Raw genomic sequence first — 72,089 nt, 5'->3', positions numbered from 1 at the left:
TGCGGCGGGGAAAAGGGAGAGAGGCATTTTGTACTATCGCAGTGAGGCCTGGTCACCAAGATGGAGTCGAAAAGGGGGTACAAAAAATGGATGCCCTGTGTCCTGCTCAGTGGTCCCATCTACCCGAATGTAACCCAAAGCTACCATCGCGTAAGGGAGAGGGGCGTACCCACCACTAGAGCCACTTGGTCCGAGTTTTGTACTGAGAAGTGATGGCAGAGAGGGGCCCATTGCCCCCTCGCTCCCAAACACTCGAGGCTAGCAAAAGACTCGGAACTGGCAGAAGGGAGTAAAAGGGCTGGGAGCAGCACCCCTCGTCAACAATTGATGTATCCCAAATGCTGTACAGCAACTTGCTTCGACGTCAGTGAGCGCAGTAACAAAAGGTACATGGTGGTCTCCACTCCCCAGAGTCTCTCTAATAATGTCATCTCTACATTCCAACCCCCTTACAATCATTTACAGTCATTACATGGACCACAGTTAGTTTCTAGTCTTGTAGTTCGACTCTTGGAAGTTGACATTTTATTTATTTTGTGTGTGTGTTTTGGGGTAGTATAGAGGTGAGTGAGGAGTAGGCACATCGGTAGGGCAGTAGGACGAGGATCCTCCAAAAACTAAACTAAAAAGAAGTTGACATACAACAGTCTAACTGCAAGACCACAACTATGACCAACGTGATCACACAGAACCCCTTACAATGGCCACTAACTCATTGACGTCATTATCATATAAGATGAACAGGTGTAGAGTGCAGACAATAGGAGATAACATATTAGCTTTAATGTTTTAGACACAAATATTCTAATAATGTCCCACCATGAGTGTTATATTGATAGCTATCATAGTCATCACACATTCAAATTCCAGAAGGGCCACCTCAGCTCTCCACCCCTATTGTGCCTATAGACTGAGCACCATTAGCTTGGATAGTAATAACCTCCCTTTTTACAGCACTCTCCGGCTAGCGAAATCCGCTGCTGTGTGCTGTGTAAGAAAGCGCTATATTGTAGCATTCATAAATATAAGTACTAGGACACGTCCTAAACTTCAGATCTTGTGCAGTATAGTGAACATGCTTTCAACATTTTCCTACTTAATACCCTGCATTTTTGCAGCACTCACCGGCTAGCGGAATCTGCTGCTGTGTGCTGTGTAAGAAAGTGCTATATTGAAGCATTCATAAATATAATTTAATTTATTGTTAATGTGTGTGTTTTAGTTTATCAAAAAACCTTTCACATATTATACACAAACTCATCATACTAAAATATATTAATAATCTATACATATCAATACATACTAATGTGAGTAAAACATTTGCATACAATACCCAATACTTAAGATCTTAATTCATCAATCCTATTATTATCAAAAATATCAAAATCTAGTCCTTAAAAAAAAACATGAATTAAAAAATATACAGCCTAATCAAATATTAAAAACAATTGAATTCCAACCAGATTAATTCTACTAATTCATGGAGTACCCGTCATTACCACTTAGATCGCTATCTTAAGTAGATTCTCCAGCTTGAGCCATACATTGTACATTGCAATACATTTCTGTATATTACGAGTGTTGATAATTTGCCACCATAAGCTATCTTCACCAATGTATTCAAGGTCATGTACATACTTATCATAATGTTCTATATATACATTCCACATCTTAGGGCATTTAGTCAATAAATGTTTCCCGGTCTCAACCTTTTTATTGTCCTTGCACAGACGACAACAGCGGGCGTCCCTGGGTATCTTATCAATTGCGTCTGTGTTGGCCAATACTGGAAGTTGATTGATCCGGACTAATAATATAAATAGTCTTAATCTTGGTGAAGGGCATACATTCAGATATGGTTGAGGTTTTTTGAAAGTATACAACACAAACTTTATAAATTTATATTTTCTCAGATCTTCAAGGTGGTCAACATGTTCTATGCAGTCCCCTAGATCCACTTTCTTAGCTAAGGCAGATTTAACTGCCGGACTGTATTCCCCTACTCGCAGAGTCCAATTGATTTGCTCTAAGTACTTCTTGATATTTGTCTAAAAAAGGGACTTCTTGGACTCCTTACTGAGTTCTTTTCTCATGGATAGTAACAATTGATTACCAGTATTAGATCTTATTTTTAAGTATAATTCTGCCTTTTTTTTTAATACCATCGATTTCAAAGATAGAAGCCCTAATTCAATTCTAAGAATTGCCATAGGTATGCAGGTAGGAAGGCACATGATCTTTCTCCAATACTTGCCCTCCATTACCTGCAACCATTTAAAATTGATGTTCTGGAGGGTCTCAAGGCCATAGACCATCATAGGCACCAATACTTGTATAGTAGTCTGGTCACCCAGATTGTAAATCCTCCATGTGTCTTGGTGAATTGATATGCAAGGGCAGTAATTTGAGCAGCTCTGGTCTTTCTGGACTGTATACATAACTGGTATCCATTACTCTTTTCAAAGTCGATACTAAGGTACTTGTAACGGTGGTCAGTCATAATTTTGAAAAAAAAATGTCGAATGACAAAAATGTCGAAAAAAAATGTTGAAAAAAAAATGTTGAATTACGTTTTTTTAAATTATATATTTATTTTGGGGTCCGGGGGTAAAAAAAAGGGGGTAAAAAAAAAAGGGGGGGTTGGCGGGGGAACCCCCCCATTTCGAAAAAAAAAACTTATTGAAAAGAAAATTCGACATTTTTTTTTCGACATTATTGTTTTCAGAATTATCACTATAAACCACTTGTAACTAGGTGTATATGAGATCTCCAGTTCTTGTATCTTTACCTCAGTCCGAGGAATTTTTTTTGGAAGTAAATAGCATTATTTGTGTCTCATCCAGGTTAATGGTAAGATCATTAATTTTTGCATATTGCCACAGCGCCTCTGCCGATCTTCTCAATCCGCTGATGGGGTGGTCAAGAATGACCAAATCATCAGCGTAGGCAAGTACTGGGCATTTCTCTTGGCCTATAAGAGGGGGACAATTTTGGACTATGCATATTGCATCAGGGAGATCATATACAAACATATTAAAAAATGTGGGTGCTGTAACGCACCCTTGTTTAACTCCTCTGTTCTGTTCCAGTTCTGCGGTTATATTGCCCTGAAAGTCTAATTTTAACAGTGTTGTGGTGTTCATATGTAGTAACTTTAAATAAAATAATAAACCATACGGACATCCCAGACGTTCTAATTTCGACCAGAGCAGCTCTCTGCGTACTCTATCAAAGGCTGCCTTGAAGTCTTTAAAAGGGCATACAGGGGAGGATTACCCTTCTTCCCCAAAATCAGTAAATTATAGGAGGTCGAGTAACCCTTTCTAAATCCGCTCTGGAAGCGGTTGAAAACCCCCATTTTATCTGCCCAAGTCTGCAGTTCTTTTAGCAATAGGCCTGCAAATATTTTGCCTGAACAGTCCAACATAGATAACAATCTATAGTTACCTGGGTCTCGTTTATTGCCCTTTTTATGAATAGGTATAAGGATTGACTTCTGCCAAGAACTCGTGATCATCCCTACCGCCAAAACCCTATCAAATAAAATCTTCATAACCTCAGCCCAAAATATAGGATTGGTTTTCATAACTATATTTGCTAGCCGATTAGGGCCCGGGGCACGAGATTGTTTTAATTTTTTTATTTCAGATAGAAGTTGGTTTACTGTTGTTTTGAATGGGGGGCTCAGCGGACAAACAAACACTCTGCTCCTTTCAAGTTCATCTACAGAAATATTTCGCTCCAACAGAAAACTCTCCCATTTAAGTGCTCCGATAGGGTTGATCATAGAGGTTTGCCCCTTGCCTCTGGCTTCGCTCAATAAGGTCCATATATTGCAAGTATTTTTGGTGCAGATTATTCGCACTGTATCCTGCCATTGACCTAGGGTCTTCAAGTATCTTCTTTGCTTTGTCCATGCTCTATATTTATTCTTAAGTGTCTTAGCAATAGAGCAGTACAAAGCGTATGTATGACTTGTCTTTTTTTCACTACGAAGTGCTACTCTCAAAGTTCTTTTGGCATCTCTAACTTCTCGGTCATAACTGTTAACCTTAAAAGCTCTGCCTATATTCATCCCAGTTCCCGCTGTGGCGTATGCCCGAGAGAAATGGGAGATCCATTTTTCTATTTCATCTGTCGACATATCTTGACACAGGGATAAATCAGGATGTTGCACAGCTGCTATTGCATTGGCCGCCTTTATGATGTTTTCCTCGGACCATCTAATACGCGTAGCTGCCTGGTTAATCCTCAGGTTTCCCATCTGTATCTGATTGGCTTTTAGTTCTTTTATCTTAAGTGATAGTGTGAGTGTCGCATGGTCACTTCAGCTGTTACTCTTAATCTCAAGATCCCTGACAAATGTCGCAATATCATAAGTAAGAAAAATATAGTCTAAAGTGCTTAGGGCTTTTCCACTTTCCCATGTTGATTTACCTGGGTGATCGCTTAATGTCCGCCCGTTAATCATTTCCATGCCCCACTGCTTAAAGAAACTCATCCATTGGAGGCCCACATAATCATGTTTAGCATGTGACATTTTACATATTGGTCTTAAATTAGGGTTGGTCGTGGGCCAATAGCCTCCTGTCATATGACAATTAAAGTCCCCTAGGGTAATGATGCATTTGTTTTCCTTCATTAATGACCAATTAATCATAACCCCATGCAATGTTTCCTGCATAGCTTCAATTTGGGCAGCCCCAGGTGTACAGTACACATTCAGTAATAAAACTTTCTCGATTAAACCTTCAATTAACATTTCTAATTCAACCGCTATAATCAATTCATTTAAATTGGTAAGTATACGCCGAGAGATAACCCAGTGAGGTATTCCAACAATTAGACCTCCATATGGTATGCCTCGGAGTCCCTTCTTAGTACAGGACTGATATAAGGTGTAACCATTCAAAACAATTTGTGAGGTTAGCCATGTCTCTTGTAGGCAAATCAGTGTGGACTTGGTGATGTGGGAGAGAGAACCATCCGGCCTAAATAAATGGCTAAACCCTCTACAGTTCAAATATAGTATTGAATAATCTCATTCCTTATTCAGCACCATGGGTAGAGATTCGGCTAGCCATTTAAAGACAGATTGAATGTCTTCTACTTGTACTGATTTCCCCTTGTTAATCATGGGCACAATAAGCTTGTTTTCAGTTAGAGTCTTTATTTCCCTAAGGCAGGTCAAATCCTCTTTATCAGGATCAGCGTCCACTTCCACATCCGCATCCAGCAGATTGTCTTTATGTGACCGGATCAGTTGTGCCGTTGACTGAAATTTATAGTGAATAGCTGATACGTTAGTGTTCTTACTGTTAAGAGGTTCAACAAATTCAAAATCCGCTGATTGCAATACTCTCAGTTGTGGAATTGAGTGCAATCTAGTCATAAAGATGGTTTGAGTCAGCCAATCATGGTCATTATTTTGGTACAGATTCTTAACCAGTATAATGTTCTTCTTGTGGCCTCCTACCCCTGACCCTATTTCCACTCCTGGTGGGGTTATATTATCTCCAGTTGTTACCACTTGCCGTGTGCTAAGTGGTGTTGAAGATATCTTATCAAACTACTCTTCCAGTGATAAATGAGATGTTTCCTCAGTATCTTCAAGTATCACTGGTACCTTTTCCCTTTCAGGTAAGAGCCAACTCGTAAGACAACCTTCTCCCTGCTGGTTACGTTGTTTCGCCCTTGCCACTCTTTTCCTCTTTTTCTTCGTCTGCTTTTCCATCGGCACTGTGGGCGGCAGAGGCGAGGCGATAGTGCAGGGTCTTTTTTTCATTGAGGCTCTTTTGGCTAGTCTTCGTTGTTTGCGAGAGAAGTATATTACTGAATTGCTATCTTCGTTGCAATCAGGCTGCTGATTAGTCTCAGATTCCACAGGTTCCTCTGCCAGCCTTATTGCCTCTGATAAGTTACTCTCTGCCTCATCAGCCGAATTTTGATTGTTATTATTAGTAAGGGAGGGTTTAATTGTGTTCTCCAGTATATGGCCACACATCTTTAATAACATTTTTAAAGCAAATTGAAGCGAGGCCACCGGTGATTGTATTTCCATCAATGCATTAGGGCACAAGCAGGACTCACTGATAACCTCTGATTTCGTATGATCAACCGGAGCCGCCAAGTTTGGTGATACAGATAGCCGCTCGAACTGGGCTATTGTGTCTCGCTTATCAGTGGCCGGTAAGTCAATGGAAACCCCTTCAGTAATTAGACGGGGGGGCCATTATTCTTGGCATAGATAAACATAATTCCAGCGGTGAGTTATTATCGATGGCTTCTTCGTTCGTTATTTCAGGTAACTCATCTGTGCTGTTACTAATTACTTGTCCCCCCTCTAAGTGGGAGGGATTTTTTTCCTTGCCCGGAGTTCCCATATTTGGGTGAAAGAAGGAAGTTATAGAGCCTGCAGTTACCGGAATGGGTAACTGCATTCTTTCCTATTCTTTCTCCGTAAATTATAATTTGATGCTGCACCCTTCTTACTGGCAGGCATCTTTCCGACCTCAGTCTTCCTCTTATCAATTTGTGATTAGGGGTAGTTGTAGTATATAGTCAAGTGCCACGTACTTAGTAAGCCGCTGCCATGCTGTAGAATAATTTAGCACAAGTAATTTAACACCTGCAAATCCAAGGGCTAATGTCCCGTAGTCTCTGCAGTAGGGAGTGTCTGTTAGTGGTACAGCCCCCACTTTAAAGGATTTTTAGGGGTAGTAAAAAAATCTGGGATTACCCAACATAGGTAAATCCTGCTGGAGAATCCACATTTTTAGACAGTATAACAAGTGGTGAAAGCACTATTACTAAGGAATTAGTGTGCATAACGCATAACGTGAGGCGTTAGTACAGGTGTCCAGACAATTGGTCGAAAAAAATTGGTTGACCAGACAAATGGTTATGCTTAGCAGTAGATCGTTAAAAGACCCACCGCCCTTTCTTCCGGCTTCCCGTACTTACAATAGGGTGAGGGGGTGATAAGATGAAAGACAGGGGCGTGAATGCCTCGCCTACGCCCCTATGCGCCAAAATAAGCCACAAATGGCAAGCCGAATCAGATGCAATTCACAGATCAGCTCAGCCCCGCGTCTGCTGCCTCCGTACTCGGAGCTTCACCGCCGATCCCAGGCTCCACTCCACGGTACGGCTGCTCAGCCCCTCACACTCAGTTGCGCTCCTCTGGCGATTCGAGGAAGGGACTATTCGACGTCGCGGACGTCTCAGCGACTCGCAGCCCAGGCACACCCTGCGTTGAAGCTGTAGGCAGGAAACTAGGAGTCGTCAAGCCGCACTGAATCTCATGGATCAGAGATCAGCCACTTCCGACAACTCTCCTAAATATAGGTACTGAAACAAGTACAGATCTTGTGCAGTATAGTGAACATGCTTTCAACATTTTCCTACAAAGACACCTTGTCAGACAATGTTATCCTTTGGGCCTAGTGCATTCAGAGCCTTGAGATAGGGGGTAATTAAGAGATTAGTAAGTATTAACTTCTTGACCTTCAGACCAAACCCTAATGATATGAAGTATGCTCACTTCGCTTGAGGCTTCAAGTTTATTTCGTTAGAGCAAATGTTGCCGCCCACAAGCCACAAGACAACCATGAGACAGAGAGTAAATACAATAAATGTGCATAAAAAAGAACTGTGTCAAACAAGAGTCTTGCAATTTCAAAGTGCAGTTTGTAAAATGTAATACATGCACATGGAAAACAAGCCAAGTTTCTCCTCATTATAAAGGGCCTGTCTCACTTTTATGGGCTTGAAAACCGATACACGCTTGGCCAGTGACTTATTCATGCTTTCTGCTTCCCTAGGCCCAAATAAGTGCATGCCCCCCGATCCCCCCGAACTTTACGCCATCTCTGCCAGACTCTGCACCTTCACCAGACACCGCCCCTTGAACAAACTCTGTCCGCATTGTCCAAACTACGCACCTTCATCCCCATTTATCATAAGGATGTTTTTATGGTTGCAGGGATTAGAAAGGTATTGCTTCATCTCTATTAATTCAAGCCTGTCATCTTCTAGGTTATGTTAGTTGAAAGCATGTTTTTAGATCTCTGCTGCCCAAGATTTGGAGAAGGCACTGTGTTCTACAGTTGAGTGCACTAGAGGTAATTGTTACGGCAAATTGGCTACTTTCGGTTAGGTCTGAAAATAATCTTTTAGAGGACGTTATAAGAGCATAAACTGTCTGCCAACTGGACACAAGTGACAGACGGTTGGAATGAGGAATTTTCATTTTAATGCGAATATCTGGTTTCTCTCACAAATTGCCTGCTGTCACTCTATGAGAAGCACCTAGACTGGACTGTAATATTGATACAATATAACTACATTTCTACATCCGGTCTTGTCAAATGGTAAAGTTTACATATGAAATAGATGCAAGTGGTACAGGGACATCTTATTAAAATGTTAAATAAAAATAACTCAACTCTCTTCTCATGGTTACAGCTCTGGTGTTAGCAGGGAGCAAAATGGAAATAAGGCAAGTTTCCTGCTGCAGCCGATATAGCTCCATTCCCTTGGGCTGGAACAGCATCAATATTTGGCAAAATCGCAAGTGAAATTTCTAAACTCTGCCTGCACATAAACACCTCAGCAGAGTAAAGACAGTTGGAGAAGTTTCTTCGAATCTTTGGCTGTGCTTTCCCATGGTAGAGTAATGGATAAGGGAGACCCTGAACATTCATGTATGGGAAGCAACAACATTCAGCATTCCTCATAGCTGCGCAACGCAGGCACCTTTTATAGCAAATTAAATGTACATACCGTTTACATCATTGCTGTTTGTGCAATTGTTCAAAATACCCAACACTCCAAGAGTGAAATTGGGCAATGGATCGAGCGTTCCAGCACAATTTTACCTTTGCAGGTGTGGCTTAGGATATAGGTCTTGCCAGCTTGCGTTTAAGGTCATTTCTACATAGGAACATTGTGAGATGTTGAAGTGGGAGAATGGAACAACAGGCTCCCGCCAATCCCCTCTCGCGCTTGGCCTAGAGGATCACGGCCTAGGCACCCGCCACGAGATGAGTTTGCCCATCTACCAAACGACCAAATACCCTGGTACAGGAACCTACGGATGTGCCCACCTACCTGCCCAGTAGCTCGCCCTACCCATGCCGATACCTGCGACATGGATCAACTCGACTAAACCAACACATCGTTAGAGATGCCATGACGACCTAGCCAACGGTCACACCTGTACGACCATGCACACTGGACACTCCTACACCAACCTACACGAAGAATATACTCAGCGCTATGACGTAGGTGACGAACACATCCACGGACGTGCATCTTTATTATTTTTCACATAGGCTTTTAAGATGCAGAAACGCAAGACGCACGATGAACTTATCTAAATGGCTTGCTTACGCTTCACCTAAACCCTATAACCTAAAGCGCCTGTGCACTCAACGGCTCCATCTATGCACCTGATTCAAGTAGGCCGCAAGCAAGAGCTTCCATGAACATTAAAATGAACAAGAGTCCGGTTGCTGACCCTGCAGAATGAGCCCGGCGAAAGCAGACAGCCAAGCCACAATGTTGCAATCTCGCACGCCGCACACCAACGTCAAGGTCGCACCTGCAAATTAAACAAGGCACACAGTGGGAAAAACAATATTAATTGTGCAGAATTCGGCCTCAAACTCGGTCCCACCTCACGTGACCAAGCCAAACCTGAAAGGATGCCAAGGCTAGGATAACGGAGGCGCCTGGATCCCTCGTTACAAGACACAGGCAGATACAATTAAAAGACTCAATGGACATCTGCGACAGTGGGAGTAGTCGGCCTTCCAGCTTATGAATAAATCCTCACATTGTCTGCACGTACCCATAGTGAAACATTGTTGCAAATGACAGGTACACCGCGAGCTGGGAACGGCGATGGTCCCAGGCTGGGAGTCTCGCGAGCGCACCAATCAGAACATGGGGCTCTTATCACTGACGCCATTAACATTGACCAATCCTCAGGGGTCTTCATGTAACAATTCTCATGTATCTAATTGTAGGGACAACCCAGGTATACCACCTGACTGACCCTCAGCCACTAATACCGTTCTCTATACGTATGCTATACTAACCCTACCACTCGAGTAACCAATCCAGAGTGGAGATAGGTTTTTTGCTAACTTTTCGAGGTGACGCAAGTAGCGCGTCATACTAAGGTAAAAAGGGCCTGCGAGCCCCACGATTGTGTGTGTGTCAGGACGGACGCGTACGATCCTTGACCCATCCCTGCCGTTTGTATAATAAACAGCAGAACCACCTTGCTTCTTGCGTGTGCCTCATACTCATTTTTGTGATACGCGGGAGGAGTTGGGGCCTCCCTGCCCGGAGGTCCGCGGAAGGCCCAGCCGACCCCGGCAGAATTTCCCCCCGACAAGTTGGAGGCACTGCTGAGATCTGTTTAAGGTCTGCTTTTATTTTTATTTTTCCGAGTACTCCCGCTGCGAGGAGGCCCGGCGGCGCGGCCCCCTCTGCCGCTGCCCCCTTCTGAGGACTACAGGACCATCGCGGAACTGCGAGAAGACCGGACAGCGCAATCCAGATATTGGCCTTCGGGAGCCGGTTGAGAAGTATCCCGCCCGCGGTTGGCGAGTGTCCAGACGTTGTCCAGACGAGGGGAGGTGGCTAGCCGCTTGGAGGGGTGCACGCAGTCGAGTGGCCCCGCATCAGGAGAATTTGGTGAGTATGCCACACCCAACAAGCAATGTGAAATTGTGAGGGAGGGGGGAGGAACTAAATACGGGAGGTGGGAGGTGTTGCACAGGTGCGCGGCGAAGGTTTGACAATTTAGTGTTGGCTATGAAATGAATGGTAGCCGAACGAGTGCGAGAGCAGTCGGCTACGCTACGCGAAAGAGGGGGGCGGAGCACGAAAACATCACGTGCGGCCGCTCGTAGACACTGATTGGCCTAGGTCGCGACTACGTGTACGGGTGTGTGTGCGCGGTTTCCTACGATTTGGTAATTATTGATCAATGAGTAGATGAGGATCCCTATTGATCGAGCAAGAAACTCGATAGGTAGATGACGTTTCCCTGTAGGCGGTAGCTAGTTGGTTGCCCAATACGGAAGATAATTGGCTGGTTAAGCCCTCCTGTCGAGGGGCGTATCACACGCGAGGCGACGCAGCGTGCGCAGTCCGATTATATATTGTTGATTACCTTGTTCAAGGCGTGACAGGAAGACAGCTGTGGGGTTAACGGGGGTAGAGTGCAAGTGTATTAAGAACTTACTAGTAATTTGAAGAGATCGGTGACGTCACCAGTAGGGCTTTCATAGGATATCCCGAGCACAAGGCATCTCTCTTTCGGAGGGTGGTGGGGAAGAGAGTTGTGGTAAGGGAGTGTAAACGGAGATAAATGGTAACGAGTTGATCGGGGAAAAGGCGAAACGGGGGACGTGGCTGCGCACGGAGAACGCCGGCCACGGCAAGTGTAGAAGAGGGAGGAGGAGCAAATGAAAATAGGACGACTGTATAAGAACGTCACAAGGGGTACGCAGCCGTAGGGGGCTACGTGTGCCTCGGCCGCAGGGGGCCGTAAGGGTGTTCTGTAAAGGAAGACAAGAAAGAAAAGAATATACAAATGTAAATACTATATTTTAATAATTTTCCTTAGCGGACTATCGCAAGTCCCCAAACTCACGGGGCCAGGTAAAGGCATAAGGCTGTGTATTGTAGGTGTTAGTAAAATAACAGCTACCAAATAGGGGAAGGATAGCAAGTGGAGCGCTACTATGTCACACGGAGCAGGATCGGGAGGGTGGGGGAACACCCTCACTACCCCACTACAACACATATGCAAAACACTGTCACCCCATAGGGAGAAACTGATCAAGTATAGCATAGAAAGACACAGGGGACGGACAACAAAATGATAACACCATGGCCGCCTAATGGTAGCTTCGATCCATATACCCAACATTCACTATTAAACCATCTGCATAATACATACAAGGGGAAGAAGTTGACACACCACGTGGAGGTGTTTAACTTATGGCGGAAGTTCCAAAGGTCCCGACCAGGACCAAATGGAATGTTCACTGTAGGGGAAACACCGGAAGAAAAAGAGATTAAGGAGGAAGGAGAGAGTGGGGAGAAGGAGAGTGAAGGCCCAAAGAACACGGGGAACGGACAAGAGGGAGGAGAAAAGAATAACAACCCAAAAGAAAATGAAATAAAAAAGGAACAGAGCGACGATATAACCCTAGCAAAGGTAGTGAAAACAGAGGGAGGGGGGTTGTACCCTTTAAGAGAACTAGGAGAAATAGGAAGAGAACAACTAAGGGCGGCTGAGGGGTACTCGAACCCGACATACAGCCCGCCACCATATGCAGTGACAGGTGTCCACAAGGGAGGGGAGAGGACTAGTACGATGGGATCAGCCTATAGGAAGATGCCAGAGGGGGAGGGGAGGACTGGAGAAGAACAAACTGAGGAAATAGGACATGATGAGTGGGTAGCTGCGCAGATACTATTAAAATTACGAGGTACATTAACAGGAGAAGAGAGGGAGGTAGTGAGGAAAATGGACGAGGATAATACCAGGGAGAGTGAAATGAGGGGGGAAGAGCTGATACGACAAAAGGAAGAGATTTTGGAGGAACGACTAGCAGAGCTAAGGGATGAGCAGAATGAACTAATCAAACAGCTCGAGAGGGAGGAAAGAGAGAGAGCAAGGGAAGGAAAGAAGGAAAGAAGGTAAGAACGAGTTGGAAAGAATAAGGGAACGAACTGAGGAGCAAAGGAGAGAAGCCGAAAGGGTAAAAGCAGCAGCAGAAAGGGTATCAAGAGCAGTACTACGAGAGACGAAAAAGGAAGAAGAACAGAAAGAAAAGGAAATGGCAATGTGGAAGAAGAGATTACTATCAGAAACGACCAGGAAATACGAAGAAGGGAGGGTGATAGAGAGCATATTAGAACGGGAGGGGGTGAGATGGGAAAGGAAGAAAGAGGATGAAAGGGTATTGGGAAAGATGAGTAGTGAAGTAATGGAGGAATTAAAAAGGAAAAGGGAGGAAATTGGTAGAGAGATGGAGGAGAGAAATGAAGGGGAAAGAGAAGATAGGAGAGGGGAGAGTGAAGAAAGGAGGTATGTATATAGAGATACAGAAGTAGCCACAACATCAGCACAAAGGGGAGCGGTTGGTAAAGGAGAAAAGGGAGACACTGACCTAATAGACTTAAAAACAGTAACGATCAAGGGGAGAAAGACAGAGTGGGGGCCGCCACATACAGATGACTTCTGTAGTGAGGAAGAAGAAGGAATGGAGAAGGAAGGAAGAAATAGTGACAGGGAAAGCCTAGATAAACTATACACCACTCGGACCAATACAGACTCACCATGGATCTGTATGAGAAAGGATGAACTGGAGAGAAGTGAGGAGGAAGAGCGAGGAATAGCGAAAAGACAGATACATGAAGCCACACCGTCACCATCCTACCCTACAGGGTCAACCACCTCACGCTCACTACGTACAACCAAACTCGCGCCCTTCACAAACGAAATGACACCCTATGTAGGTAGGCTTAGAGACCTCCCTAGACGTAGGCAGGAAGGACGAATACACACGCCCACATTAAATACAGGAAATGATGAAAGAAGGGGAAAAGATGGAGAAGAAAGAGTTACGAGCAGGTGAACTACGGACGACATTGACGATGTAAGAGGGACGGAAGAAGAGGAGGGGTGTGGGGACTCAATTTTATGGAGCCCAAGGGATATAACGAGACACAACTTAATGCCACTTCTGGAGAGGGGAGGGGTCAGACCACAATACGTCCCTTGGAAGCATGTAGACAAAGAAAATATGAAGTGCAGGCTCCCATCATTAAGTGGAGGTGCAGGTAAATGGATATATGAAATGGAAAAACACACCACAGGACAGAAACTGGCAGTGGGGGATGTAAAGGGCCTTCTAATATCTATATTAGGGGATGCATCGGATGACATTTGGAAGAGAGCAGGATTCACTGGGGTAACAATAACCAACACATCGCACGATGGGGCACCATTCGCAAACTGCAGACATGCATTATGGCAGGCACTAAGGGTACAGTACCCAGACACATCAGACATAGGAGTAATTACCTCACGCAAGATGCGTGAGAACGAAGATCCTGTTGATTATATCCAGGAAATTCAAGAGAAGTGGCGCATGGAAACTAGAGAACAATGGGACAAAACACCAGCAATATTCTATCATATACTGGTACAAGGGCTCCCAGAAGGAGTTCAGAAACAACTGAAGAAAGTGGTGGGAATGGCAGCAAAAGCATGGCCAAAAATACAACTGACAATAGTACATCATTGTAGGACATGGCAAGGTAAAATGAAACAAAAGGAAGAGGACAGGAAAATGGAAGAGGCTAAACTAGTACAGAAAAAACGTACTAAATACACATTGCTCGCCGATAGTCCTTCCATTTGTTGGCTGTAGTCAAGCTGATGGCCAGTGCAGTTGTGGGGTCCGCCGCGGATGCCGTCGCAACTGCCTCCAGGGATACGGCTGGTGGGAGCGAGTTGGTTGCAATGTAGTCAATGTAGGTGACATCCCCCTCCCGGATGATCGGTGGACCTGCCGGATGGCGAGACAGGTAGTCCGCCGGGTTTAAGTCGGCCCCAGGGTGGTGTAGGATGTAGTAATCATACTCCTGCAGACGTATACCCCAGCGTTCGATTCTTGGGGGCATCTTCGTGAGAGGGTTGCCGAACAACGACAGGAGGGCTTGGTGACTGGTTATCAGGGTGAACTTCTTTCCGATTATGAAATGGTGAAAAGTAGGTGGTTTCTGGGGTGGACAGGGCACACTGCTTGCATACGCCACAACATGACTGGGGTTAACGTCAGCGCTGCTTGTCTGTGCCGGGATGGCTCCTAGGCCCACCGGACTGGCATCCACCACTAACTCTGTGTGCCATGAGGGGTTAAAGTAGGCCAGTTGATGGGCTTCACTTAAGGCTCTTTTGATCGCATCAAACGCCTGCTGGCAGGCCGGGGTCCATGCGAAACTGGTCTCTTTCTGTAGAAGTTTTCTGAGTGGCTCAGTGATCGAGGCATAATGGGTAATATACCTGGCGCAATATCCCCCCATGCCAAGGAACGAACGGACATCAGCTACTTGGCGTGGTTCGCTGAGCTTTGTGATGGTGTGCACCTTCTCGGGGTCAGGCTCCGTCCCTTCACTTGAAAAGACATGGCCAAATAATTTAAGCTTAGATTTGCTGAATCTGCATTTGTCAATGTTCAGGGTGAGGCCAGCAGCTTGGACAGCTTCCCACATGGCAAAAAGGGCCATGTCATGGGCCTCTTTGGATGATCCGAAGACAAGGATGTTGTCGCTGTAGTTTAGAGCGCCTGTTATTGGTCTGATGATTTGCCTCACCGTGTCCTGAAAGATCTCAGCTGCGGAAGATAGGCCAAAATTCAGTCTCCGTTATCGAAATAATCCTTCATGTGTGTCAAATGTTGTTATTACCCTGGAGTCAGGGTGCATTTCCATTTGGTGATCTCCCTGTATCAGATCCAGTTTGGAGAACATGCAAGCGTTGTTCAGCTGCACAATCATGTCCTCCATGGATGGACCCGGGTGTCTCTTCCTCTGAATGGCGGTGTTGGCCACCCTCATGTCAACACATAGGGCCTCATTACGAGTTTGGCGGTAGACCGGGCTCCTTTACTGGGTTCCCTGAATGGGGAATTACCATGCCATTCCGAGTTCAGAGGGCCCGGTAATTCCTCCCTCAGGGAACCCGGGCCCGGACCTACCCCATTCCCATTTGAGCCCCCATAGGGCTCAATGGGAATGGGAGAGGGAGCTAACAATGGGCCAATTACGACCGGCCCGTTGTTAGCTCCCTCTTCCCCTCGCGGGACCCGGTAACGACGCCTGGTTTTACCAGGTGTCCTTACCGGGTCCCGCGAGGGGACCTCGTAATCGTGCGGAAAGGTGTTAACGGGTCCCCATCCATTACCGGAACCCGTTAACCCATTCCGCACGAGTCGTAATGAGGCCCATAGTCTTAGTCTTCCCCCTTCCTTCGCCACAATGACTAAGGGGGACACCCATGGGATGGGCCCCGCTGCGGGCTCAATAATACCCTCAGCAAGAAGTTGGTCAAGTTCCCTGGATACAGCTTCCTGGAGGTGGAACCCAACTCTCCTCGGGTGCTGCTGTACCGGGCATACCAAGTGGTCTATTTGCAGCTTGATTGGAGGCCCTATTAACTTTCCCAAACCCCTGCACAAGTGGGGAAATTTCTGTTTTATGTCGAGTACGGAGATGAGTCTTTGAGTGTTGGTAAGAGCCATGGCCCATATGGATTCTTCACAGCTTTGGTGTATTGCGGTTGACATTATTACATCATCAGTTCCTACATGGATTTCAATGAGGCATAGGCAGGAGGCTGTATAGTAGCTGAGGAGACACCGACCTTTGGTGTGGCATCTGATGACGTGTATGGTAATGTCAGTGTGTTTATTTCAGAGAAAAAGGCAGCGTTTGAAGTGTCGAATGGTCTGTAGTGGAGTGGCTGCTCCCCATTGAAAAATCCTGGATTGTGTCATCTCCAGCACTGGCAGAGAGGGGATTTTCAGGTATTCTTGCTCACCCATAATATTTACGCTGGTGTCTGAGTCCACCAGGAAGTTAAACAGGCAGTTGTCCATTTTGATCGGGATTTTCGAGGCTTCCTTGTCTTCTTCGCTACCTAATATGAGATTAACATACTCATCTCGCATCATTGGGTCGTAGTATGAGTTGTCTGATGGGGTCGTGGATTCGTAGCAGTGTTTGTCCTCTGTATACCCTTCTGGGGGCCCATCATACTCGTCAGTCAGAAAAGGTGGTTGTTCCTGGTAATTGTAGCTTTGTGGATAATCCTGAAGCTGGTATTCATCAACTGCGTGGACATAACAGCGTTGGTTCAGCTGGGGAGGCCTCTGTTGACCATACTGCTGTGGACGGTATGCTGTGGACGGTATGGGGTCCTGTTGGGTGCCTGGGGTCTCAAGGTGGGACACGGTCTTCCTTCCCTGCAGACGGACTGAAAGTGCCCCTCTCTCCCGCAGTTTGCGCATCTTTGCGACAGTGCCGGGCAGGCCCCGGAGTGTGGGAATGCCATGCTGCAGTGGTAGGAGTGGCGCTGTTGCCTCGGTACCTGTAGGTTGGGTTGTCTGTATGGGTACATGCCTCTTTCCCCCGGTCTCGGGAAGGGTGGCTGGATTGCTGCTATGAGTTCTGTGGCATCAGGCTTCGGCGTTGTGGTGCCTGCCATGGATGCATCCTGTGTGTCCACCCTTTTGAAAATCCGGGCAAGTTCACTGACTTCAGGAATCGTTGGGGGCTTCTTCAGGAGCTGTTTTTTCAGTGCCTGTGACAAGCACCCTTCTATAACGCGCAGACATATAGCTTTGTCTAACGAGAAGGCGCCAAACTGGCAGTGGGCTCCCTTGACCCTCAGGCGTGTTATGTACACGTCTACCGTTTCTTGTGGTTTCTGGGTACATTGATTGAAAAGGTACCGCTCGTAGTCTCTATTGGGTTCGATTATGAGTAGTTTCTCTACGGCTATAATGAGGGCAGCAAAGTTGTTCTGTTCGGTTGTCGGGATGGTTTTGACGATCGTTTTCACCTCATGCCCCACCAAATTAAGGAAGATGTTACGCAGGTGAGGCGTGTCTCCGTCGCCAGAGCCTCTGATGACGTGATAGAAATCCTCCATCCATTCTGTCCATCTAGGACCCTTGTTGGCCTGGGATGTCGTGGAAAATGGCAGGGGCATGCGCAGTTGGATAAATGTAGTACTGTGGGTAGGTTGGGGTGAGGCTGGGTTGCTCATGGTAGCAGACACAGGGTATCCTGGAGGACCTCAGGGCACGAAATAGGGTGTCTGCCGCTGGTTGTGGGTTGCTGGACAGGGGGGGACTCTTAAAAGTTCTCTGTCGTGGTAGGAGGCATGCTCTTAACAAGAAGCAGATGTGCCCCGTGCTCTGGGACCCCACTGTAGGCTGGTGGAAGTCGCTTTGTGTAGAGCCAATGTGCGTCCTTGACGGGTGCAGCTATGGGCTTTTGGTCGAGTGGATAAATGTCCTGGAAGTCTCTCAATGATAGACCAGCTGCCTCTGACTGAGATGGGGAGGAGTGGCAAGTCAATTCTTGGGTGGGCGACCCGCCACACATGCCTCGTGGTGGAAGTGATTAGGCCCGGCAGGCACTGCTGGACACTGTGAGGTCGGGGAGGGTCGGGCAGCCCCCCCTGTGATGGTGCAAATCACTGTCTGGATGCACGTTGTTGCTGCGTGGCTCCGGTAGCTCTGCTGTGGGCTTCTCGGGCCGCTGCGGGTGTGCGGTGGGCAGGGTGCAGCCCAGACGGACTGACGGCTCCTTTCTTGTCACTGCTTGCGTGCAGGGGCCTGCAGGTGTACTCTTCATGGCGGTGGACTGCCGCGTTGTGCGTGGATGTTGTCTGTGGGCCGCGGGCATCGGGCTGGATGGTCTTAAGGAGGCAGGGCTCAGTGGGATCACCAGCCAGGAAGGGCACTGCGTGCGGCCGCATCGTGCAGGAGGAGGACGCATACAGCGGGATCGCTTTGAACAAGGAAGGTGGACGCGTAAAGCAGGATCGCCTGTGACGCGGGTGGATGGACGCTCGGTGGGGCCCACTGGCAAGGAGGACTCCAGCGGGCGGGAAAATACCTTGTTGCCAGTTGTTACCCCGGCTGGGCTTGGGTAAGCATCAAAATATATGGACGCTCAGCCGGAGGGAATGCAATCAACTTTCTTTATTGACTTAATATTAACAACTGGCTCAACAGGTGCCGGAACACCTCCCTCAACCCCCAACGTCATTTGTCACCACCCAGTGGGTGTCAACGCCTCCCTTAAGGAGACAGTGGGGGCTAACACCATCTGTTACAATGCACCCCGATTTACGGCCTCATTCATGGAACATTTAGCGCAGTGCAAAGTGACTTTGCACTGGTGCGAAGTCACTTTGCACTGCCAACAAACACCCTGATTCACAGAGTGGTGTCACTTTGCACTGCAAAAATACTCTTTGCAACGCTCTGTGAATCAGGTGTTTGTTGGCAGTACAAAGTCACTTTGCACTGCAAATGTTCAATGAAACAGGTCCTTAATGCGAAAGGGACCATTTACTGTCTCTCCCTTGTGGCCGCACGTGCAGCCACTTAGAATTGCCTTACTGGGCCTCATAACGAGTTGGGTGGTGCAGTAAAAATCAGCAGTAATGCAGTGGTAATACTGTTACTACCACATTGTCGCACCACCCAACTCTGAGTTAGGTAGCAAGGTGGAGGATAAACCTCCAGCAAGAAGCAGGCTGTAATTTATGTGCCTTACTGCCCCAAAACAGCCAAATTGACGGTATCACTGCCAACGGAATTACAGCAGGTGGTATTACTGCCAAAATCCCTGTGTAGTACTATGGGATCCAATTAATGGGGATTAACACTGCCTACCACCACTTGTAATCCAGCTGTAATTCCGCTGGACCAAGTGGTGGTAACGGTAATACCGTTTGGTGGTATCTTGGCAGATTTACTGCTGAAATACTACCAAACTTGTATCTGGCCTTATTCTGTTGGGATTCGTTAAGCCGGAGGTCGGGGGGGGCAGAGTGATTGCACATCCTCTTTGCCCCAGATTATGATCCGTCTCTGCACATGGCGGTGGTGAACGGGACAGTCACCCCATATCCAGCACACCTTTCACCACTGGTCTGCATGGCTGATCGCTGTGGCAGCATGATGGCTATCATTGCTCTTTAGATTTCAATGGAGTGCAACTACTTTTTCTCTGCAGAGGTAAAGTGGGCATGCTATAAGGAGCCTGGCCCAGAGATCATTTCTCATGCATTACAGCAAATATGTTTGTAACATTTTCCTAAGACAAACCTTCTAAGAAAAAGTTTATCCTTTGGCATAGTGCAATTATTTCTCTGACATATGAATTATAGTGATTAGTAAATTAGTATTACCTTCGTGACACCATGCCACAAAAATGCTCCAGCGCATAGTTTAGTTTAGTTTATTATTTGTAGAACGCCCCTAACCCTGGGGTATCTGGGAGCTTGAGTTTAGGAAATAGTTCCAAGTACATACATAAAGAGACAGTTTAGCCCAGGTTTGTAGACAAGGGTTACACACAAGCCAGCAAACCAGTATCAAAAATAACAGGTTTGTTGACATAGGTTACAAGTTAGTCAACGTACCAATCAACAAGGAAATACCTTAACATTCTTAAATCACAGAACCACATCATTGAACGCAGATGGCGTGAAGACCCTTTGCAGTCGAACAGATTAGCCCACTCCTCCTAACTCAAGGTCTACTTGCCAAAATACGCAAGGCCAAAAAATGTATTACTGAAACAGAATCACCAACGTACCTACCAATCACCAGTATGCAATCCTCCACTCGCATCCGCACCCAAACCCTCTCTGATGCCCTCTCAGACGCCGTCCGCAGCATAGCCCTAGAAAGAAACAACACCACTGTCTCTAAAATAGCATCGCTCACCCCTCCATCCCCACGGCCTCAATTGGAACATCAGTACTGCCTTCAACACTCCTGTTCTTCTCATTCTTCTCCCCACTCTCCCAACATGAATTTCTTAAGCTTCTAACAAACAGCTGCAACTCAGGATCCCCTAGTGACCCCTGCTCCCCCACTTTCCTAAAATAAATCCTGATTTTCACCGGTGCCGGCAAACTCGCAAGATCACAATCACCACATCCCTCGTTTCCGACACTTTCCCTGCAGAATTCAAAACCTCCTACATCAAGCAACTGCTCAAAAAGCCCACCCTCAACCCCCATGTCCTGTGTAATTACAGACTCATCTCAAACAACAGATCACTAGCTAAACTAACCAACCAAGTGGTATATTCACAATTTTGCCAGTTCACATAATTCAACCAGATGCTCAACACCATAATCTCAAAGGACACTCAGACTCAGAAGGCAGCGGTGGCCGAATTCTACTCAAACTTTCGGCAGGCTACGACACTACTGACCATCCCACCTTCACGAAAAGACTTCACTCTCTCGGCATCAGGGACTAGGCTTTGAAGTGGATATACTCCTCTGCAACATATCCCAAACCTGCCTCCTTTCTCCCCCCCCCCGTTCAGTCGCCCACAGAGTGCTGCAGGGTGCCTGTCTCTCCCCACTGCTCGTTAACCTCTAACAGAGCCCCCACGACCCCTAGGCCACCTCCCCTGATCCTGCAACATGCCTCTCAGAAATCCACCACTGGAAGTCTCTCAACCACCTCGTACTCAAAGCAGGCAAAACTGAAAACATGCTCTGTGGCAAGACCTCCCTCTTTCACCCCCCCCCCCGTGGCAACACTCTCTAGGCCCACCGGCAACCATCTCCAACACAGTAAAAAACCTTGGATGCATCATGGACAAGGACCTGACCCTATGTCATCACATCAACTCTGTGACAAAAAGCTGATACCTACACAGTCACATCCTCCACTGCCTTTTTCCCTACCTGACCTTCACTCACAGATTCTCTGCAATCGTTGTTATCATCCTCTCACGTTTAGATTATGCTAACACCCTGTACCTGAGAGCCACTCCATCACAGCTAAGAAAACAGCAACAGATGCAAAACACTTCAGCAAGGCTCCCCCTATCCCTAGGCCCTAGAGAATACATCACACTCGGCCACTGTGTCCTTCACTGGCTTCCGATCGGGCAGCGATCAACATTCAAAGCAATCTGCTTTACCCACCTTACTCTACACAATACAAAACCAGAATATCTGCAGCATAAACCTGCATGATACAGTCCTAACAGAGACCTCATATCAGGCACAGCACTTCTCCTAGTCTTTCCAGTGACAAAATCAACCAGAATAGGGGGCTCCTCTTTCTCTGTCCAAGTCCCGACTATCGGAACGGAATTCCTTTAACCATCCATTACATAGAAGATCACCTCACCTTCGGGAAGGCTCTGGCTCTTCTCTTCCGGCAGCCTGACAATCTCAGCTCATCTCCTGGATGAATAACCACCCTTACGGGAAGGCTGGGGCCACTGGGGAATGAACAAGGAGGGACACATCACCACTCCCTTTGAATGCATCAATGTCATGCCTTTATGATTTACTTTACAAGATCTTCTCCAACCAGGTGTCAGTCTCTCCTCAATGAAAAATCTAAAATGCCACCACAACGAAACATAACGTATCCCGGATGGGAAAGGCCCCCTCACCTGCAAACCTCTCAATAAACACTTCTCGATTATACGCACCCAAAACACACATCACCTCTTCCAATAGAATACAGCGGAGATGCATGCAAAATTAGGACCAACCGTTCACATTATCCCTTCTGACTCTCCCATTCCCCTGACAATTTTTCACGGCAACCATTCTTTCACTTGATAACTATGAGCTGCTGTGAGGGACCTTTCCACACCATACTCACCTTTGTGCTGGCTAAAAATGCATACACACATTTTAGAACATCTTTCTTTATTTCTTACATCTCTGACTACAATCTTCTGAAGGGCATTCAACCCTACAGCACTTCAAGGCCATACCAATGGCAGTAGGTGCTATAAAAGTGCCATATAACATAATTTAGCCCCTGTGATAACCCAAGTAATAGAAGACAGGAATATCCCAGACAACGCATTCCAGGAACAGCCCAGGCACTGTGACTATATGTCCTTGAAGGAGAAAGACCCTGCTCCCCAGGTACTCATATGCCGGATGTGGCCTCAGTGGTTAAGTGAGGGAGCAAAAGCAGGCATGAGGCAGAGCCAAAGAAGACTGGCAGGAAGCCCAGGCCTCTGCAGTGAAGGTTCAGTGCTCCTGCTGTCACAGTGAGCACTGCAAGAGACAAATCCCCAGGTATGTGAGATCCACACTTTTGGAGGCACATAGATTGGAGTGTCAGAGCAAGCAGATCCACCAGGCAGGATGATCAGGCATCAACTGTCTCAATGGCAAAAAAGGAAAATTGTGTTTCAACATCCTTAAATATCCTAATGATAAAAACTAATGTGCATGGCTGTAGGCCCTTATGACTGTGGAGGGATTACAGCTTGTTCCTAAAGGATGCTGCCACAGACTTTCCTTTATCTCTTTGTCTTCATTCTGAGATTTTCCTGCCTCACCTGGTTTCCTCGTGAGAAAGCTGTTCCGCCATACCTCCAGGGCGTATCCCTCGGTGTGCTATGGTCTGCTACCTTCTTCCACTCACTACTGTTCTTCCACCTCTCTGATAATATAGATTCTCCCGCCTCCGTAGCGATACGCCACTCTGCAACACTTCCCTCTATCCTTCACTTCCGTATTGTTCCTCCACTCCACCTCTTCATTTCTCTTTATCACCTCCACCTTCTCCTTCCAGTAGTCCTGCCACTCCTATTCCAGCAACTCCTTATCTCTATCCTTTATCTCCTTCTCTTTTTTTATCCCCCCATCCCAGTCTGATAACTCTTCCCAGCTCTCCGGGATGCTCACTTTGTGGTTTCTGGATATTTTGCCTCCATCCCTCCATGTCTTTCTCCTACAATCCTTCTGGATCTGTCTGCTCCCCGCCGCCTGGATCCCTCTTCCACCAACCTTCTAAGGCTTTCTCTCCCAGTCACCTTGTTCATCGTTTTGAAAGCATTTCAAGTCTATTCCTTCCTCGCCTTCACAGCCTCCTGGCTCTGGCTCACCTAACAGTAAGGGATCTCATTATAGTCACATATCTCTTCCTGTTGCATCTGCTCTAGCTCTGACACCTTATCCAGCTCCTTCTGACCACCTCTTCAGCCGACTCAGGACAACCTATGAATCAGACCCCGGCACAGCCGTCTGGCACAGACTCTGCTGTTTAGAGGCCCTTCATCAGCCTTCTAGCCTCTCTCTTTGGTAAAGGAACTCAGGTGTGTCTCTTTAATCAGCTGGGGTAGCCATAGTCTGATGGACCCTGTCTTTGCAGCTGGCTTCAAGTCCTGATATGGGACTTGCGGTTGATTTGTCCCTCCCCTCGAGTGGTCTTCTCTTTGCCAGCTACTGCCGGTCCCTGCCCTTGGGGTGAACTCCCTTAGCCTAACCAGTCTTATCCTTATGAACGTGGAGTCCTTTTGTGGGGACTGATGGATTACTCCTGCTCTAGCTCCTTTACCAGGCCCCGCTTTATACCTCAGCGGGTCTATATCGGATTCCTGTACCTGCACGAGGGGAGATGAGCTTGAAGGTTTGGCCAGCTCCACGGGATCGCCTCACCTCGATTCCCTTAAAAGGGCAGGAACGTATACAGTGGCACGGTGATGAGTCCCCGCCCCTCAGCTTCTCATGGTGTGGGTAGCCAGAAGACCCTCTCCATATTGCCCTGCGATCTTCAACCTGTGGCTTGTTGTAGTGGTCCCTGGTCTCTTTGATGACTCCACTATCCGCCACCAAGGTCAGTCAGGGCACTTAGTCAAAGAGTACATGTGAAGATGAACTAATAATTTTAATAAATGTTGGTGTATGTTTTGAGTTAATTTAATGTAAGACATGATTGTATGTGGTAAGGCCATTTATTATAAAGTGTATAGTATGCCTATTGAATTAAAGGGTTCATTTTGTGTTTTTAAAATGTGCCAGTGTTTTTCATTTTGTAGTCTCCCTTAACGCTAATGTGCAATTATGATGGCCCTAAAGCATGTCACATAATATTCTTTTTCATGGAATGCTTTTTTTCATGTTGCTCTCTTGTCTGTGTGTATCGGGACCTGTGGATGTTTGTGCAATAGTTTTCCTTATGTGGGATGTTTTTAATTTCATGTTACCCCTCCTACGCCGTGCACATAACCGAGTTGGAGTGTGTGTATGTGGGTCTATACTCCCAAGGGGCTGCAGATGTGTTTGTGTGTTTTGGAGAATATTTTGTCTTTTACTGTCTTTAATTTTTTTCCTCTCTGACCCAAGCACGCATGACTGAAGAGGGGTCAGTATGTAATTTTGTAATTGTAATTGGTTATTTATAACACGCTTAATACCCAGAGGTTTCTAAGCACAGACCCTGGGATCTGTGTTGCTCCGTGTCGTCTTGCTTCGAAGGGAGCGCGTTGCCACTGAGCTATCCTCCCGAGCCTGTAAGTGTGCATATTTTGGGATGCAGATGTTTTTGAGCATTTTACAGAACATTTTACATTTCGCTGTATGTTTTTCGTTTCTTTTTGTCACACCTACCATACTATGTACACCTACCATACTATGTATACATGAATAAGGGTGTGTGTGTGTGTCGGAGAATGGGTGTGTGTGCGTTTGCGTATGTGCATATGGGTCTGAAACTGTTTTGTATGTTTTGTAGAACGTTTTTCATTTTATTGTGTCCCTCTGACACTACGCACATGACTGAATATAGTTCTTTGTGTGTGTGTCTGCCTGTATCTGTGTGTGTTGTGGGCTGAAGATGTTTTTGTGTATTTAGTGTTTTTGTGGTATATTTTTTTATTTTGTTTGTCCCTTTGCAAGAACAGTTCATGTACTGAAATATGGGTACTTATGTGGCCTTAAAAGTGAAACAATTTAATACCGGCTCCATATTTTTAAATTCATACAGCAGTTTTCAGCTTCCGGCCTAGGTGTGTGCCAGAAATCACAAAAATCCTTTAAATCAACTCTTTCAGTTTTGAGATATTTTGTTCCAAGGAGTGTAATTTTCACCCTTCATGGAAATATACTTGCAAAATACATAGTTTTTACACAGTAATCAATTTCGGCATTAAACATTACAGAGACCTTGCCAAATATGACCTGAGTGTTTGGATTTGGCCAGATCAGTTGCATTCCAATCTGGTGAACCTTCCCAAAGGAAGATCATTTGAAAGCAGAACAAGTGGATTTACCTGGGAAAACATGCAGCACAAAAATGTCACCTGAAACCCTTGACCCTGGACATCTGTCCCCTATGGGGGATGGGAAGGTGTTGGGTAGGAGAAGATTTCCCTTGAACCATGGGTACCAAAGACCCCAAAGCTCTAGGAAATGAAGGGTCAGCCAACCCTGGGAGAATCGCTAGGTGATAAGAAGTTTTGAAGCGAAACCAGTGCTTTTTTATACAGATGTGAAAGTGGATACATGCATCAAAATCTCTCTAACCCTCTCATCTCCAAACAATAGTTGCCACAGAGGCAGATTTAACACTCGCCAGGCAGACAAAGGGCGAGTGGGCCCCTGTGCCGGAATGCAGGCACATCACAGTTGATGTTTGACGGTCAGACGTGTTGCCAAAACAGCTGCTGCATTGTCCTGCAATCGCAGCGGTTCCCCCAGGAGGATTTTTTCTGGGAGGTTTTTTGAGCACACACAGAGGGAACGTGCCCTGGATCTGACGACACTCAGTGGCACTGAAATACATTCGTAAGAAGCAGAAGCATGAAACGAGGGGGTGTTGCCATTGTTTGAAAAACGAATTAAATGTGTGAAGCCATGTAGCCGTGTAGGGGGGGCACCTGCAAAACAGATAGCAAGCCTCTGGGTGAACACCCAACGCAGATCAATAACACGCATTAGCTCTGTGGACACAACCAACTCCGCTCTTCATCTCTACATGTTCCTTAAATTTGCACCATCGAGTTTAGTTATAGAAACAAACATCTTTTGTAGTACTGCTTAGCCTCTAGATTTTGGACTACAGCTATTTAGATGAAAATGAAGTTGCCGGCATGTCAGGAACTGGACACCACAGTTCAAAATCAAGGGAGCTGGGCACGAAACCAAAGCTTTAGCTTTTTTGCTGCTTTCAATTACACATGTGTGTTGTTGAAGTTTACAATGCAACTTGGATATTCATGCAAAGACCCCACATAACAGGTTTGTGGGAGGACCTGTGCGTTATGCACCCCCACAACCATTCTACTCTATCCTATAAGGGGGTGTTACTTGGACCATGCAAGTAGCAGCCTGGGTACTATAAGCCCATCCTGGAAGGCGTTCTGTGTGCCCAGTCTTGCTTGGACTTCCTGGGCCCAACCTCAACCGCACTCTGTATTCCCAGCCTTGTGTGGGCTCAACCTGCAGTGCCTTCTACCTGGGCTCTGTATGCCCACTCTGGCTCTTGTTCTTTATGCCCAACCTGGCCAGTGCTATGTAGGTCCTGTCTGACCTGGGTTATGTGTGTATGCCCAGCCTGGACTGGGATCAGCCTAGTTTAGCTTCTGGGGTATGCCCACTCCGGACTCGTTTGTGTATGGCAAAGCCTGGTTTGGGTTCTCTATGCCCTCCCTGGCTCGGGTTCGGTATGGTTCTGCATGGCCACTCATGCCCACTGTGGCCCAGTGTCTGTATGCCAAGTCTGGACTGGTTTCTGTGTGTATGCCAGCCTGGACTTGGTTCTATATTGCCCAGTTTAGGACCTGTGTGCCCAGCCTGCACTGTATTGTGTATGACCAGCGCATACTGTTTGTTTTTGGTATTTACGCTTTGGCTGGATTTCTGTATGCCCACCCAAAAAGCAGGGCTTTTCCTGGAAGCACACGAAATGTATCCACGCGCCCATGTCCAACATGCACTGTACAGATGTGTATACGAGGAGGTGCAGGTCTGCTGTACTTCATGTGAGAAAGTGTTGTCACTTTCCCCGGCAGCTTTCTCTTATACTGCCAGTCTGTGCGACCGACTGCGCATTGGTCATGGTGAAGGATGGTGAACCACCCTTGTCTACCCTGGGGGTGATGTGAGACTAGCTGTGGCCTCAAGCTTGGTTGTATGTTCTATGTTATAGTGGTTTGGAGAAAGCACTATTTAAATAACCAATAATTATCATTAACTAGAGATTAGTGATTCTTGAGAGTAGATTTTATTTCATAACAAAAGTTGCAAACTGAATTGCTTTTATCGGCTCCCAATGTTGGTATGGTATGATATGATATGGCATTTATAACGCGCCTATACACAAGTGTTTCAAGGCATGACGAGGCAAGGGAGGGGAAACAGAGGGTAGACAGAGACAGCGATCCTACTAGGCCAGGTGGCATTGAGATTATGCAGGTGCGGTGGAGTGGGGAAGGGGAATAGTGCAAGGGAAGGGCAATGCAGTACATGAGATGACAGTGAATTAAATAAAGATAATATATAGAATAATAGGATAAGAAGTGCAGCCAGCTGGTGGCAAGTGCAAGGGTAAGTGCAGAGATCAGGTGTCAAGTGCTAGTAGGGGCTGTAGGGATACAAAAAACGTCCCTCAGTGCAAGAGTTGCCGGGGGGGCAGTGCAGGTGTGCAACTGGCGGCGGGACCTGGGCCCTAGATCAGAGGGCAGCCAGGTAAACCAGTGCAGTATCAGATTCCGCCAGGAGATCAGCAAGGGAGAGTGGGAGAGAAAGCAGAAGCAAAGAGGAAGGTCTTGAGGTGCTTCCGGAACCGAGATGGTTCTCCTCAAGTTTCAAAGAGGCAGGGAGGCTGTTCTACCACCAACACACTGCTTGGAGAAGCGACTAACCCTGAGGGAGTTGGAGGCGGATGAGCAAAGTGCTCGAGAAGGAAGACATTTAGGGAGAGACAGTTGAAGGTATTGCTGCCTCAGGCCCCAGAAGGCCTGGTGGACAATGCAGAGGGTTTGAACTTAATCCTTGTCGCCACTGGGAGCCAATGCAGAGATTTTAGTCCTGGAGAGATGCGATTCCTGGGCTTGAGGCCAAGGACAAGTATCGCAGTCCTGTTTTGGATGATTTGCAGAGGTCGGAGAGTAGAGGCAGGCAGATTTAGAAAGAGGCTGTTGCAGTAGTCCAGCCTAAAGAGAACCAGAGCTCTGGAGACAGTGAGCTTCTGTGGGAAGGAGACGAAAGGAAAGATACCTCTGAGGAGGTGCATCTGGTAGTGTGATGTCTCAAAGACATCAGAGATGTGAGGAGCGAAGGAAAGTGTGGAGTCGAAGATGATCCCGAGGTGTTTGGCCTCACAGGTGGAAGCAGGAGGAGGGCCAAGAGTGGTCGGCCAGAGAGAGACAGGGAAGGAGGGAGCAGGTGTGCCAATGAGGAGAATCTCGGTCTTACTGGCATTAGGGCAGAGATCATTGGTGGCACACCACTCCTGGATGGCGGACAGAAAGTCATAGATGAGCGAAGGAGAAGAGGTGGCTGAAGGGAGCCTGAAAATGAGCTGAGTGTCATCAGAATAGCAGTGAGATGGAGGAGAGGAAGGACACAAGTTGGGCCTGGGAGGGTCTAGACTTGCCCTGCAACCTACCCATGTGCGTCAGTCATCAAACATTGAATCCTACTAGCCTTCTTAGAGCAATTTTTCTAGGAAATTGTGTGGTCTTGATAAGTAATTCTCTTTTTGATTCAGACTTGATCATCTAATATTATCATTGATAGCAAAGCCTGCTGAGAAGGCTCATCTTTTTCCAGTTAGACCCCTAAAAACAGGTAACTGTAATAAAGACAGCTTTAAATAAAAAAGCTTTTGTCTCGAAAGTTTGCCATTGTGCACTTGTGAGTGTAATTAACTCTGTCCACCCTAAGCTCCACCCCCAGGATCCGCCCACCTAGGGCCCTCTGTCAGGTGCTGCCCACTGGGCCCTTTGCCTTAAATCTGTCACTGAGTTGCCCTGAATTATTTCCACTTTGGAGTCATCAAACAAGCCCAATGATGGGCTAATCTTCAGGAAGAACACTTTCCTCCTCCAAAAGGATCATCCCATTTGCATCTCCCCAGAAAAACAGGGCACGTTGTGTTGCCCGCTTTTACAATGCCTCTTCCCTAGTCTTGGATGAGTCTGGCAGGTCGAACCTTTCTATTAGAGGGTCAACGACGTGTAATAATGTATCCTGGCAATTGACCCAGGCACTCTCAATCTCTTGGTTAATATCACAACCACATCTTGGAAAGAATATCACCTTTTAAGGGCCAATCAGCACTGTCTGCTGGTATGTTCATTCCAGACCTCTGGGAGACTTTGCCTTCACACGTTTTCTGAAAGAAATATCCAATTTGTTTCTTAGGAAAGACTGGGCAGAGTAGCCCATCTGTTCAACAGTGAATAGTTCACTATAATTGGGGTCTGATAGGGTTTAGGGATTAAACATTGCATTGTCCATCTTATCCAGGGGTGGACTGGCCCATAGGAATCTCTGGAGATTTCCCGGTGGGCCTCTGCACCCTGGGCCTCTTTTGTGTGGTATTTTCAAATGTTCCCATAGGAAAAGGGTTGTATTCGCTGGAAAACTGTAACATGGGGCCACTTTTAAAAATATTTCCAGGGCCTCTTTTGCTTCCCAGTCCACCCATGATCTTATCCACCATTCCAGAGGGGCCACGACTGGAATCATTTAGGATTCTTTGTGGAGACATTATCAAGGGATCAATAAGGATGTATATATCCAGTCATCGCTGGACAAGGAGCTCAGAGCCACAGAGAAGTTTATTTGCAGAATTCTGGCCCTCCTTATAGTCTCATGGTCTGTTGGGTGCCTGGAAGCCACCGACCAATAACAGAGCGAGCTCAGTTGCAGCCCTGGAGGGATTGGGCTGCAAGAGAACATCGCCTGACTCTTAATTGGTGCTCTCCACGTATACCCTCTTCTGCGTAGGTTTAAGATATCGAGTGAAACAGCCAACATTGCCCTTATCTGTAGCCATTAGTCTCGACATTATATCACTGACTACATCATTTTGGAGAAGAAACCTTAAATTGAAGCTTTCACGACTGATTTCACAAATCCTTTTAGTAGTATGGTACTAAATGGTGTTATAACGGTGTTATAGCATCCCTGCACTTGAGTGATCTGAATGACACCTGGCCTAGTAAGATCGTTGTCTCTTGTCTTCCCTCTGTTCCCCATCACTTGCCTCGTCACACCTTGAAACACTTGTGTATAGGCGTGTTATAAATGCCATAACATATCATATAATATCATATCATATTGGCCAGTTGCCTTATTGAGCAATCAAACATGACCTCAAAGTTTCGCCTCCATGTCACTTTCCCATTTTTAGAAAGTCGGGCATAGATTTCTGCCCCGTAGCATCGCTCAGATACTAAGCAAGTATGCCAGGAAGAACAATATTCCAAGGCAGCAGCCTTGTGAAGCAAGTTGGAAGAAAGAGACCAAGTAAGGGCGGGGGAGGGTGTAGTCTCAGAGGAATCAGGCTACTCCAAGGTTTACTAAACCTTAATCTGCGGATTCAAATGAGCAGGGAGAACGTTTCTGAGGACAAGGACAGTAGGTCCAAGTGAGACAAACACAAAGGAGGTGTAAAGAGGGGAACTGGATGTTTTGCGATGGCTCTGGTGCACGCAGATCCATCTACCATAGTCCATCATTCAAGATTGCAGAAAATTAGACATTATATTGTAACTGTATGTAGGCAAACACCCTGTTGAAGTGGGAAAATGGAAAAACAGACTCCCCTCTTTCCCCTCTCGCGCCTGGCCTAAAGGTTCACGGCCCAAGCACCCGCCACGAGAAGAGTTTGCCCATCTACCAGACGACCAGATACCCTGGTACAGGAACATACGGATGTGTCCATCTGCTTGCCCAGCAGCCCGCCCTGCCCATGCCGATGCCTGCGGCATGGATAAACTGGACTAAAACTATACGTCGTTAGAGATGCCATGACGACCTAGCCAACGAATATACTCAGTGCTATAACGTAGGCGACAGACATACTCACGGACGTGCATCTTTATTATTTTCCATATAGGCTTTCAGAAATGCAGAAACGCAAGACGCATCATGAACTCGCCTAAAGAGCTTGCTTACGCTTCTCCTACACTTGGGTGCCATAATGAGAATTATAACAAAGACACGATACTGGTCCTAAGACAATATGAGACTATAACCTAAAGCGCCTGTGCACCAGACGGTTCCACCTATATACTAGGCCTGAGTAGGCTGCAAGCAAGAGCTCCCGTGGACGTTAACAGAACAAGAGTCAGGTTGCTGATCCTGCAGAATGAGCCTGGGGAAAGCAGACAGCCAAGGTCGTAGTGTTGCAAACCCACATTCCACAAGCAGACCATCAAGGGCACGATGTTGCAACCTCGCACGCCGCGCACTAACATCAAAGTCGCACCTGCAATTAAACCAGGCACACTGTGGAAAAACAATATTAATTGTGCAGAATTCTGCCTCAAACACGGTCCCATCCCACATGACCAAGCCGAACCTGACGAGATGCCAAGCCCAGGAGGAAGGAGGCGTCTGGATCCCTCATTACAAGACACAGGCAGATACACTTGAAAGGATCAATGGACATCTGCAACGATGGGAGTAGTCGGCCGTCTAGCTCACGAATAAGTCTTCACATTGTCTGCATGTACCAATAGTGAAACATTGTTGCAAATTGCAGGTACACCGAGAGCTGGGAACAGCGATGGTCCCAGGCTGGGAAGCTCACGGGCGCACCAATCAGAACATGGGGCTCTTATCACTGACGCCATTAACATTAACCAACCACTAGGAGTCCTCATGTAACAATTCTCATGTATCTAATTGTAGGGACAACCCAGATATATCACCTGACTAGCCCTCAGCCACTCATATTATTCTCTATACGTATGCTATACTAACCCTACCACTCAAGCAACCAATTAAGAGTGGCGATAGGTTTTTTTGTTAATTTTCTAAAGTGACGCAGGTAGCGCGTCATACTACAGTAAAAAGGGCCTGAGAGCCCCACGATTGTGTGTGTGTCAGGTCAGACGCGTATGATCCTTGACCCATCCCTGCCGTTTGTGTTTAATAAACAGCAGAGTCACATTGCTTCTTGTGTGTGTCTCATACTCTATCTCTTTTGGGATATACGGGAGGAGTTGGGGCCTCCCTGCCCGGAGGTCTGCGGACGGCCCGGCCGACCCCGGCAGAATTTCCCCCCGACAAGTTGGAGGCACTGCTGAGATCTGTTTAAGATCGGCATTTTTTTTTTTTTTACTTTTACTTTTTCCAGGCACTCCAGTTGCGAGAAGGCCCGGCGGCGCGGCCCCCTCTGCTGTTGCCCCCTTCTGAGGACTACAGGACCATCGCGGAACTGCGAGAAGACCGGACAGCGCAATCCGAATATTGGCCCACGGGAGCCAGTTGAGAAGTATCCCGCCCGCGGTTGGCGAGTGTCCAGACGTGGTCCAGACGAGGGGAGGTGGCGAGCCGCTTGGAGGGGTGCACGCAGTCGAGCGGCCCCGCATCAGGAGAACTTGGTGAGCATGCCACGCACAACAAACAATGTGAAGTTGTGAGGGAGGGGGGAAGAATTAAATACGGGAGGCGGGAGGTGTTGCACAGGTGAACGGCGAAGGTTTGATAGTTTAGTGTTAGAAATAGAATGAATGATAGTTGAACAAGCGCGAGAGCAGTTGGCAACGTAACGCGAGAGAAGGGGGCGGAGCACGAAAACATCACGTGCGGCCGCTCGTAGAAACTGATTGGCCTAGGCCGCGACTACGTGTAAGGGTGTGTGTGTGTGTGGTTTCCTACGATTTGGCATTTATTGATCAAAGAGTAGATGAGGATCCCTATTGTTCGAGCAAGACACTCGATAGGTAGATGACGTTTCCCTGTAGGCGGTAGCTAGTTAAGTTGCCTAAATACGGAAGATAATTGGCTGGTTAAGCCCTCCTGTCGAGGGGCGTATCACACGCGAGGCGACGCAGCGTGCGCAGTCGGATTATAGTGTTGATTTGGTTACCTTGTTCCAGGAGTGACAGGAAGACAGCTGTGGGGTTAACGGGGGTAGATTGCAGGTGTATTTTGGATTTAAAGAGTATATGAAGAACTTACCAGTAGCTCTACGTGATCGGTGACGTCACCAATAGGGTTTTCATAGGATATCGCAAACACGAGGCATCCTCGTTGTGAGAGTGTTGAGGAAGAGAACGGTGGTAAGGGAGTAGAAACGGAGATAAACGGTAAAACGAGTTGATCGAGAAAAGGCGAAACGGGGAACGTGGCTGCGCACGGAGAACACCGGCCACGGCAAGTGTAGAAGGGGGAGGAGCACGTAAAAACAGGACGACTGTATAAGCACGTAATAAGGGGTACGCAGCCGCAGGGGGCTACGTGCGCCTCGGCCGCAGGGGGCCGTAAGGGTGTTGTATAAAGGAAGAAGGGCAGAGGAAAATGTACAAATGTGACATACTATATTTTTATAAGTTCCCTTAAGCAGACTATCGTAAGTCCCCAAACTTACGGGGCCAGGTAACGATATAAGGTTGTATATTGTAAACTACTAGTGGGATAAACTGACACCAGATTAAGGGAGGGTAGCGAGTGGAGCGCTACTATGTCATACGGAACAGGATCAGGAGGGTGGGGAAACACCCTCACTACGCCACTACAATACATATGCACAATACTGCCACCCCATAGGGAGAAACTGATTAAGTATAGCATAAAATGGACCCAGGGGACGGATAACAAAATGCTAACACCGTGGCCGCCTAACGGTAGCTTCGATCCATATGCCCAACATTCACTATTAAATCATCTGCACAATACATATAAAGGGAAGAAGTTGGCAAACCACATGGAGGTGTTTAACTTATGGAGGATGTTCCAGGGGTTCCGACCAGGACCAAATGGAATATTCACTATGGGGGAAATACCAAAAGAAACAGAGATTAAGGAGGAAGACGAGAATGGGAAACAGGGGTATGAGGACCCAAAGAACACGGGGAACAGAGGTGAGGCAGGAGAAAAGAATAATAAAGCAGATGAAATAAAAAAGGAACCGAGCAATGATATACCCATAGTAGCGGGAGTAAAAACAGAGGAAGTGGGGTTGTACCCTTTAAGAGAATTGGGAGAAATAGAAAGAGGACAGTTAAGGGCGGCTGAGGGATACTCGAACCCGCCATACAGCCCTCCACCATATGTGGCTCAGAGGAAAATGCCAGCAGGGGAAGGGAGGACTGGAGAAGACCAGTCTGTGGAGATAGGAAATGATGAATGGGTAGCTGCAAAGATATTATTAAAATTACGAGGTTCATTAACGGGAGAAGAGAGGGAGGTAGTGAAGAAAACAGACGAGGATAATACCAGGGAGAGTGAATTGAGGGGGGAAGAGCTGTTAAGACAAACGGAAGAGATTTTGGAGGAACGATTAGCAAAACTAAGGGATGAACAGAATGAATTGACCAAGCAGCTTGAGAGGGAAGAGAGAGAGAGAGCGAGGAAAAGGAAAGAAGGTAAGAACGAAGTGGAAAAAATAAGGGAACGAACTGAGGAGAAAAGGAGAGAAGCTGACAGGGTAAAAGCAGCAGCAGAAAGGGTATCAAGAGTAATACTGCGGGAAAAGAAAAGGGAAGAAGAAGAAAAAGAAAAAGAAATGGCAATATGGAGGAGGAGGTTACTATCAGAATCAACTAAGAAATACGAAGAAGAGAGGGTGATGGAGAGTATAGTAGAAAAAGAAAGGGCGAAATGGGAGAGGGAGAAAGAGGATGAGAGAATATTAGAACAGATGAGAAGTGAAGTGATGGAGGAATTGAAAAGGAAGAGGGAGGAGAATAATAAGGAGATGGAGGAAAGGTATGAAGGAGAAAGAGGAGATAGGGGAAGAGAGAGTGGAAGATGGGGGAATATATATCATGACACAGAAGTAGCAACAACATCAGCACAAAGGGGAGCGGTTGACAAAAGAGAAAGAGGAGAACTGGACCTAATAGATTTACAAACAGTAACGATAAGGGGGGAACAGACCGAGTGGGGGGTGCCGTTTATAAATAGCTTTTGTAGTGAGGAAGAGAGAGTGGAAAGTGAAGGGAGGAAGAGTGAAAGGGAAAGCTTAGATAAACTATACATCACCCGGACCAATATGGACTCACCATGGATCAGTAGGAGAAAGGATGAGATGGAGAGAAGTGAAGGGGGAAAAACAGGAGTAGAGGAAAGACGGGCAAATGAGGACGCAACATCCCCATCCCCATCATCTCCATCACGCCCTCCCCTATCGCACCCTACAGGATCAACCACCTCACGTTCGTTACGCAAAATAAAACTAGCTCCCTTCACAGACGAACTGACACCCTATACATGGCGGCTTAGAGACCTCCCTAGTCGCAGGCAGGAAAGAAGTGTACACATGCCCACATTAAATACAGAGGAAGATGGAAGAAGGGGAAAAGATGGAGAACAAAGGGTTATGAGCAGGGGAAATACAAACAAAAGTGAAAATGCGGAAGAAAGAGAAGTGGAGGAAGGGTGTGAGGACTCAATATTATGGAACACAAAGGGTGAAACGGAACATAATTTAATGCCACTGTTGGAGAGAGGTGGGGTTAGACCACAGTATGTTCCTTGGAAGCATACCGATAAAGAAAATATCAAATGTAGGCTCCCATCATTAAGTGGAGGTGCGGGTAAATGGATATATGAAATGGAAAAACACACCGCAGGACAGAAGCTAGCAGTAGGAGATGTAAAGGGCCTTTTAATATCAATATTAGGGGATAGAGCGGATGACATATGGAAAAGAGCGGGATTTCATGGGGTAACAATAACAAATACATCGCACGATGGGGCACCGTTCGCAAACTGCAGACATGCACTATGGCAGGCATTGAGGGTACAGTACCCAGACACCTCAGATATAGGAGCAATTACATCTCGCAAAATGCATGAGAACGAAGATCCTGTTGATTATATTCAGGAAATCCAAGAGAAGTGGCGCATGGAAACTAGAGAACAATGGGATAAAACACCAGCAATATTTTACCATATACTGGTACAAGGGCTCCCGGAAGGAGTTCAGAAACAACTAAAGAAAGTAGTGGGAATGGAAGCAAAACCATGGCCCGAAATACAACTGACTATAGTGCATCATTGTAGGACATGGCAAGGAAAAATGAAACAAAAGGAAGAGGACAGGAAAACGGAAGAGGCTAAACTAGTACAGAAAAAGCTTACCAAGTACACAATGGAAGGGGCACTAATAACTACACCTCCAACAATGACCCAAAGCCCCACACAAGTAGTGGCTGCACAAGATTCCTCACAAATACCACCTTCACAGATTACAACACAACAGGTGCCGCCACTCCAACCATACACGCCCAACTTGGGAGGAGGATACCCAATGCAAGGAGCTGGATATTATAATTATAACAGGGGGAGAGGAGGACTTATGAGGGGGAGAGGGTACGGGTATGGTACCCAACCGCAGGTGGGAGGATTTAGAAATTCCTATCCCACAGGGCAACCAGTATACCAGGACAACACCGGGAGCTTTCCATGGCAGAATAGGGAACCACCGGTGTGTTGGAGCTGTGGACTATTGGAGCACATGTCACGCACGTGTAGAGTTAGACCAGGAACACCATCATGGAATAGTGAGGGACAACCACGGCCCGCACAAGTACAGCAAGGCATACCACAACAGCAAATGTTGCCACAAGGAAATGAACAACAACAACAATTAACACAACAACAGCCCCAACCATTGCCACAACAACAGGTAGCGATCACACAACAACCACAAATACCACAAACGCAATTGGGTAGGGTGACGGTTTTGGGACACAACCCTTATACCGGGAATGGCCAGTCGTTGTACCCCCAATAGGACAGCCCACAGACGGCCTTGGTGTGTCCCATCCTGTCAGTAACACCTAATAGTGCGGAGGAACCACGCATAGAGGTAACGATAGGTGACAAAAAATTATCATTCCTTGTTGACACCGGGGCGACCCGGTCTTGCATAAGGGAAGGTAAATTTAAGATGTCAGGTGAGACCATGAACACCCAAGGATTCTCTGGGGCTAGAGGGTTGGTTCCCTTTACTGATAACATTCCCTTACCTATTGGAGATTACGATCTGTCAGTTCCACTTTTATATTATAGTGCTTCACCAGTAAATATACTGGGGAGAGATATAATGAACAGGTTGAATATGACGATCTCCTTTACTGAGGACGGCATAATTTGCTCTACTCCAGGGATTAACATGCTCACAGCACGGCAAATTATGCAGGCATACTGTGGACAGACAGCGATTAGGGCGGAGCCAGTAGATGGTGAACTGTTCCAGTATGGAACCGACATGGCAATTGCATGGATGCCAGGGATAGAAGGGAAAATATGGAGAAGGCCAGCAGCCTATCTGTTCAGACCAGAAACACCTGTTAATGAACCAGAAGGGAAGGTGGTTTCAATGGATATTGAGAGCATTATTGCAACAGCTGATTATATTGCTGTACATGCCCAAGACAAAGAAGGAAGAGCATGGAGGGCAGTGATAGCATTAGCAGAAGGATGTAGGCTCACCCAGGTGTCAGATGAAGAGCTGTTTTCAGATGAAAAGGAGGAAGGTGAAATGGCGTTTATGATGAGTGTGGAAATATGGCTAAGAGTGGCCTACAAACAAGTAGCACAGAAAATTGCAATGGCACTTGAGGCACCCACATGCACCCCGGTCCCTTTCTTTAAGGACGATATGTCAAAGGTACCCAAATCATTGTGGACTACTGGCCCCTATGACGTGGGCTGCATAAAAAGTATAGGGGGAGTAAAAATAAAATTGAAAAAAGGTGCAATACTCCCCAGAGTAAAACAGTACCCACTATCAAAAGAGGCAGATGAGGGCATATATGAAACCATAACGGCCCTTATAAATAATGGTATATTGGTCCCCTCAGAATCACCATGTAATACGGCTGTGTACCCAGTGCGCAAGGCTAAAGGAGGGTCTTGGCGCTTTATAGAGGACCTCAGGCCCTTGAACAACATAGTAGAAGCGGAATATCCCGTAGCTGCAAACCCGGCCACAATATTGTGTGGCATTCCAGCAGAAGCATCACGATTTACAGTGATCGATCTTAAAAATGCTTTTTTCTCAATACCATTACACCCAGACTCACAAGATCTAACGAGCTTCACTTACAGAAACGCTAAGTGGAAGCACACCAGACTACCACAAGGGTATTGTGAATCACCTTCAATATTTGCAATGGCACTTGAGGCACCCACATGCACCCCGGTCCCTTTCTTTAAGGACGATATGTCAAAGGTACCCAAATCATTGTGGACTACTGGCCCCTATGACGTGGGCTGCATAAAAAGTATAGGGGGAGTAAAAATAAAATTGAAAAAAGGTGCAATACTCCCCAGAGTAAAACAGTACCCACTATCAAAAGAGGCAGATGAGGGCATATATGAAACCATAACGGCCCTTATAAATAATGGTATATTGGTCCCCTCAGAATCACCATGTAATACGGCTGTGTACCCAGTGCGCAAGGCTAAAGGAGGGTCTTGGCGCTTTATAGAGGACCTCAGGCCCTTGAACAACATAGTAGAAGCGGAATATCCCGTAGCTGCAAACCCGGCCACAATATTGTGTGGCATTCCAGCAGAAGCATCACGATTTACAGTGATCGATCTTAAAAATGCTTTTTTCTCAATACCATTACACCCAGACTCACAAGATCTAACGAGCTTCACTTACAGAAACGCTAAGTGGAAGCACACCAGACTACCACAAGGGTATTGTGAATCACCTTCAATTTTCAACAGAGTGATACAGTTGGATTTGGGTAACATTGAAGTAGAAAGCACAGTGTTGCAGTACGTGGATGACATAATAATTTGCAGTTAAAACGAAAAAACATGCAGAGAGGACTCATTAAAGATGTTGACAATATTGGCTGACAAAGGTTACAAGGTAGACATGGAAAAGATACAGTACTGTCAGGAACAGGTACTTTACATTGGTCAGCTTATATCCCAACATGGAAGAAAGATCGCACCACAAAGAGCACAAGCTATTTCGGCCACTCCAATGCCACAAACTGTAAGGGAACTGCAGCAGTTCCTGGGGCTCTGCAACTACTGTAGAGCTTGGGTATTTGATTACAGTTCATATATAGGGCCCCTGCTTGAGGCGTTACGGGAAGCTAATAAAGGGGAGAACAAATTGGGGTGGACGAGGGAAATGAAAGAAGCTTTTGATGAATTAAAAGATGCAATATCAACTGCTCCGGTGCTGGCAACCCCAGACAATGAGCGGCGATTTTTTATATTTTCACATTGCGACTCAGCAGTAATGAAATCCGTGTTGGCTCAAAAAACAAGCATGGGCTACAAACCAGTAGCATTTTACAGTGGCCACTTAGATCCTGTAATGTTAGGCCACTTCCCCTGCGAACAAGGTCTCGCCGCAGCCGCTTTTGCGGTGGAGAAAGCATCAACAATAACCATGGGGTGCCCGACTACACTATTTGTGGAACATGCACTTTTTGCAATATTGAATAAACCTAAATCTACCCTAACCACGCAAAGGGCATCAGGTTATGAGATCATTCTATCCAGAGCTGAACTATCAATTGTTAGATGAAGCACGGTCAACCCTGCAAGGTTCCTAGCAGAAGTAATTGAGGAAGGAGACTATGCCCATGACTGTACTGAAACAACTGAAATGTACTCATGTACTAGAAAAGTTGAGGAAAACGCACTAGAGGGGGGTGAGCTGTTATTTATTGATGGGTCATCAACCATCGATCAGGGGGATGGTGTGAGGAGGACTGGGGCAGCAGTGGTGAAAATGATGGAGGTACCGGTGTGTGTGGCAGTGAAATGTGTACAATTACCACAGCATTACTCCGCTCAAGCAGCTGAACTGGTCGCACTGATCTTGGCGTTGAAGGAAAGCTTTGACAAACGAGTGACTATATATTCCGACAGCGCATATGTTACATCAACTGTCCACTCAGGGTTGTCGAAATGGAGAAGAAGAGGGTTTAGGAGAGCTGATGGCACCCCAGTGCAACATGCTCTCTTATTGGCTGAACTGATTGAAGTAATAAATGACCCCCAGGAACTAGCCTTAGTAAAATGCACCGCACACACCAATGGTGAAGATCACGTCTCAAAAGGGAATGCAGCAGCAGACACACATGCGAAGTATGCTGCATACTTTGGTGAGATATGGAACCCCCCGGAGTCACAGAGAGGGAGAGGGAGGGGAATAGCAAAAGAGATGTTGTTAAAAGAAGGGTATACCCATCTCCCAGCCACACAGATTATGGAGCTACAAGCGGCTGCACCAATGGCCGAAAAGGAAATATGGGTAAAAAGAGGATGCACAATGTCCCCAACTGACGCACTATGGCGCCAGGGTGGCACTGGAAAGGTTGTAATACCATTGGCACTTTTGAACACTGCCCTGAGCCAACTACATCATCCAACCCACACAGGCAAGGAAGTAATTGCAGCATGAATTAGGGAAGACTGGTTCTGCCCCGAGTTAAATTTGCATGTGTCGAATTTTATCAGTAACTGTATCACATGTCAACAGTTTACGGCCGGCCACACTCTAAAGGTGATAAGAGGTACTATACCCCGGCCAGAGGGACCTTTCCGGCATCTCCACATTGACTATGTTGATATGATCAATATATGTCAAGGAAATAGGTATATGATTGTAGTAGTATGCCCATTCTCTAGGTGGATTGAGGCAGGGCCCTGTTCACACCCAGATGCATTTAGAGCAGCCAAGTTCTTAGTGAGGGAGGTCTTCCCCAGGTGGGGAGTGTGCGAGGTGTTAAGGTCAGACAACGGCCCACATTTTGCAAACGAGATGTTTCAGCACATCACATCGCTGCTGGACATTAAACATAAATTTGCATGTGCATACCACCCACAGGCCAACGGTATATGTGAACGCCTAAATGGCCTATTAAAGGAGGCAAAAGATACAGCAAACAACAAAGAAGAGTTGGTTATATTGTCTTCCATTAGCATTATTTGAGCTGAGGAATAGGCCAGGGTCCGACCACCACCTCACTCCCCATGAGGTGGTTACCGGACGTCAAATGCGCCTTCCCCTAACGCCAACGTCAAGAGCATTTAGCGACCATGAAAGCACTGCAAGTGTTCTGGGTGATGAAATGTACCAATATGTGTCTTCTTTGATTACTAGTGTAGTGTTTGTGTCTCAACAGCTCGAGCGCACACGGGGCGGGTCTAATAGAAGCCAACAAGAAGACGCGGATAAAGAACTAGAAAAGGAAGGACTGTGTAAGATTGCTAAAGGTGACCACGTACTACTTCGCAACTTCAATAGGAGATGGAATGATCCACGCTTTACTGGTCCCCATCTGGTAGAGGAGGTATCAACAAGAGCAGTAAAGTCACAGGACAAGCGTGCCTGGAACCACCTACACGACGTAAAGATCTACGGACAACAGACCCGCCCCAGCGCCATCGACAGGTCCATTGAGAGAACAGCAACAACATCGACAACAGAAGAAGGAGGTTCTACCACAGCCAGCGACTCAAGTATTCCCATACCCTGTCACTCCCCAGACTCCCCAGAGACAATAACTGAAGAAGTAAGGGGTGATCCCCATCCAGCCCACCCCATGATCACACGCTCAAAGAGTAAAACAACACCCACCGGTTGAACCCAAACACCCCCTGCCCACCATCCACTGACCCCTGTACCCATTACAGTAGTAACTGTACTAAAGGACATTGCCTCGCACAAATACACATGTAAACACGTGAATGATATTTTCTTTTTCTCTCGCACACGCAGGAACCGCGTATTATTGTATTGCTAAGAAGTAGATAACTAACAAATTCACTGCCCAGGAGTAGATGGTACCCTCAGACGATAATTACCCAGAAGAATTGTCACACCAATTTGTATATGAAATAAAAAGGCCAACGTACCTGAAAAGGAAAAGGGTACGAGTTTACTACACAGCGTTCCTTTTGGCCATAGAATATTCGATGCCCCACCTCCACCCGTACTTACCTGCCCTAAGAGATAGATCGCTCAGAGTAGCGTGGGAACAGCTCTTCGCCTGGGCACTGAATGACTATTTGATAGGGAGAGCTTAACAACTAACATTAACCAGCATATTAAGAATTTTCAGGCGGGCAACTATAACATCGCAAGAATTCGCTGCCGGACTGCAGCAAGGTAAGAGCAAAATGCCGGTGAAATTAGCATATGTAATAAAAGTAATAGGGATTTTGATAATCACCGGGTTCGTAGCTGCCTCTGTATGGCAGTACAGCTATGCTACCAATATTATTGCTGTACCCAAACCTAACACACCCCCATCCCCAGCTGCAACAGGTGTTACGTCAGGTGATATTAGCAAAATTGCGCACAAGCAGAATAGAGTACAACGCAGCACATACTCAGATAATAAAGGTGTTGACAATTATATACAAGATTCAGCACACGTCTCAAACAACATATGGTATCAACACATGACCCGCATTGGTAAGCAGACAACAGAAGACAGCTGCTACGTTTGCTCATTAATACCATACGCCATGAGCGCTTCTCGAACATTTGTTGCCACAGAAATAGACGAAAAAACGGTACGGTGCATAATATACTTGGCACTGTTCCAAACGAAAGGAAGATTTCAAGGAACAGTGGTGCATATGACGTGGAAAACACGAGACTCATACCCATACGAAAACAACTTCCTCAAGACTTATTTGAGTTACCACAAGAGCAGTTTACATGCTGAAGCATTTAGATACATAACAAGTGGTCCTGCAAAAGGAGAAACAAAGAAAGTAACACTGCAGTACTTATCATGTGATTGGTACGCCACTGAAGTCCCTGGTAAATTAGGATGCTGGGAGAGGCCACTGGTGACGATAACGGGGAAAGTATATTTGGACAACAAATGGGAGATAGGAGTGGTTGGCAGCAACATGGTAACAAAAGAAACTATTTCAACTATCGATGCGCACAATCACAGATGTTGGACAACTTGGATCAAATACGTGCCCATGCTCACATGGATAGAAACTGATGAAGACCCGATAACAATACTGCCGTTGACTGCGCCGAAAGTATGCTACCAACATAAAGGAGAGGTGGACGTAGGATATAACACCAATTGTGGAAGCGTGATGGAGTTACCTGAGGGGGGAGCAGGAACAGCAGTGATAATGGACCATTACTGGGCCTGTGGAGAAAAGGCATATCACACGCTGCCCCCTCTGTGGAATGGTGTATGCACGATGGTGCACGTCAATGTACCATCGCTAGTGGTACCCCAGAAGCATGTGAATGTGGTAAACTTTGCCAAAATGGATGAAGGGGACAAGAGAAATAAGAGATCTGCACCGCCTCAGGGGGAGCCAGGGAACAGGACCAAAGGCAATGATACTGTCCTAAACAGACGGAAAAGACAAGGGGAACCTCTGACAGGAAATTACCTATGGGGAAGGTCAGAAACGGCACTCACTTCGATTCCGCCAGAACACAGACTATTCAGCAGAGCAGCAATGTTCTTCTCCTCAATAATACATCCAGGACTGCAGGCTTACGCGAATGCAAAATGGCTCCAGATAACTAGATGGGAACTCATGATGACCATCAATTCTACACTAAACGGATTCAACGCAATAAAAGAAGAGCTGCGAGCAATAAGGATGGTAGCACTGCAGAACAGATATGTATTGGACCTCCTCACTGCCATGGAAGGAGGAGTTTGCACAAAGATAGGACAATCATGCTGCACATTCATTCCTGCCAATGATGCTGACAACGGCACATTGACAGAAGCAGTTTCACAACTGACCCAGTTACACTCCAAAATGGTGGACGAAAGTAAGGGTGTGAAAAAGGATGAGAGCTGGTTTTCACTATTATGGTCATGGATGCCATCTTGGCTGTCAGATGGACTGAACATTATAGTTGGCTGTATTATTTTGGCTGGAGCTACACTGATCATAATAAGATTTTGGAAAGCCCGGAAGGCACGCACCAATGACGAGTTGCTTGAAATGGTCGGTATGCACCCACTGATGCCAGCAGATGACGGCCAACACACAGGCATAATAATACAAGAGAGAGAGAAATTGCGCAACCAGATCATCACCAACCATCTGGACCCACCATCGGTGAAGGTCGAGAACCCAAGAAACCCCAGGAGTTAAATAGGGAAATGGGTATACTGTACTCCTGGAGGAGCCTGTGAGTATATGTATTGGTCATTTGAAGATCATGTCAACCATTATGGACATTTAGGAGGAATAACTAAAGTGTGGAGAGTAAGAGGAGATAACGAAAAGGATATGTTTGTGGTCGACAAGTCGACCAGAGGGGGGACTGAAGTGGGAAAATGGAAAAACAGACTCCCCTCTTTCCCCTCTCGCACCTGGCCTAAAGGTTCACGGCCCAAGCACCCGCCACGAGAAGAGTTTGCCCATCTACCAGACGACCAGATACCCTGGTACAGGAACATACGGATGTGTCCATCTGCTGCCCAGCAGCCCGCCCTGCCCATGCCGATGCCTGCGGCATGGATCAACTGGACTAAAACTATACGTCGTTAGAGATGCCATGACGACCTAGCCAACGGATAGCACACCTGTGCCAACATACACACTGGACACTCCCGCACCAATCTACATGAAGAATATACTCAGTGCTATGACGTAGGCGACAGACATACTCACGGACGTGCATCTTTATTATTTTCCATATAGGCTTTCAGAAATGCAGAAACGCAAGATGCATCATGAACTCGCCTAAAGAGCTTGCTTACGCTTCTCCTACACTTGGGTGCCATAATGAGAATTATAACGAAGACACGATACTGGTCCTAAGACAATATGAGACTATAACCTAAAGCGCCTGTGCACCAGACGGTTCCACCTATATACTAGGCCTGAGTAGGCCGCAAGCAAGAGCTCCTGTGGACGTTAACAGAACAAGAGTCAGGTTGCTGATCCTGCAGAATGAGCCTGGGGAAAGCAGACAGCCAAGGTCGTAATGTTGCAAACCCACATTCCACAAGCAGACCATCAAGGGCACGATGTTGCAACCTCGCACGCCGCGCACTAACATCAAAGTCACACCTGCAATTAAACCAGGCACACTGTGGAAAAACAATATTAATTGTGCAGAATTCTGCCTCAAACACGGTCCCATCCCACGTGACCAAGCCGAACCTGACGAGATGCCAAGCCCAGGAGGATGGAGGCGTCTGGATCCCTCGTTACAAGACACAGGCAGATACACTTGAAAGGATCAATGGACATCTGCAACGATGGGAGTAGTCGGCCGTCTAGCTCACGAATAAGTCTTCACATTGTCTGCATGTACCAATAGTGAAACATTGTTGCAAATTGCAGGTACACCGAGAGCTGGGAACAGCGATGGTCCCAGGCTGGGAAGCTCACGGGCGCACCAATCAGAACATGGGGCTCTTATCACTGACGCTATTAACATCAACCAACCATTAGGAGTCCTCATGTAACAATTCTCATGTATCTAATTGTAGGGATCAACCCAGATATATCACCTGACTCGCCCTCAGCCACTCATATTATTCTCTATACGTATGCTATACTAACCCTACCACTCAAGCAACCAATTAAGAGTGGCGATAGGTTTTTTTGTTAATTTTCTAAAGTGACGCAGGTAGCGCGTCATACTACAGTAAAAAGGGCCTGCGAGCCCCACGATTGTGTGTGTGTCAGGTCAGACGCGTATGATCCTTGACCCATCCCTGCCGTTTGTGTTTAATAAACAGCAGAGTCACATTGCTTCTTGTGTGTGTCTCATACTCTATCTCTTTTGGGATATACGGGAGGAGTTGGGGCCTCCCTGCCCGGAGGTCTGCGGACGGCCCGGCCGACCCCGGCAGAATTTCCCCCCGACACTGTCTAAGGGGGTCACCTTTCCACTAGCAATAGGCAATTGATGTCAAGTACTCTGTGGCTTTGTGATAGGCTCAAGGTGTGCTCAAGTCAATCTTTATATAGTGTGTAGTCAAACACCTTGTCTAAGGGGGGGCACCTTTCCACTAGCAACAGGTAATTGATGCCAAGTACTCTGTGACTGTGTGATAGGCTCAAGTTGTGCTTAAGTCAATCCTTGCATCGTGTGTAGGGAAATAGACTGTCTGGGGGGGGGGCAGTTTTCCACTAGCAATAGGTAATTGATGCCAAGTACGCTGTGGCTGTGTAATAGGCTCAAGGTGTGCTCAAGTCAATCCTTGCATCGTGATGGATTTTGTGCCTCCGATTACCTGCAACTTTTCTATGGGTAGTCTCCAGAGTACTCATTCTGTGATTGCCAAGCCCATAAGCCTAGTGGGGCCCTATGCAAAAAGGCGTAAATGAAAGGTGGATGCAGGTAGAGAACATTAGGGGCGTGAGATCATGTTCTCTGATGGATGGTGCAACCCCAGCATATAGTGAAAGCCTGGGCTCGCTATCCTAGTAGTCTCCATTGACTAGTTACAAGCTGGCATTGATTGAAAAAACAGTGTCCATAGTGAGGTTTTGTGAAAGGTTCTCATGAGAGTAATCAGGGCCGAGTTAGATAGTGCTGTATCCAAGGTTGCGGGTACAGCTTCTGAGATAGAGATGTCCACAGCTGGGATGCTTAGCTGCCTAAGTGCAATACCGCCTTGAGTCCTAAAGAGACAGAGGCCAGCCTAGGTTGAACCTCCCGTTAGCAGTGCCAGGCATATGTAAATGGTCATTATTATGGGAAGGGCATTAGGGGAGGGGTGTAGGTAAGGAGACATCCATGCTGGGTGTATGTATTGATCTGTGTTATTTGCAGCAATATAACATTATATGTGACCAATTGATGTATTCTGCCAGCCCCTGGGTAAACTCAAGTACTGCCAATAAAGAGAACAATTTCACTACACACTGAATACAAATTCTACAAAACAATGCCCCGAGAGCAGCTCTTGGCATCCCTAAATGAACCCACATCTCCAAGACAAGGCGGAATAACAACTGGCTGACGACCCAAGACAAAATCTTACTGAAAGTTGCCTCCCCCACTCACAAAGCCCTGAACAACGTGGCTCCACCCTATCTCTCTGATAGATTCACAGAAAGAAAATCATCCAGACCCTCAAGAAGCACCCATGCCAATACCCTTATCATTCTGAGATTTAAATTGACTAAGGCCGGAGGTGCTAGCTTCCCCGTCCAGGCAGCCCAAGTATGGAATTCACTGCCCCAAACTATACGTGCTGAGAAATCCTATCTTAAATTCAGAGCCAACTACATCAATCACTTGAAGCAATCAATCAACTAACCAGTACCCCCTGCCATCCCCTTGCCTTTATTACAGATACAGATTGTACACTGTAAATTGCTCTGTACTGTTTTGCCCCGATGTTCCACTACCTGCAAACATTATATAAATATCATATCCTGTATATAACTTACTGTATAATACTGTATAATACCTGTATATAATTTACTGCATTACTGCCTATCCTGGCTATAGTATTATCACCATGCAAATTGTAACTTGTAACTATTGTAACCCTTGTAAGCTTTGCATACCCTGTACTGCTGCGCCCTCTTACCCTCGGGTCTGGTGCGCATTATAAAAGAATAAAACAAACAAACAAACAAAACATGAATATTTGACACTGGTTGGAGAGCTTTAGCAATGGAATAAACAACAAAATGCCATTTTACTAGCATTGAATGAGTGTAGGAAAAATCAGCACGCCATATTTTGGCGCAGCGCTTTGGGCACGGGCCCTTTCGGCGCCACTCTTTTGGCGCAGGTCTCCTGTAGGTGCGCTCTGATGGCTGGGGCCTGCAGGGCGCAGGCACCCGCGCGCCGAGATATTTATGTTTTACTTAAATATGTTGTCAACCAAAGCAAGGGAAAATGCAGTGCTTTGGTTGATAGTATATTTAAGCAAACAGTAGCCGCTCAGCACATGGAGCGTGCATTGTGAGTGTACGCACCATGCAGAAATAGGTGGCTGTGTCCCACATGCTATGGTGTGCAGGACACAGCAACCTATTTCTGCATGGAGCATTCACAGTTCAGCTGTGTGTACTCTGCGGGTATTGTTTGCTTAAATATACGGTCAACCAAAGCACTGCATTTTCAGTGCTTTGGTTGACAAAATGTTTAGGTAAAATATTAATATCTCGGTGCACACGGCGTACCTACACCGGAACCTGCACCATAAGTGCTGCGCCGAAACGTTCGGCGTGCAAAGCACTGCACTAGAATGCCTGACTTGGCGGAAAAAAAATAAACATAGCTACTAGCCTCGTTCTATTTTTTTTTTATACTTTATTTAACCCGAGGGTTTTTAAATGTTTTTGTATTGCTTTACTTTTCAGATCCATCATCTATCTTTCTTTGTCTATCGTTGATAAAATAGAGTCCAGAATGTTTGCTGTCACCGTGACCCAGGTTGTTCTTGCGCCCCGGTAAGTCTCGACCACCAGACCTCTTCGCTGAAAATGTGAGCTGAAGCTAGAACGGGCTTCAAATAAGGTCTTCTGATGGTTTCAAATCCTGGACATGATTGGAGGAGGTGCCTCTTTGTTTCAATTACCGTCGGGTTCTTACAGAATCTGCATTTATTCGTGAGCGCCATGCCACGTATCGGCAGAATTTCATTTGTATGTAGCAAATTGAGGCGTGCTCTCAAAAAGTGCTCTTCAGCTTCTGTGTTGGATATTTTTTCACAAATAGTTGGAGGACATGGAGTTTGTGGTTCACGTAAGGCAGATGCGCAACCAGTTTGTATGATGCTGCCTGGTCACAGGTGCTAGCCCAGTCGAGGTCGTTTAATTTTTTGTGGATCTTCATAGGGTTTTCACTTAGCTCTTTTTTGGAGCATTGGATCAGTTCCAATTTAGCTTCCTGTTCTTCATACCAATGGTTTAGGACCGTACATCGACCACCCTCCGCCTCGTTGTTCACAGCTTCAAGTAACTCCGGCCGATTTTCCAGGTAGATTCAAGACTTTCCACCAGTAGTGGCTTTCTAGTGTGAGCCAGGTCTTTTTGGGTATCCCTGGGATGGCTTTGGCATGTAGACAAGTAAGGGAACAACCTTAGATTTATAATAGTCCACAACAGGTGCTAGAGAAAAGCGGCCAAATAGCCAGCAGGTGTTTTTGAATAGCGTTTTCATGTTGTGAATTGTCTATCATTATACCTAAGCATTTGAACTCGGCGACCTTCGCAATACATTCGCCCTCCATATACCAGGTAAAGGTGTCGCTTTTTTCTCTTCCTTTTCCAAAGAGTAGAATCTTAGTTTTTGACTTGTTGATCTCCGGGCGATTTTCTGAGATATATTCAGCGAAGTTCGTCAGCTGTCTCTGGAGACCTATAGCAGTTTGATCAACAAGGATAATGTCATCCGCATACAGGATTCTTGATATTTTTGCATTTCCAAGTTGTGGTGGGAAGGCTCTGACCTTGTGCTCTGTTTCCTTATAATCGCCTATGAAGCTCAGAAAAAGCACCAGGGCCAATGGGCAACCCTGCATGACCCCCCCGATTTGTCAAGATCTCCTCAGACAGGGACCCTAGATGGTCAAGCCGAACTTGTATTCTGGTGTCCGTATGGAGAGCTATGAGAGGAAGTAAGATGGCCGCCGGACAGTTCCAATTCTTTAGCTTCTCCCATAGTCTTGTTCTGTCAACTTGGTCGAATGCTTGACTTAGATCAATGAAGGCCATGTATGTTCGAGTTCCCCCAGCTAGGGACTTACTTTTTAAGATGCTCATTGTTAGGATGTTAGTGTTAGTCCCCATGTTCTTTTTGAAGCCAGATTGGAATGGGTCATCACAGGGTGCCCCACTGGCCGACTTTTGGAAGTGGCGAAGGAGCAGTGATCCATATACTTTGCCAATTACATTGAAGAGAGCAATGGGACGAAAGTTTGTTGGATCGTCTCTCTTTCCTCTCTTGTAAATAGGCACCACTACCACAGTGGTCCAGGACTTCGGTAGTTCCTTCGCTGTTGTTGATCTTTGGAACACTTCACTAATAAACCTGGACCATGCCTCAGGGTGCTGTTTCAAGTGCATGTTTGTCAGGCCCTAGAATTTTTCAGTTTTTTAAAGATTTCTGCAATATCTTCACGATCATGAAGCTCAACCCAGGGCGACGCACTTTGGTCCTGTATGATGGTAGCTGGAACAGAAGGATTATAAAGCAGATTTTTAAAGTGCGTTGTCCAGGTGTCTTCACCGATGCCGTTGATTAGTGAATCAGTAGTGGTACGTTCTGCCGAGTTGATCAAGGCCCAAAATTTGCGGGAGTTTTTACCGCACACAAGCCTCAACATTTCCTCTGAATCTCTTTGATATAAAGAGTGCCAATCAGTGGTCGAAGTGGACGGGAGCGGTCGGGAGCGGTGCTCCTCTACTTCTTTTATTGAAGTTTTACCGTTCCTATACTTTTATTTTAAAAAGAAACCATTCCGGAATGGTTTCGTTTTAAAATGAAAGTGTAGAAAGCAGTTGAAACTTGCACTTTCAGTGCAGTGCACTGAACAGTCCCTTAAACTGCAGGCGCATGCATTTGGGGGTTTATATTGTGCATGGGAGGGGGTGTGGTGATGGGGTTTGCGGGGTGCGGTGCAGACCAGTAGGGAACATAGTTCTGCTACTTCTTTTCATACACTTCGACCACTGGTGCCAATGGTCTTTTAGCCAAGACTTATATTTCTTCGTCTCGAGGATTAGTGCTAGTTTGTTGGCATCAGAACTGTCTCTCGCAAATGCTCTCTTTAATTTTCTAAGAGGGTGTCTTCTGGCAACCAAGGTCTGATCGTAGTTATGAGCTGGTTTTTGATTAGATGTTACACAATTCAGTCTTGGTTTTTTAAAGATTTTAAGCAGTACGCCGTAGTCAGGTTTGGTTCTGGCATCTCCCAGTGACCTTAGCTGGGCATATTTTTTAGTCAAAGTGTTGACATTTTGTAAGCTCAGTGATAAGCGATTACCTTTTTGGTTTACTTCCACATTTGAGTTAAATGTTGGTTTTTCCGATGAAATGGCTGGCCATGTTGTACACAATAGATTATGGTTGCTAGCCGTGGTTTTGACAATGTCGAAGGAAACAATAATCGCCAGCAGGGCAATTGAAATATAGATATAATCAATGGTGGCCGATGAATTGCGGCCTTTCCATGTTGGGAAATGGTTTGTACTGGGAAATATAGTGTCCAGACTGACAAGGTCTTTCGAAGTCATCAGCGAAATCGTCTTTGCCACGCAATTTGGCCTTAGTGCCAGACAGCCTTGAGGATTTCTTAGCACAGACTGTGTTCAGAGCTCCACAGATTCGGAGTGATCAATGTAAGATCGATCGATTTCTTTCTCCATCATGTCCAGAAAGTCTTGATTTGAGATGGAGTCTGGGTTCCAATAGGCATTTATAATTATAGCTGATGTTGGCACTATTTTGCCCAAGATTACATTCCAGTAGTTCCATTTCACTTGGACTGTTAGGATAAAGAGGGACGCTATCAGGATTTGGATCAGTTTCATCCCCTTCCCAATTCGGATCGCATTTAGCAGGCCTGATGATGGTTTCCCTTTCGTGCCTTTTTTGGCCGGGGAAAAAGCTATTTCAAACCCATCAAGGACAGGCTTAGTTGTAAGCCACGTCTCGTGAAGGCACAGGATGTCGAAGGAAGCCAGGTTTACATCTCCCGGCACTATGAGGTGTGCAAACCCTTGTGTATTCCAAGAGGCTAGCTTAACAGTTGAGTTAGTGTTGGGACGTGTCGTATTCTTGGAGGGTTTCTGGGCGATCTTGAATTGCTATTTCCTTTGAAGCCAAGGATTTCGGAAGCCAAGTCCATAGATTTTGTAGGGGATTGAGTTTTTCCCTATCGGTGGGCCGTTTGAAATCTTTTGTCACGTTCTGTGTGAAAGTTCTTTTAATTGAGGTTAGCAGGTCACAAGGAGATCTTTCATTTTTCTTTTCTGCCTCCTCTTGTCGTTCTGAGCGGTTGTTACAAGTAGAGGGTTGTCTTTCAAGTTTTCTTGCAGGAACTGGATAGCTTATCGCCGCGTGTGGACTACTTGGCGTCTCCACCAATGTTACTGTAGGCTTCCCATGTCTATGTAGGTCAGAAAGATTATTCTGGGTGTTATCCTGTGTAGGTCTGATGTGCTTATTGTTTTCTTATGTTTTCCCTTAACTCAAATGGTTTCTGCTGGTCTTCGGGGATTCCTCCTGTTGCTGGTGTCTGGCTTCATCAAGTTCTCTGAGGTCGTATCCCAATTTTAACAAGTGTTTCAGGGAGTGCCGCAATTTTTGTTTTACAGACCGGGAAGCAATATAAAGATAGGTGGTAGCCTGTCGACCTTCATGAATTGACTCGACTATTTGCAGGTCACTGGATTCCACTGATCTAAGTTTGGGAATGCTGTGCAGCAATTCCATCACAGTTCTTCTGTTGAGGATCACATATTCCTGACTGTTGCATATTTGTTCAAGTTTGAAGGTGGGATTTCCTGTCTTCGTTGAGTAAATTCTGCGTTTGGGGGAAGCACCACTTCTTCGAATTTCCTTTTCGTACCAGGTCGATCTTTTATTCACTCTGCCTTCTTCTCTCCAAGTAACTTTCGTCTGCCATTCTTGGGCCTTCTCCATCTTTTCTTTTGAGTTGCTTGATTTCCTCCCTGGGCTACAGTTTAGAGAGTTTGTTGCTTTAGAAAGATAATGCCTTTGCGGGCCTTCACTTGTTTTGTTGATTTCCTTCTGAGGTGTCTGGTCAGAGCCCCAATTTGCAATTTGGGCTACCTTCTTACAATGATCCTCCAATGACAGAAAATGGGGTTGGTCTTCTATGTCACTTGCATCTGTGGTTTGTTGAAATTTTATGTTATGCTCGTTCTGAATGTCTCCCGGTCGGCTGTCCTCAATGATGTTTGCGGAGGATTCCTCACAATGTTGGCTCAACTTTGTAGAGCTTCCTCCATCGTGAGGTCCTCAGTGGTTTTAGAGATGTTTAAAGTACTAGATGTTTCCATCAAGTCTATACAGATGGGTGTCGCACCTTCCTCATTGTGAAGTACGGTTACGCTGCTTGGGTTTGAAGTGGCCGTTGAGCCCCCCTTACAATCCAGCTTCCTGCCTGGTCTGGGTGCCAGACCCTAGTCCGGCACAGGTAAAAAAAAAAAGACCAGTTGTTTCTCACTGCTGGGTGTAGGAGCATTGGTTGATTTACGGTCTTTAAAGATTGAAAAGTCTTTGTTTGTCACTAGCTCTTTGCCCTTCCCAGGGGGCTTTTCAAGGTCAATCGCGAGTATTGATTCATTCTCTTCGCATACACAGTTATAGGGGTTCTTCCCTCCAAGCACGCTGTGGCCATTGGCCCTCGCTTTGGTGGTCCTCGAAGGGCGTACTGATGGTCTTCGACACTTTAGCAGCCTGTTGTGAAAAAGACTTTGGGTTATTGGAGAGCTTCTCCAATCCACCAGTCGTTTCAGAGGGTGGTTGCTGAAGTTCGGGCTCAGGGCACAGAGTTTGACACCCTACTTCCTTAAGGGCCATTTGTATTACAGAAGGTGATTCGTTCATCGTTATAGGGCGATGTGAAATAAGATGTTCTCTTGTTTTTTCTTTTTCTAGTGCCGCAATGTAGCCCTCCAAGTAGAGTAATTTGGAGTGCATCATTGCCGAGATAGTACTGTGATCCTTTAATGTGTCGTTTATAGCCTTGTACAATTTTGTAAAAGGTGCAAGGGCAACAGTTACTGCTGACATGATGGTCAAAATGTCAAGTTTTTTCTTTGGTGATTCTGCAGAATTAATTTCAGGCAGTTCGCTAAGTCTTCTGTCTTTTAGAGGAGTCGATGCCGTTGGTAGGCGTAGATATTTTTTTGCTGGTCTTGGACAAGCAGGAGTGGTGGACAAGGCGGCAACTTTTTCTTTTTCTTTCAGATCCTTAGAGGTGTATGCTACCGCATGGAGTTCCCTTTGTTTTTTGACCATATCTGGAAGTAAAGGTTCTAAGCTGGAAGACCTGTTCAGATCAGCTGAAGGTGTTGGATAAGTTTCGCCAATGGTTTGTTCCTTATCATTCTTTGTAGTTGTATGCGATCCGTCCAACAGTTCAGATGGACTAACAGAGTTTTTTCGTGGTAGAGCCTTTTGACCTTGTAGAGGGGAAGAGCTTTTGCCAGTTGTATCGATGTTTTTTCCCCATCAAAGACACCTCTGAACTGAACACTACTTCCAACATTTCCCTGTCACTGATTTCACAAATATTATCATATTTCCTTTTGCAACGCTTTCCAAAGAAATCTTTTAGAGTTTGTGATGAGGGAGCGTTGTTTTCCATTAGACTTTTATTTTCTTTAGACTTTATCGTTTGGCTAGCTGTTTTGTCACATTGTTAGGGCCCGAAGTTTATCTCCTTTGTTTCTTATTATCCCACGAGAGTTGGCGTAGTGACCGCCAGGTTGATCTGGACATTTTTTATTATTTTCCGTAGCTTTTTTCAATTTTTTTGGGCATGGGCCTGCGTCTTTATTTACAATGGAAGCTCTCTTTGGAGAGCAGTCTGAGAGGTAGCTTTGATCTTCGTAGTCCACCCCATCTTCTATTTGATCCAATTCAGTGCTCGTGAGTTGCTTTGTGTTATTTTTGCCGTTTTGTTGTGGAATTGGCGATCCTTCATAATGAGGTTTTGGGTGGAATTCAGCATCCACTCTTAAGGATTGACCTGAGGGCAGGCTTCCTGTATGTGGAGCGCCCAAGTGTCTCTCAGCCGGACTGTTACCAGGCTGGGTGTTGGCCTGGACATCCACCGGAATACCCTCCTGGGCACAAGACACGGGCACACCTGCCACGTTTGGGCCGACTCACTGGCCACAAGACGCCCCCGGGGGGGGCACCACAGCATCGGCTGGCGCACGCTCAACATCAGCGGCCGGCTCCTCCAAGCCACACCCTCCCCTCTCCACGTGAATCGACGCCGACCGTCCTCTGAGGGGCGGCAAGGGGACCATGGTTGTCACGGAGGGGCAATTCATTGGGGAGCCGCCGCAGGACAGATCTGGAGAATCAAGAGGGGCTCGCCCCTCAGCAGGTGAGTCAGGAGTTGTTCCGGCAATGTTAGGGAGAGCGGGCCATTTTGAAGTTCGTTCTTCAGCTCGCTCGTCCTCTGGATCGAAGCTGGGTGGCAAAGAAGGGCTTGCCAAACTTGTTGCAGGGCCGGTACGAGCCTTGGCGAGTACCGGTCCCTGAGAATTGCTGGTCTTCACACAAACTCCCCCAATGGCCATGTGTGGCGAGGCCGCTGCTGCTGGGTCTAAAGCCGACAGCACCCTGATACCCATAGAGTCACTGTCGGAGGCACTGTCTGACACAATATTAGGAAGGTCCTTTTTGTGAGTGCCAAGGGGCTGTTTCTTCTTGCCGTTGGCTCGAGAACGTGAGCGCGAGCTCCTCCGGTGAGAATCCTCATCTGGGGCCGTGGGGCTAAGCAGAGCAGCGTCCGAGGTGTCCCTGGCTGCCATAGCGGCCATAGACTGCCAAAGACTGCTACTCTGCTGCTACTCCGCGGCCGCTCCGTGGTAGAATGGAGCTTTTAACTGTCTCCTCCCTGGGTCTCCTCCCTGGGTAAAAACACTGAAGACAGACTGTGGTCTGATGCTGGAAACAAAGAGTAGCTTGCAGACACTTGCCAAAGACTGCTACTCTGCCGCTACTCCCCCTCCGTTCTATAGTATATGCTTCCACCTATTGGAATTTCAAAGACATTACGTTTCAATTTCTGAACGTCGGTGGCCTGCACATCGACAAGCATGCACCAGAGCTATTGAAATGCCAGTGAATTAAAGAAATGCCCTTCAGCAGATCTTTGTGAATCCCAGCTGCACGTAAACATCTTAATGAACCCCTAGTCATTTCTCGATTTGCTCCAGTATTAGGCTTTATGAATGAGGTGTAGGATTGCAGGTGGACATCTAAGGCACTTTTCCTGATTTCATCCAGCTCAGATCTTTGTAAATCGCTTCTCCTGATTTCATCCAGTGCAGATCTTTGCAAATCAGGCACTAAGTATTTCTCCATTTCTCATCAGGATAACAGATTGTATATTTCCCTGGTAGTCAGGTGAATTCCTCACCAACTCACAGTAAGGATTTTGGAGCAAGTATTAAAAGGCAGCACTAAAAATGTGAGGAGGCGATTTCTCGTCTAGATTAGAGTGAGTCGGAAAATAAATGTCATTGGTTTAACGTGAGGAGTGATAGGGCATCCCCTTTATTTGAGTTCCAGTAGCATTGGGGCCGGATAGAGCACAGGACGCCACACCAACACCTGCCAAACCTACACCCAGCGGCCCTACGAGCTGCAGAATGTGGAGGCAGTGAGGTCAGAAGCCGCTGGAGAAGCTCCCCCATTTGATATGCCATAGCCCGAGAGAGAGAGAGAGAGAGAGAGAGAGAGAGAGAATAATTTCAAAGTCACTGCATTGCACACACATTTGGCAGACAATGGTCTCTTCATTGTGAGTGAGAGTGCAAGACTTTCATCCAAAATTTGCACAAAAAATGGCAGAACGCATTACAAGGGCAGCACTTTCCATTACTTCCAATATGTGTCAGATGGCCATTATTTATTTATTTGCATTTTTAAAGCGCTCACACAGCCCAGGGACATTGAGGCGCTGTTACAGGAATATGTCTTAGTTGAGTATTTATAACGCGCTTAATACCCAGAGCTACCCGGGGATCAGACCTGTGTTGCTTTTTGTCATCTTGTTTCCAAAAGGAGCACGTTGCCGCTGAGCTATCCTCCCGGGACGCACGTTGCTGCTGAGCTATCCTCCTGGATTATGTGGCCGGGACATATGCGGTACATATATTGAATTACTTAACATTACATGCACAGTTGGCAAACATTCCATGTCAGAGGGTGGTTGAGCCGATGGGACTCTGCTATAATGTAATATGTATTATGTATGATAAAGATAGCCACCTGTGCCATGGTGGGGTGAGACCGGGCCTTCAGATTCCTTCTGGAGACAAGGTCTTCTGTTTGGGTGCAGAAGACATGCTCTTGCGGAAAACTGTGGGTCCTTGGCTGCAGCACTGGGATAGGTTCCCTTAAAGCTCTCCTAGATACTCATCAGGTGGGTCTGCCAATGCACGTGTGGCCAATCCCTGTGACCCCGAGCCCTTGATGAGTGCACTATAAGCGCACCTCTAACAGATTGGGGGAGAGGGGGTGAAGGGATTAACTAATGAAGCGGAAAAAAAACAAAAAGAACAAGTAAGGGGAGAGGTGAAGTGTGTGAATGGATAAGGAAGGGGAGTGGTCAAGGGGTGAAAGGACATGAGTAAAGAGAGGGGTCCCAATGCTTAAGAGCACTGTAGCAATAGTGGTTATTATTAATCTATACAATAGTATTTAGTTTGAGAGAGAGAAAAGGCAAAATAGCCTTGCTGTGTGTTAATGCCTGCAGACGGACCCCGAGCTCTGCATGTGGGTCTGTGTCGAGAACCAGTGGGGTGGATAGGGGGTGTGGGGGCCCGGGCCCTACCTCTGAAATCCTGCCCCCCCTTGAAACTCCCTTCCTCAGCTGGGCTACTTTCTCTGCTACACTTTCTGTAGTTCTGTGTCCTCCAGCACAGCACACACACAGGGCCACAATCATTGTTGCCGCACAACAATGAAGAGCTGTTAAGTCACCTTGCAGCCAAGAGCAGCCCCTCAAATCAGAATGCAGTGCACAAAACTGCTAATGATGGGTCCTTAGTGACTTAATGGTTTAGTGCCTACATTTGGATGGGAGGGTATGTGCACAAAAGGGGTGTGGTAGTTGGTGTGCACAAACGATTCTCTGTAGGAGTGCTTCTGACGTCACACATTGCCCTTTCATAGGCGACCCCCCCTACTTTTGTCTGTGGCACCCCTACTTTTGTCTGTGGCCGCCTCTGTGCCCCTCCTAATTTTGATTCCTGGCGACGCCACTGTGAGAAAGCAGAGGGATCTGTATCCAGGTGGCACCTCGTGTGGCTGGAGTGCCAGTGGGCGTTGGTCTGTGCTGTAATTTAAGTGCCTCTTAACCAGGCCTGGTGGCGAACTTAGAATGTCATTGTGGAACATGGAACGAGAATGCGTGCAGGGAGGGTTCGCGAGATGGAGAGAGAGAGAATGGGGACTTGAGAACAAGGATGCCGCAATCTCTTCGGACGTAAACCCATGAGAAGAGTCATCACTGTGTGGAAAGCTCTCCACCGCCCTCTGCCGCCAATTCCTGACATGACAGTCAGTGTGAAGGCTGAGAGCACCGAGTTATTAGCCATGAACATAGACCATTTAAGGGACTGCCATGGTCCCATTCAGTACCTTAAATCAAATCTCATCTCCGACGGCCTGAAAATGGGCGTGTCCGATGGCTGGGGTCAGTGACGTGGCTTTGCACCCAATAACGTTCATCCTCAGTATTTGTCTGACATGAGTCAACTGCATTTGATTCCAATACACGTATGTTGACCCGGGGCAACCCCGTGCTACTACTGCAATATCTGTACATACTTTCAAAAAAAGTGAAGAGTACCTGAAAAAATCTAAACAATATTTCACACAGTTCTATCACATATCTGGAACAGCTGTGACAAAGTCAGCTCCCCGACTTCATCCTAAGGTCAGAGGGGTCACTGTAGACCAGAAAAGCTGACCAAGCAGGGCACTGTTAGAATCGTGATTGATCCGGAGGTGGCAGTGGGAGAGAGCAGTAGACGCCCCCCCAACCCCAAGCCTGCCGCCATGGCAGGAGCTGAGTGATGGCATTGAGTACAGCACAATCCAACTACTCAATGGCAGGGATCTGTAACCTGTGGCTCTCCAGATGTTTTAGACTACAGCTCCCATGATCTATCACCATTGACTATGCTGGTTATTGCTGATGGTAAATGCAGTCTGTTAGGGAGAATCCTGTGCAATTCCCTTAGGGAGCACTACACAAGATTAGGAATACAGGTGAGAGCTATAAATCCCCATTGGTATCAGTCTATACCACAAAGATTCAGTTGGTAGCTGTGGCTGAGCAGTCAGACTTATCTCAAGAGGGAGATGAGCAGTATTCAGGGTTTACACAATAGGCCTTCAGTACTATGGCACAAGGAAACACTGACCAAAGCTTTGTAGTAAAAAGTAGTTATATATTTATTTTATGCACTTCTAGATAAAACACATGTATCACAGTCATCAAGCAAGTTAAATTAAGTCAAATGAAAAATATACACACTCCCAAGTTAAATTGTAGACCAAGTGAACCAGAGTGAAAACTGAGCAAAACGGCACAGTGACAACTACAGACAAGGGATCCTCTAACAATTCCTCACAAGGGGGAGTAAACACAAGTTATATAGAAATAGGTTCTTACACACCCTAGCAACACTTCCCATGAGCTTCTGGACCAGTTTCAGCAAGACAGTGTATCAGTATAGCAATACTTAAATAAAAAAAGAGCAAAATGGCATTTCACAAGGTTTAAAATTGGGAAGGAAAGGGTAGTTAAAAGAAATAGGTGCACCACACAGTTCTAGCTGAGAATCAATCTAAAGAAGGCAGATCGAACAAATGTGACCAGAGTCAGTAGGCCTGTGCAAAAGTCAGTTGGTACAGGGTAAGGGCCCAGGGGCAACATGTTCTCGTAGCTGCAGTCAAGGCTTTGGTTAACGAAGTGGAAAAGGTGGATGCAGACGTTAAAAAGACAATGTTAAGAGAGAGGGGCGGCCAACCCAACAGGTAGGTAAAGGATTTAAAACACCTTTAGTGCTACCGTGGAGAAAGGGCAGCCTGGCGGAACAATGTACCTTTAAGTGAAGAAGTGCCACCTGCGGTGGTGGTTGTTCCTGGTAGTTCCTGCAGTTTGACTGATCCAGCAGAGGAAGGGAGGCTCTCGTCGTGGAGGAAGTTTCGAGTTACTGCACTACCTTGGGATGAAACCAGCCGCGGTGCTGCCCGACGAATAAAAGGTACGCTCCTTTAAATCACGGTCCGGGTGGACTGGTGCCTGGCTATCCGGCCTCCGAGTACAGTGTATGGGAGATTTGACGAAGGCAGGTCCAGGAAGGCGATTGGCAAACTGGTTGGCCCCCGCCAGCTCAAGGGAAGAAGGCTCTTACAGGTGAAGATCTTCTCTCGTCGTGTGGAGAAAAGTGGTGAGACGCTGCAACAGGGCTTCATCGGTGGTTCAGTCGTTGCAGATGTCTTTGGCTTCTCTCCTCTTCGGCTTCTTAGTTCCAGTGGCGACGTCTTGCTCTTCCAGTCCTCAGGACCCTGCTTTTATGCAAAAAGATCCCCATTCATACAGCCTAGCTGTCACTCACAGAGTGGAGTGGTCATCTTGGCGGGAGACCCTCCAGCCTATCAGGATAGAGTGCGACATGGGTTGCTGAGGCAACCCTGTCCAGGGGTCCTACTCCCCCTCCCAAGCAATGGACCCACCCTAGACTCAGTGGCACTGAAAGGAGGGCTTCTCGGCAGAAGCCCGCCAAAAGGACAAACAAAGGATCCCCGACCTGGGTTAGGAATTTAGTGTGAAGACACGAGAAAGAAGTTATATTAAAGATCTGGCAATAAAATCCTACCGCAGTAAAGTTAATATTAAAATACACCGGCAGTATGTTAGAGGCTGTCAGAAAAAGTGGTAGCCTTGAATAATGGGAAAATCCCATAGAGAAGTATTTGTGGTCAAATATTTATGGTAGTAACCACTACCACCAGCCAGAAACTTTTGAGAGCGGGACTGTACGGTACCCTCTCCAAAATGAACATAGGGGGAAAACTATTAATCCCTTCCAGTACCTCCGTAGTAAGATGGGTTGTACTGGTTTAGTTCATAGGATTTGACTAGTAAAGTCAATGGGGACTTTACATGCCCTGGGAGACAGTAGTCGGTCCCAGGGTATGGAGTCTATGTTTGCGGGTCACTACGACACCCCTGTGTCACTGAGGGTGCTGTGTAACACATGTGAATAATGATGGTTCCTATGGGGTTGAGAAAGATCCCATAGGCATTAAACACAAAAATAGCTAGAACACACATAACACAAATGCTTAAGAGTGGGAAAAAAGAGTCTCACTCGTAGCAGGTAAAAGGAAACCAGCAAAGCTGCTGGGGCACTCTATAGGCAGATTGACCATCTTAGAAGTTTTGGGTTTTCCCCTTTCATTTGCATCAACCATCTCAAGGGATGGTGGTCTGTTTGAATGATGAAAGTAGATCCATACAAGTATGGTCTGAACTTTTTCAAAGCCCACACAATGGCAAAACATTATCTCTCAATGGTTGCCCACATTGTTTCAGGTTCCTTCAGTTTCCTACTGATGAAGCAAATGGGGTGCTACCTTTCTCATCCAGTTGACTGAGTACTGCACCTATACCTATATTGGAAAAATCTGTTTGTACAATGAAGTGTTGGTGGTAGTCAGCAGCTCTGAGAACTGGAGCTTGACAAAGGGCTTTCTTCAGGCTTTCAAAGGCCTGATTGCACTCTTCATTCCATTTGATCTTTTTAAGGAACTTAGGAGAAGAGATTACATTCAGTGGAGAAGCTATGGATCCATAGTTCTCAATGAAATTCCTGTAATACCCAGTGAGGCCTAGGAAGGCTTTCACCTGGGTTTGAGTAGAAGGGGTTGTCCAATTTTGCAAAACTTCAATCTTGCTGAGCAAAGGCCTTATTTCACCACCTCCTACCTCATGCCGAAGGTAGACCACTTTACTCTGACCAATTTGGCATTTACTTGTCTTTATGGTCAGATGGGCCTGTTCAAGAGCCTGCAAAACCAGCTAGTCAACATGTTCTTTCCACGTAGGGCTGAACACTGTAATGTCATCCAAGTATGCCATGCAGAAGTCCTCCATCCCATTCAGAACCTCATTAACCATTCTTTGGAATGTAGCAGGTGCATTCTTTAATCCAAAAGGCATAACCTTAAACTGGTATAAGCCAACTGGGGTGGAGAATGCAGTTTTCCCCTTGGCATGGTCAGTCAGGGCTATTTGCCAATAGCCTGACGTGAGATCAAATGTGCTGAGGAACTTGGCTGAACCACATCTATCCACCAGCTCATCTGTCCTTGGCAAAGGATGGGCATCAGTCTTAGTGACTGCATTTAGAGCTCAATAGTCCACACAGAATCTCAACTCCTTGGATCCTGCTTTTGGTACTAACACAACTGGGCTAGACCATGGACTAGTAGAGGACTATATTACCCCGAGATCAAGCATCTTGTTGACCTCTCCTTTGATGTGGGTTCTTACATTTTCTGACATCCTGTAGCCCCTGCTTTTGACAGGTAAACAGTCACCAGTGGGTATATCATTCTGGCCCCAAGGGGTCAAGCCTGGCGCTAGAAAGAACAGGGAGTCCAATTGATTCAACAAAACTTTTCACTCCTCCTGTTGCTCAGGTGTCAGATTAGAAGAGAGATTAACTCCTTCTATTTTCTCATCTAAAGGTTTGCCTCTGAGGAGGTCAGGTAGAGGTTCACTCTCCTCCTCCTCTTGAGCTGAAGCTAGAAGCAGAGCTCCCAGTTCTGGTCTCGAGACATAGGCTGTTAGACGGTTGATGTGAAAGACTCTAGGAGCCTCCTTAGGATTGCTTAAATCCACCAGATAGTTCACCTCGCCAAGTTTTCCCACAATCCTGAAGGGTCCCATCCATTTGTCCTGTAAGGCCCTCTGCCTTGTTGGGACCATAACAAGAACTAGCTGGTCTTGAGCAAACTCAACCATGATGGCCTTCTGGTCATGCCAATGCTTGACCAGAGCCTGACCTGCTTTCAAGTTATCACTTGCCTCAGCCATCATGTGTGACATTCTCCACCGGAGTCCTATCACATAGTCAGTGACTCTGACTGGCGTGGGGGAAGGAGCACTCTCCAACCCCTCCTTGATCAGGGCCAATGGACTTCTGACCGGATGGCCATAGAGGAGTTCAAAGGGACTGTAACCCACTCTCTCCTGAGGGACTTCTCTATATGCAAAGAGAAGGCATGGCAGTAGAAGATCCTACTTTTTCTTAAGAGGGTCCTCTAAAGCTCCTATCATGCTCTTCATGGTTCTGTTAAACCTTTCTACCAACCCATTTGTCTGAGTGTGGTAGGCTGTTGAGAACTTGTAGGTAACTCCACCGTTTTTCCACATAGCCTTCATGTAGTGGGACATAAAATTTGACCCCCTGTCAGATATTACCTCCTTAGGAAACCCAGCCCTGGTAAAAATACCAAGGAGGGCCTTAGCCACAGCCGGAGCTGTAACAGTCCTCATAGGAATTGCTTCAGGGAACCTAGTAGCATGGTCTACTACAACAAGTATAAACCTGTTGCCTGAAGAAGTTGGAGGATCAAGGGGACCAACAATGTCGATTCCTACCCTCTCAAATGGTACTCCCACCACAGGGAGAGGCACTAGAGGTGCAACATTCTTGGAGCCACTTTTACCTGAGTTTTGGCAAGTGTGGCAACTCTTGCAATACTTATCTACCTCAGCCCCCATTTTAGGTCAGTAAAAGTAGAGAGAGAGCCTTTCCTTGGTTTTCTTGAAGCTCAAGTGACCAGCCAAAGGTATCTCATGGACAAGTTGCAAGAATTGGAGTCGGTTCGCTTGAGGCACTACAAGTCTTTTGTAATCCCCAGGGAGTGACTCTGTTGGTTCACTATAGAAGAGGCCATCTTCCCAGTGTGACCTATACTTCCCAGGCTCTTGCCCTTCAAGCTGAGAAGCTGCCTGTGGCGAAAACCTTCCAGAGTTGGACATTCTCTTTGTCCCTTACTGAAGTCTACTCTTTGGGGTCCACCTTCTGCCAGTAAAGACTGCAGCTCAGGATGGTCCACAGGGTCAAGATCTCCAATGAGTTCCTAGCGTCCTACTAGATCTGAGTCCTCAAGCTCTAGTTCAACCACACAGGTTTGTACCTCACTTTCAGCCTCAGCTGGAGGAGGAATCACAGGTGTTATTTTTGACAACCTAGGAGATTTCCTGGTTGGCAGCACTGGGGTGCTTTCTGCTGGTTTCTTCTTTGAAGTCTTGTCTTTCCCCCTTGCTTCTGGTTGCTTGGAAATAGCAGTTAGTAACTCCAGTGGAGTAGGAGGGATTTCTTTTTCTATCCTCTCCTCAGGAGAGACCCTTAAGGTCCTCTCCCTTGCAGGTCTGGTAAGCTCCTGTAATCTCTTACTAAGAGGTCTGGGGGTACTTGACACTTCTCCCAGGTCTTTCAGATCATTGCCCAACAGCACCCTTCCTGGTACTTCAGATTGTACACTCACAGGTATCCTGACAGTCATTTCATTGCACTGGATGAGAGCTGGTAATTGGGGAAGCATCTTCACAGGCCCTCCAGCTAGCTTGGCGAGGCATTTGGGTGCCTTAGCAACATCCTCCACCTTGAAAAAAGATTCGTCCACCACAGTTATGCTGGCCCCAGTGTCTCTAATGGCAGAGGTCTCCTGACCATTCACTAGGACACTGTCTTTATAATATTCTTTAGTATTAGGAGGGATAGAATTATATACATCTAAATATGGTTGTTCCCACAAACCTAGAGATACTAAAGATACACTAGCTGAGACTCCAATGGGATCTTCAGCTAGCAGTTGTAAAGTTTCCACTGGCCATATGTACTTCCTCCTCTGGAGTGAAGGCTAAGGAGACAGTGTGGACCCCTGAAGGTTTACCCTTACATCTGGGATCCCCTTTCACATGATCAGTAGAGCCACAAACATAACATTTTTCAAATGTCTTTATGAATGGTGGCTTGTTCTGACCCCCTTCTGGTCTGGGACCAGAAGGTACACTAGCTTGATTAGGTTTCCCTTGTGGCTTACCCTTATAATTTTGTTTGGGGCCCTCTTTGGAATTGGAATTATTTGAATTCTCCTTGTTGTCTTTCTTTGGCTGCTTTCCCTCATCCTTTTTCTGAGTTACCCCAGAATCTTTGTGAGTAGCCCTGCTGGCAACCCACACGTCAGCAGCCTTAGCTAGCTTCTTAGAATCCAGTTCTTTTGAATCTAAGTTCTTCAAACACTCATTCACCCAAGTAGCCCAAGGGGTACTATCATGCTTTTTGAGGGTCCTAAACCTTTTAAGGTACTGGGAAGGAGTCTTCCCAAATCTAGCTATCAAAGCTAGCTTTACGCATTCATAATCCATCCTATCCACCTCCCCCAACTCCATTACCACATAAGATGCAACAGGGGGGAGCCTAGAGAATAACCATGGGATCAACTGATTCCCTGTGATATCCTGGAGCCCATGATTGTATTCAAACATAGCAAGCCAATCTAATATATCCAACTTAGGTTCATACATACCCACAATCTCTTTAGGCATCCAGGGTCTTTTTGGACTGGAAGATCTAGAGGATTCGGGGAGAGAAGCATTTTCCAAAGGCAGTTTCTTCATCTCAAGCTCATGATTGAACTCCATTTCCTTGAGCCTTAGTTCTTGATGTCTCTGTTCAGTTTGGGCACTAATTCTTTTGAATTCAAGTTCAAGTCTCATTTATTCTAGTGAGATAAATTCAGGACTTAATGTAGTACCTGGTACGGGTCCAGTAGCTATAGGTTGAGGACTTTGAGCAGGTAGAGGGACAGAGGGGGGGGCATTGTTATCCTCCTCTTCCTCATCTGTTTCAACAATAACATCTTCAAAATTATTTTCCTCAAGAATTGCTACATTTGCTGGAGTAGTGGGCACTGCAGCACCACTGCCCAGACTTTGTTTCTCTAACAGTCTATCAATCATTTCTAATTTCTTGCCTTTGACAGGAAGACCTTTCTGTCTACACAGATCCCTTAAATAATCTGCAGTATTAGTAAGGAGGGTCTCCTGGCTGTAACTTTCCATAGTTTTGACTTTTGTTTAAAATAAACTTGTTGTGATAGTTAGCCTTGTGGTTATTTGAACCAAAGCACTAGCAGAACTCTTAAATGTAAATCCAATACTTTTATCCTCACCGCTGTACACCCGTGTTAGGCAGAATCCTGTGCAGTTCCCTTAAGGAGCACTACACAAGATTAGGACTACAGGTGAGAGCAATAAATCCCCTTTGGTATCAGTCTGTACCACAAAGAATTAGTTGGTAGCTGTGGCTGAGCAGTCAGACTTATCTCAAGAGGGAGATGAGCAGTATTCAGGGTTTACAAAATAGGCCTTCAATACTATGGCACAAGGAAACACTGACCAAAGCTTAGTAGTAAAAAGTAGTTATATATTTATTTTACACACTTCTAGATAAAACACATGTATCACAGTCATCAAGCAAGTTAAATTAAGTCAAATGAAAAATATACACACTCCCAAGTTAAATTGTAGACCAAGTGAACCAGAGTGAAAACTGAGCAAAACGGCACAGTGACAACTACTTTTTTTTTTAATGTTTTGTTTGATTTGTCAAACTTTTCATTTTTTCATTTTTTTGTCTTCATAACAAAAAGGTTTTTAAAACTGTGATTCAATTCGGCTTTTCTTTTATAATTCTTTATCAATCTTAATCCAGAAGTTGATCACTGTGATGATCAGCCACTGATGGTTTCCTTGGAGCAGTGTTGCCCATCTCTCCTCTGCTGTCATTTGTTGCTCTGAGATTTTAAAAAAATCTCTAAATAGATCTCGTTTATTTTTTAGTTCTGGGCACACCATGATTAGATTGAATGAAGTTTCTTTCCCCATTGGATCTTTACAGTATCGACAGGCAGGAGAAATATTTTTGGCTCGGTCTGTTAAAGCCAAGTATTCGCGTGTGGGTAAGATGTTCAGCCGAAAGCGCAAGAATAAATCACAAATTTTCACACTTGGGAATTGGACGAGATAAGAAGGCAACTGGTTGAGTGCTCTTGCTTCCATGTAGCTGGTTAAATGGCGTTTATAAGTTGTTTGTTCTTCGATCGTTCTTATCCAATCATTCTTCTGAATTCTTTGTATTGCATATTGAGGTCTATTTCTTAACATTTCTTCTGTGATTTCTTCTTGCATTTTTTGCTTAATTTCACTTGTCCACTTTATTAGAGCTGCAACTTGGGATGCTTGTTTTTTTTTTCTTTAAGAATTTCCAACGATGGTATATTTTCCTCTGAAATGATTTTTCTGTGGAGGTCCATTTGTTTCCATAGCACTATGGACTGAATAGATTGCAAGGCAAGTTCATATCTGATTCTGGCAATCGGAAATGACTTTGGCAAGCCAAGGATTTTTCTCCAGAAAATAGCTTCATATTTGGACCATTTCAATAGATGTTGGTTTATCAGGGATTCACTCGCATAAGTCAAGATTGGTATGACCTTTTGTTTATATAGTAGAGTTGTAGCTTTTGCAGAGTAAGTGCCATATTTGCGATGAAAGAACCGGCCTTGCCTTGCTAACGATGCTGCTTTTTCTTCAATGTTTTCTTGCCATTCTTTTTCGTTCGCCGATGGATTGATTATTGCACCTAAGTATTTTATTGTTTTGGTTAACTTAATCTCTTTGTCTTCCAGATAGAATTTTGGAGTCCATTGCTTCTTGGATTTTTCAGTTATAAGTTTCATTATCTTGGTTTTGTTGATGTTGATTTGTAAATCATTTTCCTTCATGAAATTTTGAGTTTTGTTCAATGTTATCTGCAGACCTTTCACAGTTTTGTCCAAGATGATAATGTCATCAGCATAGATTAAGGTTTGAACATTTTCACTGTTGATCTTAGGAGGATTCGCCATCGGATGGTGAATTTTTTCTTCAAAATTGTGGGTGAAGAGATTATAAAGACAAGCAGCCATGGGGCATCCCTGTTTGAGCCCATTCCAAGTCAGAATTGATTCTGTTGCCTTTCCGTTGTTTGTAAGTCAAACTCGGATAGACGTATTCGAATACAGCTGTTGTATTGGGTTCAGAATAGTAGATGGACAGCCCAACGCAGCCAATTTGGACCAGAGAAGCTGTCTATTGACTGAATCAAAGGCCATTTTTAGATCCATGAAGATTGCATAGACCTGATGTGCTTTCGTCAACCCTTCGTATTTTAGCATATTCAATAATGAGTATGCGATCGCTTGCATCTTTTTTGATTTCTTGATGATTTTTTATGCTATTTCTCTAGGATCCATCCGTAATTTAATTTCACATGATCCTTAAGCGGGGCCTCTTCAAATTGGACTGCTATTTCTTGAGTTTGTTGTTCTTTAATTCGCAGATGGTTAAACCTATTATTTATTTCAAGTTCAGGTACAATCAAACATTGATCACTTGATACTTCTGATAACCAGGAAATAAAAATGTGATGGTGATCGCTGTCTGGGTGTGGAGAATTCGTAGTCGAGTTTGTAATTTTCCAAATTCCTTCTGTTATAAAGATGTAATCAATTATTGAATTTGAGTTCTCCCGTGACCAAGTCGACAATGGGATACCTTTATTATTCATTGGTTGAGCACTCAAGAAAATGTTACGCAGCCTTGTTTCTTTAATCCATTTTCTAGCTCTCGATGTCATTTCGTTGGTAACTAATTGGTTTCCTTCTTTGTCGAAGAGATGAAAATTGAAGTCTCCTGCTATGATGATTTCATTCCCGCTGTTACTGCTGTTCAAATGATCAATTTCTTCACATATGGAATCAATGAATTTATTATCAGCCATAGCAGTAGGGTTCCAATATATATTGAAAATCGATAGGCAAGTACATTCTACAGTGTTAGGTACAATGGTGTTATGGATTGATGGCATCTTGATGGAAAGATATTGGGCCCAAGGGTGAATATTTTTACTTTCTATTATTCGCCACAAAGGGTTGATTTTTGTTAATAACAACATTCCTGACGCCAGTCTTCCCTGTTGTGAGGATATAGCTGGGTTCCTGAACGTTCTATAGCCATCACATAGTACTTCCTCTTTCAGCCAGGTTTCTTGTAAACAAATGATGTCGGACTGTTCAAGTAAAGACGACTCATTATCAAACAGATGTCTATGACCTCACGTATGCCAAGAACATAAGGTTGTGGTGGTTTCAGGTACATATTTTCGTTGTTATAAGTATGTTGTCTTTGCACTCTGGTTCACATTAGCATTGGAGATGTTTCTTGTTGTTTCAGATTGCTTGCACACCACCCGTTGTAATTTATCTTGGTTATGGGACCTAGGATTTGAGGCATTCAAATAATTTGGGGATTCTTGAGTTTTGTTCTGTGTGCTTCGATTTTTAAATATATTTTTGCTGAATAGCTCTAGCGTTCTTGATTTTTTTTCCGCCCTCCATCGTGAGACCATGATTTCTTCTATTTGAAATCCCAAAATAGCCAATTGGTGTTTAGTGTCAAGGACACGTTGCATGATGTCGTGAGTGTAAAAATCAATGTGGGCTTCTTCCAGGTATTGCTTGTTTGGAAATAGAACTAACTCAATATGTCCAGTTTCAATTTAAGTCAATTGCGGAATGGCTTTAAATAGTCGCAGAATGTTATATCTGTTTAATATAACCGGTTCTTCTGTACTTGAACTCATCGGGTATATAGCTGTTCTGTATGCACAGGAGGCATTTGACGGGTTTTTGAAGATTGGTCTGACCAGTTTAGGACTTAATTGAGCCGCCACATTTCTACTGGTTTCAGTTGGGCTTTCTGATTCCTCTGATGGCCATATTTCTTCATTAGAAACTATTGAGTATGCCAGGGAGATATTAGTTTGCTGTTCGTCTTCGGTGCTTTCGCTATTTGAGCAATCTGTTAAGGAATCTTGACATTCATCTATTACAATGAGGGACTCGTCTTGTGAGTTTATAGAAATAGAGTTGCAGTCATTTACCTCATCTTCCGTCGATATGTCTATCGGTTTGGTTGAGTTTGTAGAATTGATGCATGTTTCTTGATTAATTACATCTATGAGTGCATCTAACGGTTCAGGCACTGTTTGATTGCCTTGTGGCCGAGCCTTTTGTAAATTGTTCATTTTTCCTGTTTTCAGGATAGGTTGTTGGATAGTGGTCTGATTAGTGCCCACCAGTTTTGTATTTTTCTTTGTCCTTTCATTATTCGTTTTCAGGGTAGTTTGTAATTTTCTCAGAAAGGCACGTGACCCATTTTGTGGATTTTTAGTAGTCTTTTTGCTCTTCGATTTGATCGATACATCTTGACATATTAGTCCCCGTTTCGAGAGATCAAAGATATCAAATGGGCTACAAGGGGGTGGCTCACTTTTGTCTTGCATTGCAAATACTTGAGAGTTCTGTGATGCAACTGAACGTCATTGATTTTCATATTGGGTCGTTTGATCCGTTTTCCTCATCTCCACATTTGGTAGGTTCTCTGTCTGAGTTTGTGTAGATGCACAGATAGGGTACTTCATCACTTGGGCATGTTTTTTTTACTTTGTCATCAACCATTTTTTTAGTGATTGTTGAAACTGTGTCCATTAAAGTCAATTTGTCAACTCTATCAGCCCTTGCCACTTCCGCTAATCTATTTTGCCATGTTCTTGATGATTCTGCTTCATACTTTAATCGTTCTTGAATAGTACTTATGAGGGATTCAAACTGGGTTTGCTTGGTCAGTATCATTCCCAACAGTGTTGCTTGATCTTTGATTGAATCCACCATAGCTTCTTCGATCTTTAGGAACGGGATCATAGCTGTAGATAGAACCGCTACCAATGTAGTCTGTAAATCTAGCATCGTCGTTGGCAATCTATGTTGGTATTCCGGAGAATAACTTATATTTCCAGTTTTCATATTTGTAGAAGAGGAAGTCATTTCATCCGCTTTATACTTAGGCAATTCTTTTGCTGCAGAAGTCAAAGGTTCTTTGATAGGAGCAACGAATCCTATTGGGCCAATCGGGGTCGAAGTATCAATTTGTCCGATTTGCTTTGGCGTGTACATTCCCCCAAATACTTCATTTATTTTTTCTTGTGAGTCCATAATTGCATCAATTTCGGTGATGTCAAGTGAAAGACGTGCAATTCGGACTTGGAGCGGTTTTTTGGGCTCATCACTTTTTGTGCCAATATGCAGGTATGTTGCTTGCCATTGCTGTTTGGCTGCTCTCGCACGATCTTGAAGGGGTGTTAGGTGGCTATCATAGTTTCTCTGGATGGGACCCAACATATTTTGATGAGTAAGTGAATTAGTATCGTCACGTGCTGGAAAATCGTGATCAGTGACAGTCCTCGGAACAGCGTCCGATCGTATGGTCTTTATGTCTACTTTATCGCAACCAATGTATTGCGATCCATGCTTTAGATTGTCCATGTGCGCCTGATCCATCGGTTTCCCATTGATCATATTATGGGAATTTGTTGTTTTCAAGCTATTCGATAAAGTACCATGGGGTACTTGGTGGTTTGTCATTTTATTTATAGGCATTAAGGATTCCTCTAGTTT

Source organism: Ambystoma mexicanum, chromosome 9 (assembly GCF_040938575.1).
Source record: "Ambystoma mexicanum isolate Mex_15411 chromosome 9, UKY_AmexF1_1, whole genome shotgun sequence".
Classification (NCBI taxonomy): domain Eukaryota; kingdom Metazoa; phylum Chordata; class Amphibia; order Caudata; family Ambystomatidae; genus Ambystoma; species Ambystoma mexicanum.
Note: the sequence above shows the minus strand (reverse complement) of the source record.